The sequence below is a fragment of the Chiloscyllium punctatum genome, chromosome 4, assembly GCF_047496795.1.
Source record: "Chiloscyllium punctatum isolate Juve2018m chromosome 4, sChiPun1.3, whole genome shotgun sequence".
In the NCBI taxonomy this organism is placed as follows: domain Eukaryota; kingdom Metazoa; phylum Chordata; class Chondrichthyes; order Orectolobiformes; family Hemiscylliidae; genus Chiloscyllium; species Chiloscyllium punctatum.
This window is the reverse complement of record NC_092742.1, coordinates 117173770-117245858: the sequence shown is the minus strand read 5'-3', so window position 1 is coordinate 117245858 and position 72089 is coordinate 117173770. Positions and strand designations below refer to the sequence as shown.

Here is a 72089-nt window from a genome sequence, read left to right as displayed (position 1 = left end):
AAGGAGAGACAGGATGGTTATCATTGGTACTTGCCTTCATTGTTCAGTCATTCGAGTTTAGGAGTTTGGGAAGTCGTGTGTAGATTGTACAGGACATTGGTAAGGCCTGTTCTGGAATACTCTGCCCAGTTATAGGAAGGATATTAAACTGGAGAGGGTTCAGATCACATTTACCAGGATGGTGATGGGTATAGAAAGTTTCAGTTATAAAGGAAGGTTGTATAGTCTGGGACATTTTTCACATGAGCCTGGAGATTGAGAGGTGAGCGTATAGAAGTCTATAAAATAATGAGGGGTATAGATAGAGTTAACGTGACTTGTCTTTTCCCAACAGCAGGTCATTTTAGAACTAGGGGCTACATTTCTTAAGGTTAGAAGGGAGAGATTTAAAATCAGAAAACATAAGGAGCAAACTGTTAGAGTGTGTTTTGTGTGTGGAATGAAATTCCCAAGGAAAGGGTGACTGTGTGTACAATTACAAAGCTTGAAATATTAGTACAGGAATAGGAAAGGTTTGAAGGGATGTGATCCAGGAAGAGGCAGGAGGGACGAGGTTAGTTTAAGATTATGGTCGGGATCAACCGAACAGTCAGTTTCTGTGCTGTATGACTGTCTGACTATGAAAATAATTTTGTGCCCTTATTTAAGAAAGACAGCAAGGGGAAGCCAAGGAACTGCAGACTGAGGAGACAGAAATCAAGGATGGGTAAGGTGTTGGAGATCATTCTGAGACATAGGAGTTACATGCATTTGGAAAGACAGGACTGATTACAGACAGTTAGAGTGGCTTTGTGCACAGGAAAACATGTCTCACAAACTTGCCAGGGTTTGTTGAAGATGCGACCAAGAAAAGAGATGGAAGCAGAGCAATAGACATTGTTTCTGGGTTCAGCAAGGCCTTTGACAGGGTTGAGCAGGCTTCACGGGTTAGTAAAGTTCGATCACATGGGTTCAGGGAGAGCGACCCAACTGGATGCACAATGGGTTTGATAGGAGGAGGGAGAGAGTTGTTCAGACTGGAGGCCTTCGACCAGCAGTGTGCTGTAAGGATTGGTGCTGGGGCCACCAATGTGCATCATTTATATAGAGGATCTGGGTAAAAATATAGGAGTCACTGTTTGTATGTTTGCGGATACCAAAATTAGTGGAAGAGTGGGCAGGGAATATAGTTATCGAAGGGGATGGTAATCAACTGGGCCAGTGGGGCAAGGAATGAAAGATGGAATTTAAACCAGGGAGGACTAACACAGGTAATGGTCGGGCCCTTGACAGTATTGTTGAACAGAGAGAGACCAAGGGGTGCAGTTACACTGTTTTGGAATGGAATCACAGGGGGCCAGGATGGGGAAAGCAGCACTTGGCACACTTGTCTTCATTGGTCAGAGCACTGAGTACATGAGTTGGAGATATTTGTAACATTGTCGTCAATATTTCTCCTGGGAAAAGGAGGCTACGGGGTGGCCTTATAAAGGTTTATGAAACCATATAGAGCCTAAGTAAGCTGAAAAACCAAGGGTAGGCGAGTCCGAAGCTTGAGGCATAAACGTGAGGTGAGAGAGTAAGGATTTAAAGAGGGAGCGGAGGGGCAACATTTTGCACAGAGGATGGTGCATAGATGGAATGGACAGCCAGAGGAAATGGTAAAAACAAGGACAATTACAACATGGAAAAGATACTTGGGCAGGTACATGGAGAGGAGAAGATTGGAAGGGATATGGGCCAAACACAGGCAAATGCAACTGATTCCAATTAGGAAACCTCGGCCGAAGAATCATGCCGCACAGAAACAGACCCGATGTCCCAGTTGTTGGAGGAGGAGACTATCGAGACAAGGCATGTTGTCGAGACTGAAGCAAGTTACAGCGATACGGATGGTCATCTGGACTGGAGGTTTCAAATATGTCAATTAATTGGTAAGAGGGGAGGGGATGACAGAGATAGGAACTGTTATAGGAGTTAGAATGATTGAAGACACTGGTCCACAAGATGACCCATAGATACAATGTTGGAGAGGGAATAGAGAACAGAAAGATCCCAGGCAGCATTACCACTCTCTCATGTGAGGCCTGCATTCCCCTCTGTTGTCCTGGTGCTCACCAAGATAGCCCACGTCTAGATTGAAAACTGGGAATTCCCGATGCTGTCTCAGTGCAACAAAACTTAAAGTAGGGGTGGTGATTGAGCCTGGGGTGTGCCTGTACTTTGCTCCCCCTCCAGCACTATGTCTATGTCATGTCTTGTTAGCTGATGTTTGGAGCCCTCTCATTGCTCTCTGCTCTGTGCACTGTGAGTGATCTTACCTGGCAGCAGGATTTATTAAAGGCTCCCGACCTCCCTGACCTTCATCTCACTGGCTGACCAATCATCTTTCCAACCAGCAGTTGGCAAGTCTATTGAGTCAGAAACTCCCCGAGTACCTGGAGAAGACACAGAAATAAGCAGAATCGGAAATTAGACTGATGCTGTGAGGGTTACACATGTAGAATGGCCCACAGAGATCTGGGAAATTCTAGTCTCCATCCCTGACCTGTGCTGCCTCATCTCTCTGGAGTGGAGAATTCTGTTGGCTCAGGATCTGGAATAGCTGCAAGAGTGAGAGACACTGACAGAGGCAGCAATTAGACGCATACAGTGAGGGTTCACACATGGAAAAATACTGACTGATATCACCAGAGTTCAGGATCAAATAATTGTGTGGGAAGAAAGGGTTTTGATTCATGTTGCACTTAGATATACAAACTGTGAGCAGGCGAAGTGATGGCCTCGTGGCATTATTGTGTGACAATTTATCCAGAAAGTCAGCAAGTGTTCTCTGGACACAGGTTCAAATCCCACCATTGCAAATGATTGAATGTGAAGTAAATGCTTCAAAAAAGATGTAATTAAAAACCTGTAAGTGAGTATTAAACAATTGCTGATGTTAAGAAAAATCCACCGGGTGCATTTAAGTCTTTAGTGAAGTAATCGAAGATGGGACTGGGATATCACAGGTATTACAGAAACAACAGCTGAGGGAGGGACAGGACAGGCAGCTCAATGTTCCAGGGGACAGATGCTGCAGGAAGGACACAAGGGGAGCTGAGAGAGGAGGAGAGCTGCTGGTTCTGATGGGGTGAAACATCCCAGCAGGACTGAGAGAGGATATTCCTGCAGGATCGCCCAGTGAAGCTGTGTTCGTGGAATTAATCAAAAACATTGGGGCTTCCCATTCCTCTGATTGTTCTACAGACCCCCAGAGCCCCGCCCTCCTGCACCTTGACCTTCTCAAGATGGCGGCCCACAGGCCCGCGCTCCCTCTTCCCTCAAACAAATGGCGGCCGTGACTCTGGGCCGCTTCCCTGATCAGAGACCGCCACCTCCTTATCCGGGCCTGGAGGGTCTTTTCCGAGTTTTTTTTTAACCTTTATCCGGGACTTGTGAATTCTCTCCGCTCCTTTCTCCCGGCGAGGCTCCCACACACCGGCTCTGAGCGCCGCTCTCTGAAGCCGATCGCAGCCGCTGCCGGAGAAAACAGCTCCATGTCTCTCTGCGTCCTGACCAATGTGACACTGCGCATGCTCTCCATAGAAACCAAACTACGCGTGCGTCTGAGGTTATCAGTGGATTTATAGAGAATATTCATAACTGCACAGACTGATGGGTAAAATATTAGTCATTAACAATTGCTTTGTCGAGTTATAATCATGGAGCTGTATGACATGTAATTTGTCCGGTCAAAATCAACCAGGTATGTAAATCACCAACTGTTCTGGGAGTTTGAAAAGAAGTTTCTTACTCGAGTAGTGTAAATCAATTGGAAATATGTACGTTATCAGATTTACATTTCAACTACAGTATTTTTTAAAATCTCACATTGAGTTATGAGAGACGTTTAATGCTCCACTATGTCGTGAGAATGATCAGTCCTGCAAAATAGTTTGCTCTCTGACCAATCTTGAAGCGTTCACTCCCGAGAATGCTTTGGCCCCTCTCCTCACTCACTCTGGTTGGAGGACCGGCCGCTACTCGGTCCTCCTGTTCCGCCCCTTCCTCCCAATTGCAGAGTTGATTCGTGCGTGACTTAGCAGGCAAGGGACAAAGGAAGTTCGAGTCGATGTTTTGTGACGCGGTGAATATATCCCGAATCTTGAACGACAGGCCTGGGTTCAATTCACAGCTTGTGTGTAATAACAACTTTTAGCAGGTTCATTCGGAAAACTAAGGGAAGTCAGGAAGACAGTGAAAACAAGAGAAAATGCATGCAATGTGATGGGGCTTTCAATGCTCAGATGATTTGACTCTTTACCAAGCGTTTCAGGGTCCCAGTACAGACTGTTGCACTGCTCTTCGTGCACAGCCAGATACCACGATTGTGGGGGCAAAATGTTGCGGTGGGATATAGAGATGCTTTTCTGGAAGGCGCTCGGTTTTTGTGGTGAAAATAGTTGAGAAGGAGTCGGGTTTTGTATGGAGCTACCTGTCTCCCTCCTGTTGCAGCCTCTTATTATTGCCCTGACTCTACCTCGTATATGGAGAAAGTAAGGACTGCAGATGCTGGAGATCAGAGCTGAAAAATGTGTTGCTGGAAAAGCACAGCACTTCAGGCAGCATTCGCTACCTTGTACATGTTTGGTTGAGATCAGTGACACTTCGTAAGCTCACAATACAAGATCCATCACTCTGTTTAAGACAGTAAAAATCTCTTGTAGCACAATAGCCAGAGAACAACACAGCACAGAACAGGCCCTTCAGTCCTTGATGTTGCGCTGACCTGTGAACTATTCTCAGCTCGTCCCCCTACACTATCCTGAAATTACCCATGTGCTTATCTAAAGGACTGTTTAAATCTCACTAACGTGGCTGAGTTAACTACATTAGTAGGTAGTGGATTCCACGCCCTAACCAGTCTCTGAGTAAAGAACCTGCCTCTGACATCTGTCTTAAATCTATCACCCCTCAATTTGTAGTTATGCCCCCTCATACACACTGATGTCATCATCCTAGGAAAAAGACTTTCACTGTCTACCCTATTTAAGCCTCTGATCATCTTGTATGTCTCTATCAAATCCTCTCTTAGCCGCCGCCTTGCCATTGAGAACACGTTCAAATTGCTCAACCTTTCCTCATAAGACCTTCCCTCCAGACCACACAACAGCCTGGTAAATCTCCTCTGCACCTCTTCTAATGCTTCCACATCCTTCCCGAAATATGGGCACCAGAACTGCACACATTATTCCATATATGGCCGCACCAGTGTTTTCTATAGTTGCAGCATGATATTGTGGTTCCAGAACTCAATCCATCTACGATTGAAACCTAACACACTGTATGCCACCTTAACAGTACTGTACACCTGGGTGGCAACTTTCAGGCATTTATGTACGTGGACTCCAACATCCCTCTGCACATCTACATTACCATGGATGTTTCCATTGACCCAGTACTCTGCCTTCCTGTTATTCTTCACATCGTGCATCACCTCACATTTAGCTGCATTGAACTCCATTTGCCACCCTTCAGCCCAATTCTGCAGTTTATCCAAGTCCCCCTGCAACCTGTAATATTCTTCCACACTCTCCACTATTCCACTGACTTTCGTGTCATCTGCAAATTTACCAATCCATCCACCTATGCCTGCATCTAAGACTTTTATAAAAAATTACAAACTGCAGTGGTCCCAAAACAGACCCTTGTGGCACACCACTAATAACTGCACTGGAGGCTGATTATTTTCCATCATCCACCGTTCGCTGCCTTCTTTCAGGAAAGTCAGTTTCTAATCCAAACTGCTAAATCACACTCAATTCTATGTCGCTGCATTTTATCTAAGAGCCTACCATTTGGAATCTTATCAAAGGTTTTACTGAAGTCCATGTATACCACGTCGACTGCCCTACCCTCATTTATATGCTTGGTCACCATCTCAAAAATACTCAAAGAAGTTTGTGAGATACGACCTGCCCTTGACGAAACCATATTGACGATCTGAAATCATATTGTTGTTTGCCAGATGATTAAAAATATTGTCTCTTATAATCCTTTCCAAAACCTTTCCTACAACAGAAGTAAGGCTCACTGGTATATAATTACCTGCGTCATCTCGACTGTCCTCCTTGATCAAGGGCATAACATTTGCAATGATCCAGTCCACTGGTACTGAACTTGTAGGCAATGACAGCTCAATATCAAAGCCAACGTCTTTGCTATCTTCTCCCTAGCTTCCCAGAAAATCCATGGATAAATCCCATCCAGCCCAGGGGAATTGTCTACTTTCAATCCTTCTAGAATTGATAACACCTGTTCGTAACTAACCTCGATCTAACATCTTCTACCTCATTATTGTCTGCAATATTCTCATTTTCCTGAGTGAAAACCAATGAGAAATATTCGTTTAGCACCTCTCCAATTTCCACAGTGTCCACACTCAACTTCCCACTTCTGTCTTTGATTGGCCCTATTCCTACCCTATCCTTTATTCCTCACATACCTGTAGAAAGCTGTAGGGTTCTCCTTTATTCTACTCGCTAAAGACTGTTCGTGCCCTCTCTTTGCTCTTCTTAACTCTCTTGAAATCCTTCCTAGCTGATCTGTAAGTCTCCATCACCTCATCTGTACCATTTGCCTCATCAACACATAAGCCTCCTACTTCTTCTTAACAAGAGATGCAATTTCTGTGGTAAACCACAGCTCCCTTACCTTATCACTTCCTCCCTGCCTGACAGGGACATACCTATCAAGGACACGCAATATCTGTTCCTTAAACCAGCTCCACATTTCTATTGTCTACATCCACTGCATTTTGCTACCCCATTCTGTGCATCCTAATTCTTGCTGAATTGCATTATAATTGCCACTGCCCCATCGATAATTCTTCACCTGTGGCATGTACCTATCACTTTCCATCGCTGAACTAAACATAACTGAATTGGAATCACTGTCTCCAAAGTGCTCACCTACAACTAAATCAAACACATAGTCCGGTTCATGACCAAGCGCCAGATCCAATGTGGCCTCCCCTCTTGTCGGCCCTTCGACATACTGTGTCAGGAAACCCTCCTGTACACGTTGGACAAAAACTGATCCATCCGATATACTAGAGTTATTGCATTTCCAGTCAATGTTTGGGAAGTTAAAGTCCCCCATAATGACCACCATGTTACTTTCACTCCTACCCAGTGTAATTTTGCTAATCCTCTCTTCCCCCTCCCTGGAACTCTGCAGCAGCCCATAACAAAATCCAAGCAATGTGACCTCCCCTCTCCTGTTTCTAACCTCAGCGCACACTACTTCAGTCGAGAAGTCCTCATCAAAAGTTCCCTCAGCCACCGTTATACCATTCTTGACTAATATGACATGCACGGGCCCATTGCGGTGCTTCAAACTCCATGAAGCAGCCGTACTCTCTATGACAGACAGACTCAGTCCAGAACCTCCTCTGTCCTTAAGACCTTATGCACTGCCTGCACTCCTCGTTTTCCCGTTTGCACGTTCCCTTTTCAACCCATCCCACCTGCATCACTCCACGATTGGAGCTGCCAAGGACAGAAATCTGTGGAATACCCTCCCTAACCTTCTCAATCGTCCGTTAAGATGTATTTTAAAATCATTCTCTTGAATCAATGTTTTGATCATCCATGAAGCACCTTAGGAGATTTGCCATTGTAAAAGTTCCATACAATGCAAGCAGTTGTTATTATTGCCATACATTAGGAGAAACAGGAATGATGCTTTCAAAATGTTAACAAGAAAGTCACTGATAGGCACAGTGTGTAGGCCAAATAATAACGTCACATTGGGATGGGCAATAAACAAAAAAATAACTAAAGCCTGTAAAAATGGCATGTCTATTACCATGGGTGATTTGAATCTACATGTAGATTGGTCGAACCAGATCAATCAGGGTAGCCATGAGGAGTTCATTAAGTGTATACATGATAGTTTTTTTGAACAGTATGAAATGGAACTGACAAGGAGCAAGCTATCCAAGATCTGGCCCCTGTACAATGAGACAGGAATAATTAATGACCTGAGTGTTAGGGATCCTCTTGGAAGAAGTGATCACTGTATGGTTGAAGTTAGAGTACATATGGAGAGTGTAAAGATAAAATCTAATACCTTGGTCCTGTGCTTGAACATGGGGAACTAAAATAGAATGAGGGAGAACCTGGATAAAGTAGACTGGAAACAAAGATTTTATGGTGGGACAGTTGATGAGCAGTGAAAGATTTTTAAAGACATTTTAGGAAGTGCTCAGCAAAGGCATATTCCAGTGAAAAGGAAGGACTGCAAGAAAAGGCGGTGGACAAAAGATAGGGAATTCTACACCAGTTAGTTTATTCTCTGTAGTTGGAAAGATGCTTTGGTCTATTATCAAGGAAGAAATAGCAGGGAATCTCGATAGAAATTGTCCCATTGGGCAGACAGAGCATGGAATCATAAAGGGTTGGTCATGCTTGACAAATCGTTTGGAATTCTAAGAAGATATTTCGAGCAATGTGGACAACGGGGACCCTGTGGATGCGGCGTGTCTGGATTTCCAAAAGGCCTTCAACAAGGTGCCACGCAAGTGGCTGTTGCATTATTTAAGGGTGCATGGGATAGAGTATTAGCATGGATAGAAGATTGGTTGACTAACAGGAAGCAAAGAGTGGGGATAAATAAGCCTTATTCTGGCTGGCAATCAGTAACTAGTAGCATGCCTCTAGGATCAGTGTTGGGACTGCAATTATTTAGAATTGATACAGATGATTTGGAGTTGGGGACCACATGTAGGGTGTTAAAGCTGCATTTGACACTAAGATGAGTAGCAGAACAAAGTGTGTGGAGGACTGGGAAACTTTGCAGAGGAACAGAGATACAGAGAGTGAGTGGGCAATGGTTTGGCAAGTGGAATATTATGTTCATAAATGTAAAGTCATACTCTTTGGTTGGAGTAATATTAGTAAAAAGATTATTACTTGAATTTTTTAAAAATGCATTATTTGCTATGCAGAGGCAACTGAACATCCTTCTGTAGGAGGGTTGGTCACCAGGTACAATAATCAATTCAGAAGACAAATGGAATATTGTCTTTCATTGCTGAAGGGATTGTGTTTAAAAGCAGATGTGGGCCATAGTGGGTGCTGGTGAGCCCCCACCTGGAGTACTGCATGTAGTTTTTATCTCCTTTCTTAGATAGTACTCACTACCCTCAGGCCACAGGATTATTCACATACAGTACTGACCATTCTCTGTCCACAGGATTATTCACACACAGTACTGACCATTCTCTGTCCACAGGATTATTAAATCACAGTATTGACCATCCTCTGGCCACGGGATTATTCCCACACAGCATTGACTATTCTCAGGCCAACAGGATTATTCCTATACATTATTGACCATTCTAAAGCCACAGGATTATTCACACACAGTACGGACCGTCCTCAGGCAACAGGATTATTCACACACAGTATTGACAATCCTCAGGCCACTAGATTATTCACACAGTGTATTGAACGTTCTCAGTTCACAGAATTATTCGCACACAGTATTGACCACCATACGGCCAGAGTATTAATGAACACACTGTCTTGGTCATTTACACGTCACAGGATTATTACCACGCAGTATTGACTATTCTCAGGCCACAGCAATCTTCACACACAGGATTGACCATTCACAGGGTACAGGATTATTCACACACAGCATTGACTAGCACACAGCCACAGGATTAATGAACACACTGTCTTGACCATTTACAGGTCACAAGATTATTCCCACATAGTATTGACCATCATCAAGCCACGGGATTGTTCACACACAGTATTGACAATCCTCAGGCCACAGGATTATTCACACACTGTATTGATCATCCTCAGACCACAGGAGTATTTACACACAATATTGACAGTATCCAGGCCACAGGATTATTCACACGCTGTATTCACAATCCTCAAGCCACAGGATTATTCGCACACAGTCTTGATTGGAACACGGCCACAGGATTAATGAACACACTGTCTTAACCATTTACATGGTCACAGAATTACTTTCACACAATATTGACTATCTTCAAGCCACAGGATTGTTCACACACAGTATTGAACATTCTGAGACCACAGGAGCATTCACACACTATATTGACCATTCTCAGGCCACAGGATTATTTACACACAATATTGACCATCTTCACACTGCAGGATTATTCACACACTCTATTGAACATCCTCAGGCCACAGGATTATTCACACATAGTACTTACATACTTACAGTGTGGAAACAGGCACTCCTGTCCAACAAGTCCACACCGCCCCGCCGAAGCGTAACCCACCCATACCCCTACATCTACATCTACCCCTTACCTAACACTACGGGCAATTTAGCATGGCCAATTCACCTAACCTGCACATCTTTGGACTGTGGGAGGAAACCGGAGCACCCGGAGGAAACCCACGCAGACACGGGGAGAACGTGCAAACTCCACACAGTCAGTCGTATTGAGCATCATACGACCACAGGATTAATGAACACACTGTCTTGATCATTTACAGGTCACAGAAATATTCGCACCCAGTATTGACCATCCTCAAGCCACAGGATTGTTCACACTCAGTATTAACTGTCCTCAGACCACAGGATTATTCTCACACAGCATTGACCATCCTCAGACAACAGGATTATTCACACAGTATTGACTATCCTCAGGCCACAGGATTACTCTCACACAGCATTGACCATCCTCATACCACAGGATTATTCAAACACAGTATTGACCATCCTCAGACCACAGGATTATTCACACAGTATTGCCCATTCTCAGGCCACAGGAGTAGTCACACACAGTATTGACCATCCTCAGGCCACAGGAATATTCACTCACAATATTGACAATTCTCAAATTACAGGATTGTTCACACGCGGTATTGATGATTCACAGGCCAGAGCATTATGCATACATGGTATTGACCATTCACTGTCCAAAGGATTATTCACACACAGTATTGACCATTCTCAAGCCAAAGGTTTTTCACACACAGTACTGACGATTCACAGGCCACAGGATTATTCCCATACATTATTGACTATTCTAAGGCCACAGGATTATTCACACACAGTATGGCTGTCCTCAGGCAACATAATCTTTCACACACAATGTATGGACCATTCTCAGGCCACAAGATTATTCACTCACTGTATTGAACATCCTCAAGCAGCAGGATATTTAACACACACAGTATTGACTATCCTTCGGCCCAACGGTTATTCCCACACAGTATTGAACATTCTCAGTCCACAGGATTATTCACACACAGTATTGACCTCTATACGGCCACAGCATTAATGAACACACTGTCTTGATCATTTGCACGTCACAGGATTATTTTCACGCAGTATTGACCATTCTCAGGCCACAGGAATATTCACACACAGTATTGACCATTCACTGGGCACAGGATTATTCACATACAGTATTGACTAGCACACGGCCACAGGATTAATGAACACTCGGTCTTCAACTTTTGCTGGTCACAGGATTGTTCCAACATAGAATTGACAATCCTCAGGCTACATGATTATTCACACACATTATTGACCAGCCGACGGCCACAGGATTAATGAACACACTGTTTTCATCATTTTCAGGTCACAGGATTATTCCCACACAGTATTGACCATCCTCAAGGAACAGGAATATTTACACAAAGTATGTCTATCCTCAGGCCATGGATCATTCACACTCAGTATTGACAATCCTGAAGCCACAGGATTTTTCCTACACGGTATTGACCATCCACAGGCAACAGGATTATTCTCACACTGTATTGACCATTCTCAGGCCACAGGATTATTCACACACGGTATTGAACGACCTCAGGCAACACGATTGTTCACTCACAGTATTGACCATCTGCAGGCCAAGGGTTATACACACACAGTACTGATAATTCACAGCCCATAGCATTATTGACTGCCCTCAGGCCACATTATTATTCACGCACAGTATTGACCATCCTCTGTCCACAGGATTACTCACATACAGTATTGATCATCCTCAGATCAATGGTTATTCACACACAATATTGACCATCCTAAGGCCATTAGATCATTCACACACTGTATTGACCAACCTGAGGCCACAGGATAAATGAACACATTCTCTTTACCAATTAACAGGTCACAGGAATATTCCCACACAGTACTGACAATCCACAGGGCACAGGATTATTCACACACAGTATTGACCACCATTCGGCCACATCATTAATGAACACACTGTCTTGATCATTTACACGTCACAGGATTATTTCCACGCAGTATTGACGAGTCTCAGAGCACAGGAATATTCACACACAATATTGACCATTCACAGGGCACAGGATTATTCACATACAGTATTGACTAGCACACGGCACAGGATTAATGAACACTTTGTCTTGACCATTTACAGGTCACAGGATTATTCCAACACAGGATTGACCATCCTCAGGCCATGGATTATTCATACACAGTATTGATAACCCTAAAGCCACAGGATTATTCCTACACAGTACGGATCATCCTCAGGCAACAGGATTATTTTCACACAGTATTGACCATTCTCAGGCCACAGGATTATTCACACATAGTATTGACCATTCTCAGGCCACAGGATTATTCACACACAGTATTGACGAACATACGGCCACAGGATTAAGAAACACATTGCCTTGACCATTCAGTACAAACAGTACTGAACATGCACAGGCCACAGTTCATTAACACCTAGCATTGACCATCCACAGGCCACAGTTTTATTAACAAACAGTATTGAACATGCACAGGCCACAGATTATTGATTCACAGTATTGACCATCCACATCACAAAGGATTATTATCACACAGCATTGACCATCCACAGGCCACAGGATTATTATCACACAGTATTGGCCACCCACAGCCCACATTAATATTCACTCACAGTATTGACCATCCTTAGACAAAGGGTTATACACACACAGTACTGACGTTTCACAGCCCGTAGCATTATTCACACACAGTACTGACTGCCCTCAGGCCACATTATTATTCACACATAGTATTGACCATCCTCCGTCCACAGGATTACTCACACATAGTGTTGATCATCCTCAGGTCAAGGGTTATTCACACACAGTATTGACCATTCACAGGCCAGAGGATTATTCACACAGTATTGACCACCCTAAGGCCATAAGATCATTCACACACTGTATTGACCAACCTCAGGCCACAGGAATATACACACACAATATTCAATATTCTCAGCCAACAGGATTATTCCCACACAGTATTGACCAGCCTACGGCCACAGGATTAATGAACACACTGTCTTGACCATTTACAGGTCACAGGATTATTCGCACACAGTATTGACAACCCTCAAGCCACAGGATAATTCCCACACAGTATTGACCATCCTCAGGCCATGGATTATTCCCACACAGTATTGACAACCCTCAAATCACAGGATTATTCCTACACAGTATTGAACATCCTCAGGCCACACAAGTACTCACACACAATATTCAACGTTCTCAGTGGACAGGATTATTCCCACATAGCATTGACTCGCATACAGACACAGGATTAATGAACAAAATGTCTTGACCATTTGCAGGTCACAGGATTATTCCCACACAGTATTTACCATTCTCAGGCCACAGGATTATTCACACACAGTATTGACCATTCTCAGGCCACAGGATTATTCACACACAGTATTTACCATTCTCAGGCCACAGGATTATTCACACACAGTATTGACCATTCTCAGGCCACAGAATTATTCACACCCAGTATTGACCATTCTCAAACCACAGGATTATTCACACACAGTATTGTCCATCCACAGGCCACAGTATTATTTGCAATCAGTATTGACCATGCACAGGCCATATTATTATTCACACACAGTATTGTCCATCCTTCGGCAAAGGACTATTCAGACACAGTCTTGACAATTCACAGGCCACAGGATTATTCACACAGTGTATTTACCATCCTCAGGCCGCAGGATTATTCATACAGTGTATTTGCCATTCACAGTTCAAAGGATTATTCACACACAGTATTGATCATTCTTTGGCCAAGGGTTATTCACACACTGTATTGACAATCCTCCGTCCACAGGATCATTCACACACTGTATTGACAATCCTCCGTCCACAGGATTACTCTCACACAGTATTGACCATTCACAGTTCACAGCATTTTTCAACACAGTATTGACCATCCTCAGACCACATGAGTTTTCACACACATCATTGATTATCTTCAGGCCACAGGATTACTCCCACACAGAATTGACCATCCACAGGCCTCTGGACTATTAACAAACAGTATTGACCATCCACAGGCCACATTATCATTCACACACTGTATTGACAATCATTAGGCAAATGGTTAATCACACACAGTATTCAGCATTCACAGTGCACAGGAATATTCACACACTATATAGACCATCCTCAGTCCACAGGATTACTCACACGCAGTATGGATCATCCTAAAACCATAGGATTCTTCACACACGGTATTGACCATTTACAGTCCACAGCATTATTCATACACAGCATTGACCATTCACAGGCTAGAGGATTATTCACACACAGTATTCTACATCCTGAGGCCTCAGGATTATTCAAACACAGTACTAAGGATGGTCAGTCGACAGGATTACTCACGCACAGTACTGATGATTCAGAGGCCAGAGCATGATGCACACATGGTATTGACCATTCACTGTCCAAAGGATTATTCACACACAATATTGACCGTCCTCTGTCCACAGGATTTTTCACACACAGATTATGACCACACTAAGGCCACAGAACTATTCACACAAAAAGTATTGATAATCCTTAGGCCACAGGATCATTCGCACACTGTCTTGCCCAACCACAGGCCACAGAATTATTCACACACAATATTCAACATTCTCAGCCAACAGGATTATTCACACACAGCATTGACTAGTTTATGGCCACAGGATTAATGAACACACTGTCTTGACCATTTACAGGTCAGAGGATTATTCCCACACAGTATTTTCCATTCGCAGTCCACTGGATTATTTCCACCCTGTTTTGACCATCCTCTTGCAACAGGACTTTTCACACACAGTATTGAACATCCTCAGGCCACAGGATTATTCACACACATTATTGACCTTTCTCAGCCCAGAGGATTATGCACACACTGTATTAAACATCCTCAAGCCACAGGATTATTCTGACACACTATTGACCATGCTCAGGCCACAGGATCATTCACACATAGTATTGATCATACTCAGGCCAAGGTATAGTCACACACAGTAATGACCATTCACATGCCAGAGTATTATTCACACACAGTATTGACCAATCTCAGGCCACAGGAGTATTCACACACAATATTCAATATTCTCAGCCCAGGATTATTCACAAAGTATAGACCAGCCTACGGCCACAGGATTAATGCACACACTGTCTTGATCATTAACAGGTCACAGGATTATTACCATGCAGTTTTACCCATTCTCAGACCACAGGGGTATTCACAAAGTATTGACCATCCTCCGTCCACAGGATTATTCCCACACAGTATTGACCATCCTCCGTCCACAGGATTATTCCCACACAGTATTGACCATCCTCCATCCACAGGATTATTCCCACACAGTATTGACCATCCTCCGTCCACAGGATTACTCACACACGGTATTGACCATTCACAGGCCAGAGGATTATTCAAACACAGTATCGACCATCCTAAGGACATTAGATCATTCACACACTGTATTGACAAACCTCAGGCCACAGGAGTATATACACAAAATATTCAATATTCTCAGCCAGCAGGATTATTCACACAGAGTATTGACCAGCATATGGACACAAGATTAACAAACACACTGTCTTGACCATTCACAGGGCACATGATTATTTCCACACAGTATTGACTATCCTCAAGCCATGGGATTGTTCACACACAGTATTGACCATCGTCAGGCCATAGGATTATTCACACCTGTGAAGACCATCTTCCGGCCACAGGATTGTTCCCACACAGTATTGTCCAACCTTAGGACACAGGATTATTCGCACACTTTATTGACCATTCTCAGGCAACAATATTTTTCACACTCTGTATTCACCATCCTCAGGCCGGAGGATTATTCAACACAGTATTGATCATCCTCTGGCCACAGAACTATTTACACAGTGTTGGCAGTACACAGATCACAGGATTACTCATACAGTATTCACAATCCTCAATCCACTGGATTATTCTCACACAGTATTGACTTCTTAGGCCAAAAGGTTATTCCAACACAGTATTGGCCATTCTCAATCCACATGATTATTCGCACACAGCATTGACTACCCTCAGGCCACTGGATTATTAACACACAATATTGACCATCCACGGCTCACAGGATGAGTATCACACAGTATTGACAATCCACAGTCCACATTATTAGTCACACACAGTATTGCCCATCCTTATGCAAAGACTTATTTACACAGTATTTACGATTCACAGGCCACAGGATTAGAGACACACAGTATTGACTGGCCTCAGTCCACAGGATTATTCACACACTGCATTGAGCATACACACAGTACTGAACATTCACAGCGCACAGGATTATTCACACAATGCATTGACCATGCACAGTCCAAAGGATTATTCCCACACAGTATCAACCATCCTCCGTCCACAGGGTTGCTCATACACAGTATTTACCATCCTAAAACCATAGGATTATTCACACAGAGTATTGACCATTCACAGTCCACAGCAATATGCACACACACCATTGACCATTCATGGGGCACAGGATTATTCACACCCAGTATTGAACAACCTCAGGCAACAGGATTAATTACATACAGTTCTGACCATCCTCAGGCCACAGGATTGTTCACACATAGTATTGACTATCCTCAGGCCAAGAGTATTTTTTTTTACACACTGTATTACCATTCACACTGCAGAGGATTATTCACACACAGAATTGACCATCCTCATACCACAGGATCATTCATTCACTATACTGACCAACCTCAGGCTACAGGAGTCTTCACACACAGTATTCAACATTCTCAACCAACAGGATTATTCCCACACAGTATTGACCAGCCTATGGCTACAGCATTAATGAACATGCTGTATTGACCATTTACAGGTCACAGGATTTTACACACACAGTATTGACAAACCTCAGGCCACAGGATTATACACACACAGTATTGACCATCCTCAATCCACAGGATTGTTCACACACTGTATTGACAATCCTCCGTCCACAGGATCATTCACACACTGTATTGAACATCCTCAGGCCACAGGAGTATACGCACACATTATTGACCAGCCTCAGGCCTCAAGATTAATCACACACAGTATTAAACAACCCCAAGCCAGAATAATATTCACACACAGTACTGACTATCCACAGAACACAGGATTATTCCTACACAGTATTGTCCATCTCAGGCCAAAGGATTTTTCACACACATTATTGATCATCCTCAGGCCACAGGATTATTTTTATACAATATTGACTGTACACAGGCCACAGGATTACTCACACACAGTCTTAACCATTCACAGGCCAAAGGGTTATTCCTACACAGTATTGATCATCCTCAGGCCACAGGATTATTCACACACAGTGTTGACCATTCACAGGCCACTGTCTTATTCACACACAGTATTGGTCATCCTCAGACCAAAGGCTTATTTACAAACAATATTAACCATGCACAGGCCACAGGATTACTCACACAAAGTATTGACCATTCACAGGCTACAGGATTATTATCACACTGCATTGACCATCCACAGGCCACAGGCTTATTCACACACAGTATTACCCATTCTTCGGCAAAGTGTCAGTCACACACAGTATTGACCATCCTCGGGCTGCCGGATTATTCACACTGTGCATTGACCATTTACAGTCCAAAGGATTATTCACACACAGTATTAACCATCCTTAGGCCAATGGTTATTCACACACAGTATTTACAATTCACAGGCCATAGGGTTATTTACACACAGTATTGACTGCCCTCAGGCCACAGGATTTCTCACACTCTGTGTTGAGTATTCACAGTGCACAGGATTATTCACACATAGTACTGAATAACCTCAGGCAACAGGATTAATTACACAAAGTTTGGACAATCCTCAGGCCAAGGGTTATTCACACACAGTATTGACCATTCACAGTCCAAAGGATCATTCACAAACTGTATTGACCAATCTCAAGCCAAAGGGGTATTCACACACAATATTCAACATTCTGAGCCCACACGATTATGCACACACTTTATTGACCAGCATGTGGCCACAGGATTATTCCAACGTAATATTGACCATTCTCTGGCGACAGGATTATTCACATACCATATTGTCCATCCACATGCCAAGGGTTATTCACACAGATTACCGGCCACACAAAGTGAGAGCGTTAGAGGTGCTCGGAGGAGCAAACAGAGATGTGGAGTGTTGTTGCGACTGGAAAAGGGTCTGAAAAGGATTTTACAGTGACAGGGTGGACTGTAGTTATTGTGAAAAACTACAGAAATAGCGATTATTGTACTGAGTGCAGGATGAGATTATTGAGATTCGGCATGTTATCAAGACTAGAGCAATTTACAAATATGAAGAATCATCAGTATTGGAGTAGGGATCAAATTAATAGTGGGATTGTGGGCAGGGTTAAGGTTACAGAAATAAAAACTTTTCTGGGAATTACAAGCATTCAAGTCCCTGGCACAGATGAGTTGGACCGAAAGGTATATTCCCCCTCCAGATCTGTATCGATGTCATGTCTTGTTAACAGAGGTTTGGAGCCTTCTCATTCCTCTCTTCTCAGTTATCGAAACTGGATGAAGTTATCAATACCGAGGGTTGAAGAATTAGTAAGGACTCTTCAGACTGGCCAAGGTTACAGGTAGAGAGAGCTGTTGGGACTGGAAGAGGTGACAGTCCTCAATAGGATGGTACACATTCACGGATGATTTTAGTGACTGCAGGAGGTTACAGAGTTAAGAAGGCTAGTAGTGATGGGAGGAGGTCACAGAGATAGATAAGATTGCAGAGATTGGCCAAGGTTACAGATCTGGGGAACGGTCATGTGGCTTCATAATGTTACACAAAGGGAGGATGGGCAGGAATGGCTGTGGGAGCTGGAGGGGTTTACACAGATAAGGAGGTTTATAGGGATGGTAGAAGGTTCATGGGAGTGAGGTGCTGTAGGATAGGATGGAGGAGTGCTGTGGGGACTGGAGAAATTTGCAGTGATATCATATGATGGAAAGGCTTGAGGAAGGTACAAGCTTTTGGTAAGGGCTGGAGGATATTAAAGAGACAGGGTGGGCTGTAGGTACTGAACATTTTGACAGAGAGAAGGATAAGGTAGTGTTTGGGGATAATGACCATAATTCTGTACGTTTTGAAGTCTTGATGGAAAGAGCTAAGGATCATGCAGAAGTTGTGCGTCCAAATTTGGGGAATGCTACTTATCATTTCATTATCACGATCACTGATCATTATTACTAGCATTAGACTGGATTTGAAAAATATAGACTCAGAGGAACTATTTACAGTCGAGCCTACAATTGGAAAGAGGAGTATTTTCAAGTGATACAGTGAGAATTCAGGGCCAGCGTGTACCATGAACAGTGAATGACAAAGGCACCAAGTTCAGCGAATACTGACCAAGTGATATTGTGAGTTTGGTAAAGAAAATACAGTGCAATCAAACCAGGTGAAGCCCTTCAACAACTATAGAGAGTGCAAGGGGGTCCTTAAAAATGAGGGGCACTCAATGGCCATGAAACCTCCTTGGCAGACACTAGTTTGGAAAAGCTACAAGATATTTTATGACGAGAGTCAGAGTAAGAAGATTCCCAGCTAAAGAGTGCGGCCTGTTGGAAACCAAAGGGACGATCTGCGCATGGAGCCAGAGGAAGTAGTTGAGGTCTTCAATGTATGCTTCCCATCTGTATTCACACAGGAGGAAGACACTGTAGCCGGGGATTTCAGTCTGGATGGTGAGATTCGAGAACATGTTAAGATCAATAAGGAGGTATTAAATGCTTTCACAGGCATAAAAGGGGAGAAATCACCAGTGCCCAATGAAATGTATTGCAGGCTGCAGTGGGAGGTAAGGGAGGAGATTGCTGGGGCCCTTTTGGATCTCTTTAATACTTTGCTGGCCACAGGGATATTGGGTAAAAATTGGGAACAATTCTGAGGGTCAAGATGTATCAACATTGAAAAGGAAGGAATAGATTCATGACAGATTTTGTAAAGGAAAATCCTGTCTGATGAATTCAATTGAGTTTTTTGAAAAGTTATCTAAAAATATTTATGAGAGTAGTGCAGATGATGTGGTTATCCTGGCGTTTGGTAAGGCCTTTGACAAGGTCTCAGTCAATATGTAAATGACCCAACTGGAGAAAGGAGCGAAACCTGACCTCCCCTTGGGAAACAAGGTAGGGAATAGGACTGAGGTGTTAGTGAGGGAGCACTTGGGCAAAGTGACTGCAATTCTATTAGTTTGAAAATAGCTTTACTGAAAGACAGACCTGATCCAAAAGTTAAAGTTATAAAATGTGGCAAGACAAATCTTGATAGTATCAGACATGAACTTTTTTTAAAGTTGATTAGAGAGTCTATTTGAGGGAAAAGGGAATTCTGACAATTGGAAATATTTTAAATGTGAGATAAAAGGACCGTTCAGCACCAGCATGTTCCTGTTTGTGTGCAGCTCAATGCTGACAGCTTTCAGAATCACTGGCTGTCGACTGAGACTCTGCTCAAGGAAAAGGGGGCACATATCAGGTATAGCCAGCTGGATCAAGGGAATCCCTAAGGAGCATAGGGGCTGTAGGAATACTCTTTGGATGGAAATCAGGAATGCAGAAAGGGGACATGAAATAACTTTGGCAGATAAAGTTAAGGAGAATCCAAAGTGTATTAAGAGCAAAAGAAGAGCTCGGGACAAAACCAGTATTCTTAATGATCAACAAATCCAACGATGTGTGAAACTACAAGATCCTAAACAAATATTTCACTTTGGAACTTACTGTGGATAAGGTCTGGGGCGCTCAGTGTTTGGCCTGACCACTATTGGAATATTGTGTGCAATTCTGGCCTCAATGCCATCGGAAGGATGTTGTGGAACTTGAAAAGATTCAAAAGAAATGAATAAGGGTGTTGCCAGGGTTGGAGGGTTTGCGCTACAGAGAAAAGCTGAAGAGACTGGGATTATTTATACTTTAACATGGGACGCTGAGGAGTTATCTTATAAAGGTTTCTTAAAATCATGATAAGCATGGAAAAGGTTCAATAGATAAAGACTTTTCTCCGGTCGTGGGGGGGTGAGTCCAAACCTACAAGGCATAGCTTTAAGGTGAGAAGAAAAGATTTAGAAGGGCACAAAGGGACAGCTGTTTCCTGCAGAGGTTGGTATATATATATGATATAAACTGCTAGAAGAAATGGTGGAGGCTGACAGAAATATAGTTAGCAGGCATCTGGATGTGTATATAAATAGCAGGATTTTAGAGGGATATTGACAAAGTTCTGGCAAATGGGTTTGACAAACGTCATGGAGGAGTTGAACCAAAGGGTCAGTTTCCGTGCTGTACATCTCGATGACTCCATGTCTTGAAATGAGTCCACATTATAGAAGAGGCGGTGTTGGAAGTTTTAAAACATAGAGGTAGATAAATCCCCAGGACCTGATCAAGTGTATCTCAGAACATTGTGGGAAGCTGGGGAAGAAATTGTAGGGGCCTGAGCAATGATATTTGTGGCATTCTGGGCAGTGATGGAGGTTTTCTGAGATTAAAAAGGGATCTTGATGAAATGCGTGAATGGCTGAAAAACTGCAGATGGAGTTCAATTCGGGTAAATGCGAGGTAATGCATTTAGGTTACAACAAACAAGGGTCGAGCTTTCACAATTAATGGTAGGGTCTTCAGTAGTGTTGTACGCCTTGGGGTTCAGGTACATAGTTCTTTGAAGATTGCCACAAGGAGAGACAGGATGGTTATAAATGGTACTTGCCTTCATTGTTCAGTCATTCGAGTTTAGGAGTTTGGGAAGTCGTGTGTAGATTGTACAGGACATTGGTAAGGCCTGTTCTGGAATACTCTGCCCAGTTATAGGAAGGATATTAAGCTGGAGAGGGTTATGATCACATTTACCAGGATGGTGATAGGTATAGAAGGTTTCAGTTATAAAGGAAGGTTGTATAGTCTGGGACATTTTTCACATGAGCCTGGAGATTGAGAGGTGAGCGTATAGAAGTCTATAAAATAATGAGGGGTATAGATAGAGTTAACGTGACTTGTCTTTTCCCAACAGCAGGTCAATTTAGAACTAGGGGCTACATTTCTTAAGGTTAGAAGGGAGAGATTTAAAATCAGAAAACATAAGGAGCAAACTGTTAGAGTGTGTTTTGTGTGTGGAATGAAATTCCCAAGGAAAGGGTGACTGTGTGTACAATTACAAAGCTTGAAATATTAGTACAGGAATAGGAAAGGTTTGAAGGGATGTGATCCAGGAAGAGGCAGGAGGGACAAGGTTAGTTTAAGATTATGGTCGGGATCAACCGAACAGTCAGTTTCTGTGCTGTATGACTGTTTGACTATGAAAATCATTTTGTGCCCTTATTTAAGAAAGACAGCAAGGGGAAGCCAAGGAACTGCAGACTGAGGAGACAGAAATCAAGGATGGGTAAGGTGTTGGAGATCATTCTGAGACATAGGAGTTACATGCATTTGGAAAGACAGGACTGATTACAGACAGTTAGAGTGGCTTTGTGCGCAGGAAAACATGTCTCACAAACTTGCCTGAGTTTGTTGAAGATGTGACCAAGAAAAGAGATGGAAGCAGAGCAATAGACATTGTTTCTGGGTTCAGCAAGGCCTTTGACAGGGTTGAGCAGGCTTCACGGGTTAGTAAAGTTCGATCACATGGGTTCAGGGAGAGCGACCCAACTGGATGCACAATGGGTTTGATAGGAGGAGGGAGAGAGTTGTTCAGACTGGAGGCCTTCGACCAGCAGTGTGCTGTAAGGATTGGTGCTGGGGCCACCAATGTGCATCATTTATATAGAGGATCTGGGTAAAAATATAGGAGTCACTGTTTGTATGTTTGCGGATACCAAAATTAGTGGAAGAGTGGGCAGGGAATATAGTTATCGAAGGGGATGGTAATCAACTGGGCCAGTGGGACAAGGAAAGAAAGATGGAATTTAATTCATGTGTTGGATTTTGTTAAGACAAACCAGGGAGGACTAACACAGGTAATGGTCGGGCCCTGGACAGTATTGTTGAACAGAGAGAGACCAAGGGGTGCAGTTACACTGTTTTGGAATGGAATCACAGGGGGCCAGGGTGGGGAAAGCAGCATTTGGCACACTTGTCTTCATTGGCCAGAGCACTGAGTACATGAGTTGGAGATATTTGTAACATTGTCGTCAATATTTCTCCTGGGAAAAGGAGGCTACGGGGTGGCCTTATAAAGGTTTATGAAACCATATAGAGCCTAAGTAAGCTGAAAAACCAAGGGTAGGCGAGTCCGAAGCTTGAGGCATAAACGTGAGGTGAGAGAGCAAGGATTTAAAGAGGGAGCGGAGGGGCAACATTTTCAACAGAGGATGGTGCATAGACGGAATGGACTGCCAGAGGAAATGGTAAAAACAAGGACAATTACAACATGGAAAAGATACGTGGGCAGGTACATGGAGAGGAGAAGATTGGAAGGGGTATGGGCCAAACACAGGCAAATGCAACTCATTCCGTTTCGGAAACCTCGGCCAAAGAGTCATGCCACACAGAAACAGACCCAATGTCTCCAGTTATTGGAGGAGGAGACTATCGAGACAAGGCATATTGAAGAGACTGAAGCAAGTTACAGCGATACGGATGGTCGTCTGGACTGGAGGTTTCAAATATGTCAATTAATTGGTAAGAGGGGAGGGGATGACAGAGATAGGAACTGTTATAGGAGTTAGAATGATTGAAGACACTGGTCCACAAGATGACCCATAGATCCAATGTTGGAGAGGGAATAGAGAACAGAAAGATCCCAGGCAGCATTACCACTCTGTCATGTGAGGCCTGCATACCCCTCTGTTGTCCTGGTGCTCACCAAGATAGCCCACGTCTAGATTGAAAACTGGGAATTCCCGATGCTGTCTCAGTGCAACAAAACTTAAAGTAGGGGTGGTGATTGAGCCTGGGGTGTGCCTGTACTTTGCTCCCCCTCCATCACTATGTCTATGTCATGTCTTGTTAGCTGATGTTTGGAGCCCTCTCATTGCTCTCTGCTCTGTGCACTGTGAGTGATCTTACCTGGCAGCAGGATTTATTAAAGGCTCCCGACCTCCCTGACCTTCATCTCACTGGCTGACCAATCATCTTTCCAACCAGCAGTTGGCAAGTCTATTGAGTCAGAAACTCCCCGAGTACCTGGAGAAGACACAGAAATAAGCAGAATCGGAAATTAGACTGATGCTGTGAGGGTTACACATGTAGAATGGCCCACAGAGATCTGGGAAATTCTAGTCTCCATCCCTGACCTGTGCTGCCTCATCTCTCTGGAGTGGAGAATTCTGTTGGCTCAGGATCTGGAATAGCTGCAAGAGTGAGAGACACTGACAGAGGCAGCAATTAGACGCATACATTGAGGGTTCACACATGGAAAAATACTGACTGATATCACCAGAGTTCAGGATCAAATAATTGTGTGGGAAGAAAGGGTTTTGATTCATGTTGCACTTAGATATACAAACTGTGAGCAGGCGAAGTGATGGCCTCGTGGCATTATTGTGTGACAATTTATCCAGAAAGTCAGCAAGTGTTCTCTGGACACAGGTTCAAATCCCACCATTGCAAATGATTGAATGTGAAGTAAATGCTTCAAAAAAGATGTAATTAAAAACCTGTAAGTGAGTATTAAACAATTGCTGATGTTAAGAAAAATCCACCGGGTGCATTTAAGTCTTTAGTGAAGTAATCTAAGATGGGACTGGGATATCACAGGTATTACAGAAACAACAGCTGAGGGAGGGACAGGACAGGCAGCTCAATGTTCCAGGGGACAGATGCTGCAGGAAGGACACAAGGGGAGCTGAGAGAGGAGGAGAGCTGCTGGTTCTGATGGGGTGAAACATCCCAGCAGGACTGAGAGAGGATATTCCTGCAGGATCGCCCAGTGAAGCTGTGTTCGTGGAATTAATCAAAAACAATGGGGCTTCCCTTTCCTCTGATTGTTCTACAGACCCCGATAACCCCGCCCTCCTGCGCCTTGACCTTCTCAAGATGGCGGCCCACAGGCCCGCGCTCCCTCTTCCCTCAAACAAATGGCGGCCGTGACTCTGGACCGCTTCCCTGATCAGAAACCGCCACCTCCTTACCCGGGTTTGGAGGGTCTTTTCCGAGTTTTTTTTTAACCTTTATCCGGGACTTGTGAATTCTCTCCGCTCCTTTCTCCCAGCGAGGCTCCCACACACCGGCTCTGAGCGCCGCTCTCTGAAGCCGATCGCAGCCGCTGCCGGAGAAAACAGCTCCATGTCTCTCTGCGTCCTGACCAATGTGACACTGCGCATGCTCTCCATAGAAACCAAACTACGCGTGCGTCTGAGGTTATCAGTGGATTTATAGAGAATATTCATAACTGCACAGACTGATGGGTCAAATACTAGTCATTAACAATTGCTTTGTCGAGTTATAATCATGGAGCTGTATAACATGTAATTTGTCTGGTCAAAATCAACCCGGTATGTAAATCACCAACTGTTCTGGGAGTTTGAAAATAAGTTTCTTACTCGAGTAGTGTAAATCAATTGGAAATATGTACGTTATCAGATTTACATTTCAACTACAGTATTTTTTAAAATCTCACATTGAGTTATGAGAGACGTTTAATGCTCCACTATGTCGTGAGAATGATCAATCCTGCAAAATAGTTTGCTCTCTGACCAATCTTGAAGCGATCACTCTCCGAGAATGCTTTGGCCCCTCTCCTCATTCACTCTGGTTGGAGGACCGGCCGCTACTCGGTCCTCCTGTTCCGCCCCTTCCTCCCAATTGCAGAGTTGATTCGTGCGTGACTTAGCAGGCAAGGGACAAAGGAAGTTCGAGTCGATGTTTTGTGACGCGGTGAATATATCCCGAATCTTGAACGACAGGCCTGGGTTCAATTCACAGCTTGTGCAGATGTGTGTAATAACAACTTTAGCAGGTTCATTAGGAAAACTAAGGGAAGTCAGGAAGACAGTGAAAACAAGAGAAAATGCATGCAATGTGATGGGGCTTTCAATGCTCAGATGATTTGACTCTTTACCAAGCGTTTCAGGGTCCCAGTACAGACTGTTGCACTGCTCTTCGTGCACAGCCAGATACCACGATTGTGGGGGCAAAATGTTGCGGTGGGATATAGAGATGCTTTTCTGGAAGGCGTTCGGTTTTTGTGGTGAAAATAGTTGAGAAGGAGTCGGGTTTTGTATGGAGCTACCTGTCTCCCTCCTGTTGCAGCCTCTTATTATTGCCCTGACTCTACCTCGTACATGGAGAAAGTAAGGACTGCAGATGCTGGAGATCAGGGCTGAAAAATGTGTTGCTGGAAAAGCACAGCACTTCAGGCAGCATTCGCTACCTTGTACATGTTTGGTTGAGATCAGTGACACTTCGTAAGCTCACAATACAAGATCCATCACTCTGTTTAAGACAGTAAAAAACTCTTGTAGCACAATAGCCAGAGAACAACACGGCGCAGAACAGTCCCTTCAGTCCGTGATGTTGCACCGACCTGTGAACTATTCTCAGCTCATCTCCCTACACTATCCTGAAATCACCCATGTGCTTATCTAAAGGACTGTTTAAATCTCACTAACGTGGCTGAGTTAACTACATTAGTAGGTAGTGGATTCCACGCCCTAACCAGTCTCTGAGTAAAGAACCTGCCTCTGACATCTGTCTTAAATCTATCACTCTTCAATTTGTAGTTATGCCCCCTCATACACACTGATGTCATCATCCTAGGAAAAAGACTTTCACTGTCTACCCTATTTAAGCCTCTGATCATCTTGTATGTCTCTATCAAATCCTCTCTTAGCCGCCTTCTTGCCAATGAGAACACGTTCAAATTGCTCAACCTTTCCTCATAAGACCTTCCCTCTAGACCACACAACATCCTGGTAAATCTCCTCTGAACCTCTTCCAATGCTTCCACATCCTTCCCGAAATATGGGCATGAGAACTGCACACATTATTCCATATATGGCCGCACCAGTGTTTTGTATAGTTGCAGCATGATATTGTGGTTCCAGAACTCAATCCATCTACGAATGAAACCTAACACACTGTATGCCACCTTAACTGTACACCTGGGTGGCAACTTTCAGGCATTTATGAACGTGGACTCCCAACATCCCTCTGCACATCTACATTACCAAGAATCTTTCCATTAACCCAGTACTCTGCCTTCCTGTTATTCTTCACATCGTGCATCACCTCACATTTAGCTGCATTGAACTCCATTTGCCACCCTTCAGCCCAATTCTGCAGTTTATCCAAGTCCCCCTGCAACCTGTAATATTCTTCCACACTCTCCACTATTCCACTGACTTTCGTGTCATCTACAAATTTACCAATCCATTCACCTATGCCTGCATCTAAGACTTTTATAAAATATTACAAACAGCAGTGGTCCCAAAACAGACCCTTGTGGCACACCACGAATAACTGCACTGGAGGCTGATTATTTTCCATCATCCACCACTCGCTGCCTTCTTTCAGAAAGCCAGTTTCTAATCCAAACTGTTAAATCACACTCAATTCCATGTTGCTGCATTTTATCTAAGAGCCTACCATTTGGAACCTTATCAAAGGTTTTCCTGACGTCCATGTATACCACGTCAACTGCCCTACCCTCATCTATATGCTTGGTCACCATCTCAAAAATAGTCAATGAGGTTTGTGAGACACGACCTGCCCTTGACGAAACCATATTGACGATCTGAAATCATATTGTTGTTTGCCAGATGATTACAAATAGTGTCTCTCATAATCCTTTCCAAAACCTTTCCTACAACAGAAGTAAGGCTCACTGGTATATAATTACCTGGGTCATCTCGATTGTCCTTCTTGATCAAGGGCATAACATTTGCAATCATCCAGTCCTCTGGTACTGAACCTGTAGGCAATGACAGCTCAATATCAAAGCCGAAGTATTTGCTATCTTCTCCCTAGCTTCCCAGAAAATCCATGGATAAATCCCATCCATCCCAGGGGACTTGTCTACTTTCAATCTTTTTAGAATTGATAACACCTGTTCGTAACTAACCTCGATCCTTTCTCATCTAACATCTTCCACCTCATTATTGTCTGCAATATTCTCATTTTCCTGAGTGAAAACCAATGAGAAATATTCGTTTCGCACCTCTCCGATTTCCACAGTGTCCACACTCAACTTCCCACTTCTGTCTTTGATTGGCCCGATTCCTACCCTATCCTTTATTCCTCACATACCTATAGAAAGCTTTAGGGTTCTCCTTTATTCTATTCGCTAAAGACTGCTCGTGTCCTCTCTTTGCTCTTCTTAACTCTCTTTAAATCCTTCCTAGCTGATCTGTAAGTCTGCATGGCCTCATCTGTACCATTTGCCTCATCAACACATAAGCCTCCTACTTCTTCTTAACGAGAGACGCAATTTCTGTGCTAAATCACGGTTCCCTTACCTTATCACTTCCTCCCTGCCTGACAGGGACATACCTATCAAGGACACGCAATATCTGTTCCTTAAACCAGCTCCACATTTCTATTGTCTGCATCCACTACATTTTGCTACCCCATTCTGTGCATCCTAATTCTTGCTGAATTGCATTATAATTGCCACTGCCCCATCGATAATTCTTCACCTGTGGCATGTACCTATCACTTTCCATTGCTAAACTAAACATAACTGAATTGTACTAATCTCTCCAAAGTGCTCACCTACAACTGAACCAAACACCTAGTCTGGTTCATGACCAAGCGCCAGATCCAATGTGGCCTCCCCTCTCGTCGGCCCTTCGACATACTGTGTCAGGAAACCCTCCTGTACACATTGGACAAAAACTGATCCATCCGATATACTAGAGTTATAGCGTTTTCAGTCAATGTTTGGGAAGTTAAAGTCCCCCATAATGACCACCATGATACTTTCACTCCTACCCAGTGTAATTTTACTAATCCTCTTTTTCCCCCTCCCTGGAACTCTGCAGCAGCCTATTAAAAAGTCCAAGCAGTGTGACCTCCCCTCTCCTGTTTCTAACCTCAGCCCACACTACTTCAGTAGACAAGTCCTCATCAAATGTTCCCTCAGCCACCGTTATACTGTCCTTGAATAACATGACATGCATGGGCCCATTGCGGTGCTTCAAATTGCATGAGGCAGCCATACTGTCCATGACAGACAGACTCAGTCCAGAACCTCCTCTATCCTTAAGACTTTAAACACTGCCTGCACTCCTCGATTTCCCCTTTGCACGTTCCCTTTCCAACCCACCCCACCTGCATCACTCCGCAATTGGAGCTGCCAAGGACAGAAGTCTGTGGAATACCCTCCCTAACCTTCTCTATCCTCTTTTAAGATGTATTTTAAAATCATTCTCTTTAATCAATGTTTTGATCATCCATGAAGCACCTTAGGAGATTTGCCATTGTGAAAGATTCCAAGCAATGCAAGTAGTTGTTTTTATTGCCATACATTAGGAGAAACAGGAATGATGCATTCAAAATGTTAACAAGGAAGTCACTGATAGGCGCAGTGTGTAGGCCAAATAATAACGTCACATTGGGATGTGCAATAAACAAAGAAGTAACGAAAGGCTGTAAAAATGGCATGTCTATTACCATGGGTGATTTGAATCTACAAGTAGATTGGTTGAACCAGCTCAATCAGGGTAGCCATGAGGAGTTCATTAAGTGTATCCATGATAGTTTTTTTGAACAGTATGAAATGGAACTGACAAGGAGCAAGCTATCCAAGATCTGGCCCCTGTACAATGAGACAGGAATAATTAATGACCTCAGTGTTAGGGATCCTCTTGGAAGAAGTGATCACTGTATAGTTGAAGTTAGAACAGTTAGAATGGAGAGTGTAAAGATAAAATCTAATACCTTGGTCCTGTGCTTGAACACGGGGAACTAAAATAGAATGAGGGAGAACCTGGATAAAGTAGACTGGAAACAAAGATTTTATGGTGGGACAGTTGATGAGCAGTGAAAGATTTTCAAAGACATTTTAGGAAGCGCTCAGCAAAAACATATTCCAGTGAAAAGGAAGGACTGTAAGAAAAGGTGGTGGACAAAAGATAGGGAATTCTACACCAGTTAGTTTATTCTCTGTAGTTGGAAAGATGCTTTGGTCTATTATCAAGGAAGAAATAGCAGAGAATCTCGATAGAAATTGTCCCATTGGGCAGACAGAGCATGGATTCATGAAGGGCAGGTCATGCTTGACAAATCGTTTGGAATTCGATGAAGACATTTCGAGCAAGGTGGACAACGGGGACCCAGTGGATGCGGTGTGCCTGGATTTCCAAAAGGCCTTCAACAAGGTGCTGTGCAAGAGGCTGTTGCATTATATAAGGGTGCATGGGATAGAGTATTAGCATGGATAGAAGATTGGTTGATTAACAGGAAGCAAAGAGTGGGGATAAATAAGCCTTATTCTGGCTGGCAATGAGTAACTAGTAGCGTGCTTCTAGGATCAGTGTTGGGACTGCAATTATTTAGAATTGATACAGATGATTTGGAGTTGGGGACCACACGTAGGGTGTCAAAGCTGCATTTGACACTAAGATGAGTAACAGAACAAAGTGTGCGGAGGACTGTGAAACTTTGCAGAGGAACAGAGATACATTGAGTGAGTGGGCAATGGTTTGGCAAGTGGAATATTATGTTCATAAATGTAAAGTCATACTCTTTGGTTGGAGTAATATTAGTTAAAAGATTACTACTTGAATTTTTTAAAAATGCATTATTTGCTATGCAGAGGCACCTGAACATCCTTCTGTATGAGGGTTGGTCACCAGGTACAACAATCAATTCAGAAGGTAAATGGAATATTGTCCTTCATTGCTGAAGGGATTGTGTTTAAAAGCAGAGGTGGGCTATAGTGGGTGCTGGTGAGCCCACACCTGGAGTACTCCATGTAGTTTTTATCTCCTTTCTTGCTCAAGGATGTACTGACACTAGAGGGTGTGCAGAGGAGGTTAACTATGTTGACTCCGGAGGTGAGGAGTTTGGTATAACAGAGACTGAGTAGATTGGGATTATATTCATTGGAATTCAGAAGAATGGAAAGATATAAAATATTGAATGGAATGGATAAAATAGAAATAGAGAGAATGTTTCCACTGGCAGGTGAAGCTAGGACAAGAGGGCATCACCACAAGATTAGAGGCAGCAAATTTAGGACTGAATTGAGAAGGAACTTCTTGACCTCTATGGAGTGCATTGCCCAGCGAAATAGTTGATGCTAGTTCAGAAAATGTTTTTAAAGCTAAGTTAGTTTTTTAAAAAGAGAAATAATTAATTAAGGAATACGGTAAGAACGTGGGTAAATGGTTCTGCGTCCGCAAAATGATCAGCCATGATCTTATTGAATGGTAGAGCAGGCTCGAAGTGCAGGACGGCCTTCTCTTTTTCCTTGATCTTTTGTTCTTATATTATGCATGCCTCCATCACTCGTGGTTTGGAGGTGCTGGTGTTGGATTAGGATGGACAAAATTAAAATTCACAGAACACCAGGTTATAGTCCAACCGGTTTATTTCGAAGCACTACTTTGCTGGTCCTTCATCAGGTGGGTGTGTGATTTTTAACTTTGTCCCTCACTCTTGTAACTGAGAAATAGCAACAAAAGCCACGAAGCAGTGCGCAAGCTCCAGCCAACAGTTGGTATTGTAGATAATGAAGAAGGTTATCTCAGAATACAATGGGATATTGATCAGATGGGCCAGTGGGCTGAGGACAGGCAGATAGGATTTAATATAGATAGATTAGGTTCGAATATCTGGTTGTCATAGACAGGTGTGATTGATGTCAGCGGCGGACCAATGGAAAGGTAGGGGCGGAGCTGGAGGACCTGACGGGGCAGTTGGTCCTCCGGCCAATCAGGGAATAAGGACGGGACTAGACTATACCACGTGATCATCCTCGCGGTGGGCGCTGATGTTCGGAATGTGTATGTGCGGAGAGCTGTCGGTAAGGAAAGAAATAAACAGCAGGAAGTGGGAGGGAAATGGTGTTGGTATGGTCTGAGAGGTTTCACAATCATTTGGTACGCATCCGAAAATACAAATTTGAAACTTACAGTCTCATGTTTGAAGCAAACGGGAAAATGCCTCGTTGAGTAATCGGCCCGAGTGAGCGTCGCCATCTTTATTCGGGGCAATGATTCACTGGACACGTGCGCGGCCGCCAGCTTTGTAGGGGGCAAAGTTCAGAGGGATGTATGTGCAGCCTTCCCTGGTAAAAAGAGTCATAGGGCAGGATTTACACAGAGCACATTCAAACCCAGAGAAATTGATTTTTTCTGGATTTGTTTCATCATTCATTTAAATGATTTGGATGTGAATAGAGGCCGTATAGTTAGTAAGTTTGCAGGTGACACCAAAATTGGAGGTATTGTGGACAATGAAGAAGGTTATCTCAGAGAACAGTGGGATATTGATCAGATGGGCCAATGGGCTGAGGAGTGCCAAAAAGGATTTAATTTAGGTAGATTAGGTTAGGCTATCTGGTTGGCATAGGTTGGACCGAAGAAGTCTGTTTCTGTGTCTTTGACTGTGGGATCATAAAAGTGAACTCTGCTCTGGTTCACCTCTGGGTTCTCTGATTATCTAGCTTCCTCAGTCTCTCGTGGGTATATTTTTGCTCTGTATAGTATTTTACTAATACTTTCACAGCTGCTTTGTAAATGAATTGAAAAATGTAGAGCTGGAAAAACACAGCAGCGCAGGCAGCATCCGAGGAGCAGGAGTATCAACGATTCGGCATAAGCCCTTCTTCAGGAATACAAATGAATTGTCCACTGCTGCCCGGCTCCTGACCGTATGATGTTCCATTATCAGTTTATCTTTTCCACAATATCTTTGACGGTCAAGAATTCTTTTTTTCAATAAGTGAGTGCATTTTCCTTCAATTTTCTGACAGTCAAATTCTGCACCATTTTCATTCCCTGTAATTCATATTGCACTCCCTGAAACATCAACTGTGTATTTCTCCTTCCACAGAAACCAGTGATTAATGCCAAATCCTTGTTGCCTGTGGAGAGGGTGATGTTTGACTTCCTTGTACTGCTGCAGTTTGTGTGGTGAAGGTGCTCCCACAACGTGGTTGGGTAAGAGACATTACAGATTATTCACTCAGCGATATTGAAGAGTAGAAGATATCTGTACAAATCATCATGGTTTTAATTTCACAAAAATATTATTGAGAACTTTTGACATAAGGCTACAGATGGAGAATATTGTGTCCAGTGACCAAAACCATTGCCAAATAAGCAGTTTTTCAAGAATGCCTTAAAGGAAGAAAGTAGATCTTAGAGAGTTAGAGTGGGGATTCCAGACCATGTTCCCTTGGAGTCTATAGAAACAGTCACACAGGTGAACTCAAAAATAAACACATCATTGAGAGTCTGAACTAAAATGAGTTATTGAGATATGAAAAGGTGTGTGGTGCAGGGAGATAGGAATGATTAGAGCCAGGAATTAAATCAAAGGTGCGAAAGTAAATTGTTGTCGCTTATAAATGGGAGTCTTTTGATTGATCAGCAAGTTTTGGTACAAGTGAGCACTTCGGCAGTAGAGTTTTCAATATTCTTGAGATTATTGGGAGGGTGACTGTGGGATGCTGGCCAGGAATGGGTTTAGACAATGAAATCGAGTGTTAACAAAAGGAATGAATGAGAGTTTCAGCAAATGAGCTGAGACTGTGGTGAGGTCAGGTGATATCACTGAAGTCGAAATAGTGGTCTTGGAGGGGGTCTGGCCTGTCATCCTCACCTCATTCAGCTGTTTTTCAGTTTGTGAATCAAGTGTGTAACAAGCTCAGGAACTGAGTGGCCCTGGCAGAACCCAAACTGGGCATCACTGAGCAGTTGCTTGACAGCACTGTTGATGACACCTTCCATCACTTCACTGCTGAGCGAGTGTGGACTGATGGAGGGGAATTGGCTGAGTTGGATCTGCCCTGTGTTTTTGTGTTGGAACATCCCTGAGCAATGTTCCACAAAGTCGGTAGGTGCCAGTGCTGGAGCAGTACTTGCCTTGGTGGGCAGCAGGTTCTGGAGCACAGCCAACAGGATTATTGCCAGAATATTGGCAGGGCCCATACCTTTACACTGCTTATCCATTTCTTGATCTGATTTGAAATGAGTTTTCAACCAAGTCGATTCATAACTGTGATGTGAGGGACCAATGGAGAAGGCTCATCCACTTGGCACTGCTGGTTGAAAATCGCTGCTAATGCTGTCCTCTTATCTGTTGCATGAATGTGTGAGACGCCTCCATCGGTAAGGGTGGGATATCTGTGATGCTTCCTCCAGTGAGTTGTTTAATTGTCCATCACTATTCTTGACTAGGTGTGGCGGAACTGCAGAAATCAGATCTAATCTGTTGGTTATGGGATCACTTAGTTCTATTTGGTGTTGCTTGTGGTGTTTGGCATGCAGGTTTGGTAGCTGCACCAGGTATGCCTGGTACTGCTCCTGGCATGCCCTCCTGCATTCACCATTGAACCAGGGTTGATTCCACTGGCTTGATGTTAATGCTTAAGTGGGGGATATCAGGCCATGAGATTTCAGATTGGGCTGGAGTACAGTTCTGCTGCTGTTGTTGGCCCACAGTGAGGCAGAAGTTGTAGGGTCAAGAGGGCTGATTGTGTGGTTGTATTTTCCAGTGCATTGGTAGATGTAATGTGGTCCATCCAGTTTCATTCCTTTGTTGAAACTGTGTAGTGATTAATACAATGAGTGACTTGATGGTCCACTGTCGGGTTTCTTTGCCTCAAGGACATTGTCAATAGCAGAAAAACATCCCCAATGGTTCCATGGCAAACAGTAGATTCTTCATTCCAGTTAATTTTTTCTTGACTTCAGAGCCACCCTCTACCAATTTGGGATTCAAACCTGAACTTCAGTTGTATATTTTAATATTCTTGATAAATACGACAGGTTTGTTCACTTATTTTTAGAATCACTATCACAGGTTTGTTTTTATTTCCAAAACAATAAACAAATGTCCATTATCCTGTCTCCTCCACCCTCCCCTCCAACAACAAGAGTGAGGAGCACATGGAGTTTCTCTGTCAATAACATTTAAACAATCCGATCAGCTGCCTCTGCTTCTTTCCTCCCTCTCCACGAGCCCACCAAGCCATTCTGCCTCACAAGGATGCTCCTCATATAAGTCCTAAACTTGCATTTCCTAGAGTCCCTTGTCAAGCCTTATTTGAGGTCATCTTGGCCATTTACCCTAGTGTAGCTAAATCATGGACATTCCAAATCTCTGTCTCATCCTCCTGCTTGTCACCGTCATTTCTGCCCGCACCTCCCCCTCCCCCCCCCCCCCCACCCCCCGCCTTGCAATTCACAGATATTGTTCCATGATCTGTCTGTCTGTCTTTTCTGGTTATGTCCTTCTCTCCAATTCTGCTAAAACCTAATATTTGACCTCACCATCATTGGAAAATCCTGCTCCATCTCCACTCTCCCTTTCTGAATTCATTGTATTTGGTGTCCCTCCAGGATCTATCCTTAGTCCGTCCTGTTTCTCACCTACATACTGCCACGAGGTAACATCGCCCAGAAGCACAGTGTTAGGTTTCACATGTACACTGACAATGTCCAGCTCTCCCTCCCCATCATCCCTCTCCATTTCTCCACTATTACTCAGTTATCAAACTGCTTAACCACGCTTCGATTAGCTGCAATTCACTCCAATGAAACACCGCAATTGTTAAACCCATTGCCTTCAGATGCTATTCCAAATTCATTTCCCTTACTGCTGTGCCCCTCCCTCTCACTGGGAAGTGTCTACACTCTTCACAATATTGCTTTCATATCTGACCCCAAAGTGTCCTTCTGATCAGACATCTACACAATCACAAACACCAGGAATTCCAATCTCTAAAATGCTGCTTGTCTCCTTCTCACCCCAGCTTCATTGCGACTGAAACCCTAACCTGTGTCGGTGTTGCCTTTAACTTAACAAATCTGAAACAGAACCCTTGATTCCGCGACTGACCCAGAATCTGGTTCAAGACTCACCCGGAATGGGACACATTCTCTCCATATTTACCCTGTCAAACCTCGACAGCATTCTGTATGTTTCAAAGAGATTATCTCTCATTCTTCCAAAGTCCAGTGAGTAGATTCCCAACTTATTCAGCCTTTGCTGACAGGATAATCCCTTCAAAACAGGGATCATCCCAATGGATCTTCTCTGAAATGCCTCCAATAAACTGCTCTATTTCATGAACTAAAGTGACCAAATCTGTTCACGTTACTCCAGATGTGGTCTCACTCGCCATTTTTTTAGTTGCCCTAAGGTATATACTCCAAACTCTTATATTGCAAAATCTTTGAAATAAGGGACAGCATTCCATTCCCCTTCCTGATTCCATGTTGTAACTGTGTGCTCGCTTTCTGTGTTTCCTGCTCATTTTCCCCCAGTCCCTTTGTGGTGCAGCTTTCTACAGTTTATCCCAAGTTATACTCTATTTGCCAACTTGTTGCCCAGGTTTCCTGTGAATATCTCTCTGTAAACTGTTTATAATCCTTTTGGAACTTTCCTGTTATGCCTTTTCTAGGAGATTTCCCCCCTCATTATTTGAAACATGTATTGTGAGCACTAGGCAGTGGGAAGCATGCTCAGTTGCTATCTTTCAGGGATACTCTGTTTCATGACTGGTAGGACCTTGTTGCCCCTTGGTCAGAATGGAGACAACTTGCCCATCAAGGTGCATGAGCCTTTCACACCCCATGTCTTATTGATGAGGCACAGCGGCAGAACGGAAGGAAAGAAAAGGAAGGAAATCCTGCTCTCCACATCTCACTGAATCTTGGGACATTCTGTCTCATGTTCAGTCACATGAAGTCCCAAGGTGGAAACTCATCAATACCCACATAGATTTGCCCTTGAAGTTCCTGCTAACCTCCGCCAGGGGTAATGTGTACAGTCCTCCTGGGCCAGGAGGAGGGGATTGTATGAGTTTCAAACTTGAACTGACAGTGACGGATTTTATAAACTTGTATTACAGGCAGATATTCAGATGGTAATCTCCATCACTCTAACGCCAAACTCTGACAGAATTACTCCATTCATCAGGACCTGGATATTCATATTGTGTGAGAGTATTGTGTTCCAGATCAATACCATTTGCTGAATAAAAGATCTCCTTTGAATCAAACCATCCTCTCAATAGATCTTCCCAAATCTTCAACATGTGTCCTGTAACCCTTGTATAATGAGCTGATGGGTCTAAGGTTTATTATTACAACGTGTAACTTTTGTAAACCGCTTTGTCACAGCTCCCCAAATTTCCTTTGCTACAAGGAGAACTCCTCGGTTTCCCCAAACCCCTGATTCCCCAATGTCTGTTTTCTCTCTATAAGGTACACATCAGGATTGTGTTGGAACATTCTCCACTTGCCTGCATCAGTGCACCCCCACCCCCCAACAATATTAAAGAAAGTGAACATCCTCCAGGATAAAGTACTGTCCCTGAGAGGTTTCCCATCCACCACCTTCAGCATTCCCTCTCCCCACCCTCGAGGCACAGTGGCATCACTGTGTAAAAGATCAAGTCAGCATTGTCCTACCCAACCATAGGACTGCTCTCTCATTAGAGAGAGATGTCTAGTAGTGGTTAACCTGAATATTACCACAGCACAGGAAAGGGGAGAGGTTGAAAAGGAGAGTCCATTAATTGCGGATGGTTATTCTTGATGTGTATTAGCAACACACATGTCACGTGAACAATTAATGTTAAAAAAGCCCCACAAATTCTGCAACTAAAATCCCCCATTCCTTGAACCATCCTGGTAAATCTCATGTACCCCCTCTCAGGGACCTTGCCATCCTTCACAATGTGTGGGCGATCTGTGGTTCACACAGACCCAGCTGCTGTGAACCCTGTGGGTGATAGCATAGAGCAACAGTTGCACTAAACCTCACTGTCTGGAAGAGAGTGAGAGACAGAAACCCCGAAGGCATTTAAAATCTATTTAGGAACACACTTGCAAGGCCAAGGCTGACAGGTCTATGGCCTCTGTGCTGGAAAATGGAATTAAAATAGTTAGCTGGGAGATTTCTTTACAGCATAAACCCAATGGACCACAAAACCGTTTTCTGTCATGTAGACCACAGACGCGTAATATAGGAATATGACAAGCTTCAAATAGAAACCGGGTCAGAGAAGGTGATATTAGAATAGATGATACGTGATTGATTAATGTTTTTTGGAGGAAAATGTGACACAGGTTAAGCGGGAAATTGTGGAGCTATGGGTGCAGGAATCTGAAATAAAAATGGGTTATCCTGAAGGTTGGAATTAAAGAAAGGCACATCACAGAGATTTGTGAGGGTGGACAAGATTAAAGATAGAGAGTGTGTTGAGACTGGAGGAGATTAGAGATTGGAGGATGTTGCAGAGATTGAGATGTTTTTGATCCCAGAGATAGTGATAGTTCTGAGACTAGAGAGGAATTATAGAGATAAGGATGAGTTGTTAGTTTTCCCAACACTACCTCTTTACTGATAATGATTGTTTCTCTGTCCTCATCTGCCATTGCCTCCATAGGTCTGCGACAATGAGAGTACGCAGATAGTATGTTCCTGTTAAGGCCAAGGCTGGGAGGCATCGAGAATGCTGCATGACCTGAGAAATTGAGTCTCTGGTCAAGAAAATGAAGGAAGGATATGGCAGGTACAGACCCCACTGTGTTTGTGTGAATCCCGAGAGGACTATAAGGGCAGTAAGAGTATACTCGCGGGAAACCAGGAGGCAAAAAAGGGGACATGAGATAGCTTTGGGAAATAGGAGAATTAAGGAGAATCCAAAGAGATTCTACAAATACACTAAAGAGAAAAGAATAACGAGGCAGAGAATAGCCACCCTCAAAGATCAACAAGACTGTCTATGGAACAGCAGGAGGTGGGAGAGATTTTAAGTATTTGATGTCAGATTTTAATGAAAGGGGATATGAAAGTTAGAGAAGTTGGAGAAATAAATAGTGATAACTTGGCAAGTGTACATATTACAGAGGAGGTGGTACTGGATGTCTTAAAATGCATAAAGGTGGATAAATCCCTGAATCTGATCAGGTGTATCCCAGAACTTTGTGGGTAAATAGGGAAGCTTTTGCCGGGCCCCTCGCTGCGATATTTGTATCATCGATTGCCACAGGTGAGGTGCTGGAAGATGGGTGCCATTATTTGAGAAAGGTGGTAAGGAAAAGCCAGGGAACTATAGAGCGGTGAGCCTGAAGTCAGTGGCAGAGACGTTGTTGGAAGGGATTCTCTCAGGGACAGGATTTACATGTCATTGGAAAAGCAAGAAATTATTAGGGAGAGTCAGCATGGCTTTGTGCATTGAAATCATTAACTTGGACTTGAGAAAGACACAAGGTTTCACATACCACACTGGTTAGCAGGTTCAACACCATAGAATTCTGTCAGAACCAGCTGTTTGGATACGGAATTGGCTGGAAGGTCAACGAGTCAGAGATGGACAGCACAGAAACAGAGACCCGTTGGTCCAACCAGTCCATGCTGATCAGATATCCCAATGCAATCTAGTCCCCCCTGTCAGCACCCGGCCCATATCCTTCCTATTCATATACACATGAAGATGCCTTTTAAATGTTGCAATCGTAATGGCCTCCACCACTTTCTCTGGCAGCTCATTCCATACACGTACCACCCTCTGTGTGAAAACGTTGTCTCTCAAGTCTCTTTAAAGTCTTTCCCCTCATACCATAAACCTATGTCCTCTAGTGCTGGGATCCCCCACGCCAGGGAAAAGCCCTTGTCTATTTATCCTATCCATGCACCTCAGGTTTTTATATACATCAATAAGATCACCTCTCAGCCTCCGACGCTGCAGGGAAAACAGCCCCAATCTATTCAACCTCTATTCAACCCCCAGCCTAGCTCAAATCCTCCAACCATGGCAACATTCTTGTAAATCTTTTCTGAACCCTTTCAAGTTTCACAACATCCTTCCAATAGGAGGGAGACCAGATTTGTACGCAACATTCCAAAAGTGGCCTAACCAATGTCCTGTACAGCTGCAACATGATCTCACAACTCCTGTACTCAATACTTAGTCCGATAAAGGCAAGCATACCAAATGCCGCCTTCACTATCCTATCTACCTGCACTCCAAGGTCTCTTTGTTCAGTAACACTCCTCAGGACCTTACCATTAAGTGTATAAGTCCTACTAAAATTTGTTTTCCCAAAATGCCACTCCTCAGCCCATTCACCCATCTGACCGAGATCCCATTGTACTCTGAGGTAATCTTTTTCACTGTCCACTACACCTCCAGTTTTGGTGTCAACTCACTAACTATATTTCCTATGTTCACATTCTAAGTCATTGATATAAATGACGAAAGGTCGTGGATCCAGCAGTGATCCTTGTTACACTCCACTCGTCACAGGCCTCCAGTCTGAAAAGCGACCCTCCATCACCACCCTCTGTCTTCTGCCTTTGAACCAGTTCTGTATCCAAATGGTTAGATCTCCCTGTATGCCATGAGCTCTAACCTTGCTGAGCAGTCAGTGTCATAGTGCAGGATGCTTTTTGGACTGGAAGCCTGTGATGAGCAATATGCTGTCAGGCTGGGTGCTGGGTCCACTGCTTTTTGCCATTTATATAAATGATTTCTATGTGAATATCGGAGCTATGGTTAGTAGGTTTACAATAGACACCAAAATTGGAGGTGCAGTGGACAGCAAAGTTACCTGAGAGTACAATGAAACTCCGATCAAATGGGCTGAGGAGTGGCAGATGCAGTTTAATTTAGATAAATGTGAGGTTCTTCATTTTGGAAAAGCGAATCAGGGCAGGACTTCTACACTTAATGGGAAGGTCCTGGGGAGTGTTGCTGAACAAAGAGATCTTGGAGTGCAGGTTCATAATTCCTTGAAAGTGGAATCATAGATAGGCAGGGTAATGAAGAAAGTGTTTGGTGTACGTGCCTTTATAGAACATAGAACATAGAACATAGAACAATACAGCGCAGTACAGGCCCTTCGGCCCTCGATGTTGCGCCGATCAAAGCCCACCTAACCTACACTAACCCACTATCCTCCATATACCTATCCAATGCCCGCTTAAATACCCATAAAGAGGGAGAGTCCACTACTGCTACTGGCAGGGCATTCCATGATCTTACGACTCGCTGAGTGAAGAACCTACCCCTAACATCAGTCCTATATCTACCCCCCCTTAATTTAAAGCTATGCCCCCTTGTAATAGCTGACTCCATACGCGGAAAAAGGTTCTCACTGTCAACCCTATCTAACCCCCTAATCATCTTGTACACCTCTATCAAATCACCCCTAAACCTTCTTTTCTCCAAAGAAAACAACCCCAAGTGCCTCAGCCTTTCCTCATAGGATCTTCCTACCATACCAGGCAACATCCTGGTAAACTTCCTCTGCACCCGTTCCAGTGCCTCCACATCCTTCCTATAGTATGGCGACCAAAACTGCACACAATATTCCAGAAGCGGCCGCACCAGAGTCTTATACAACTGCAGCATGACCTCAGGACTCCGGAACTCAATTCCTCTACCAATAAAAGCCAGTACGCCATATGCCTTCTTCACTGCACTATTTACCTGGGTGGCAACTTTCAGAGATCTGTGTACATGGACACCAAGATCCCTCTGCTCTTCCACACTACCAAGTAGTCTACCATTAGCCCAGTAATCCATCTTTTTATTACACTTACCAAAGTGAATCACTTCACACTTAGCTACATTGAACTCCATTTGCCACCTTTCTGCCCAGCTCTGCAGCTTCTCTATATCCCGCTGTAACCTGCCATATCCTTCCTCACTGTCTACAACTCCTCCGACTTTCGTATCATCCGCAAACTTGCTCACCCAACCTTCTAACCCTTCCTCCAGGTCATTTATAAAAATGACAAACAGCAATGGTCCCAAAACAGATCCTTGCGGAACACCACTAGTGACGGCACTCCAAGATGAATCTTTGCCATCAACTACTACCCTCTGTCTTCTTCCAGAGAGCCAATTCCTAATCCAAACCTCCAACTCACCCTCAATGCCATATCTCTGTATTTTCTGCAGTAGCCTACCATGGGGGACCTTATCAAACGCCTTACTAAAATCCATATATACTACATCTACCGCTTTCCCCTCATCTACCTCCTTCGTCACCTTCTCAAAGAATTCAATAAGGTTTGTGAGGCACGACCTGCCCTTCACAAAACCATGCTGACTATCCTTGATCACATCATTCTTATCCAGATGTGCATAAATCCTATCCCTTATAATTCTCTCTAAGACTTTGCCCACAACAGAAGTGAGACTCACTGGCCTATAGTTACTAGGATTATCCCTACTCCCCTTCTTGAACAAGGGAACCACGTTTGCTAGCCTCCAGTCCTCTGGCACTACTCCTGTAGACAAAGAGGACACAAAAATCAAGGCCAATGGCTCTGCAATCTCCTCCCTTGCTTCCCAGAGAATCCTAGGATAAATGCAATCAGGCCCAGGGGACTTATCTATTTTCACCCTTGCCAGAATTTCCAACACCTCTTCTCTACATATCTCAAAGCCATCCATTCTACTTATTCGTGCCTCAGTATTCATATCGACAACAATGTCCTGTTCCTGAGTGAATACTGACGAAAAGTATTCATTCAGCGCCTCCCCAATCTCTTCAGCCTCCACACGCAACTTCCCATTACTATCCTTGATTGGACCTATTCCTTCCCTAGTCATTCTTTTATTCCTAACATACCTATAGAAAGCCTTAGGGTTTTCCCTAATCCTACCAACTAAGGACCTTTCATGTCCCCTCCTTGCTGCTCTTAGCTCTCTCTTCAGGTCCTTCCGGGCTACCTTATAACTCTCAATCGCCCCTATTGAACCTTCACGCCTCATCTTTACAAAGGCCGCCCTCTTCCATTTAACAAGGGATTCCAACTCCTTATTAAACCACGGCTCCTTCACACGACCCTTTCCTCCCTGCCTGATAGGTACGTACTTATCAAGGACACTCAATAGTTGCTCCTTGAACAAGTTCCACATATCAATTACGCTCTTGCCTTGGAATCTACTTTTCCAATCCACACATCCTAAGTCATGCCTCAACGCATCATAATTTCCCTGCCCCCAGCTATAACTCTTGCCCTGTAGTACACACTTATCCCTCTCCATCACTAGAGTAAAAATCACCGAATTGTGGTCACTGTCCCCAAAGTGCTCACCTACCTCTAGTTCTAATACCTGGCCTGGTTCGTTACCCAGAACCAAATCCAGTATGGCCTCACGTCTTGTTGGCTTATCTACATATTGTGTCAGGAAACTCTCCTGCACACATTGCACAAACACTGACCCATCTAACGAACTTGAGCTATAGCTTTCCCAATCAATATCAGGAAAGTTAAAGTCTCCCATAACAATCACCCTATTACTGTCACTCTTCTCCTGAATCATCTTCGCAATCCTTTCTTCAACGATTCTAGGACTATTAGGAGGCCTGTAAAAGACTCCTAACAGGGTGACCTCACCTCTCCTATTCCTAACCTCAACCCAAACTACCTCAGATGGTCAGTGCATTGCGTTCAGGAGTTGTGACGTCATTTTGCGGCTGTACAGGACATTCCTTCAGCCACTTCTGGAATTCTGCTTTCAGTCCTGGTCTCCCCGCTATTGGAATGATATTGTGAAACTTGAAAGGATTCAGAAAAGATGCAAAGATGTTGCCAGGGTTGAGGGATTGAGCTATAGGGAGAGGCTGAATAGACTGAGGCTGTTTTCACTGGAGAATCGGATGCTGAGAGGTGACCATAGAGGTTGATAAAATCATTAAGGGCAAACAGCCAGGATCTTATTCCTGTTTAGGTGAGTCCAAAACTAGAAAGCACAGGCATGAGGGAAAAGATTGAAGAGGGCTATTAGGGGCAAAGTTTCAAGCTGAACGTAGTATGTGTATGGAATGAGCTGCCAGAGAAAGTGTGGAGGCTGGTACAGTTACAACATTTAAAAGGCATCTCATTGGATATGTGATTGGGAAAGGTTTTGAAGGCTATGGGCCAAGGGCTAGCATATGGGACGAGATTAATTTAGGATATCTGGTTGGCATGGACAAGTTGAACTGAAGGGTCTGTTTCTGTGCTGTACATCTCTATGACGCTAATAAATTAAAATTAAGATAGGTTTCTCTTTTATGGAGAGTTAGCAGAAGGCCAGACAATTCTCCTGAGAGCTGAGAAGGTTAAGCAGTGATTTCGACCAGGAGTTGATTTGTTTCCAGGGTATTTCATTTACAGAGAGACAGAGTGAGAAATTTTTAACGTCACAATTTTTAGTAACTATTTTCAGGTAACTGGCAAATAATGCAAAGAAAAATGTCAAGATTTTTTTACTCAGTAAGTTCTGAGCATCTGGAACAGTTTGACCAACAGCTGGATGCAGATTCAGTAGCTATTGTCAAAACAATTTTGAAATTTAACATTTTTAAGGAAGGATTTGGAGGGCTATGTCCAAATGGGAGGTGAGTTGTGATAGACTGGCACCATCTCCAGAGGGAGAGAGTACAGCCCCAATGGGCTGAATAGCCTCCAGTCCCTGTGCTCTGTGATACTGACCCATTCACTGTGAATGATAAAGCTCATCACAGGGCAGAGCCGTAGAGATGTACAGCATGAAAATAAACCCTTTGGTTAAAGTGGTCCATGCTGACCAGATATCCCAACCTAATCTAGACCCATTTGCCAACACTTGGCACATATCACTCTACACCCTTCCTATTCATATACCCATCCAGATGCCAAATCGTTTAATTGTACCAACATCCTCCACTTCCTGACAGAAGATTCCATACACGCACCAACCTCAGTGGGGAAAAATATTGTCCCTCAGATCCATTTTAAATTATTCCCCTCTCATCTTAAACCTATGCCTTCTCATTCTGGACTCCCCGACCCCAGGGAAATGACCTTGTCTATTTATCCTACCCAGGCCCCTCATGGTTTTATAAACCTCTATGAGGTCACCCCTCAGCCTCTGATGCACCTGGGAGGATCCCACCACTCAGGTCACAATGGGGCCTGGCTGATTGACACAGCTTCAGACCAATAGGAGAGTTGGCATGATCCTCCAGCCAATGGGAGTGAATGAGGGGTGGGTCCAGCAGGCCAACACATGACCATCAGCTTTGCAGGCGCAGTGTCACTGTGAGGGGGGACTGAATGTGAAGGAGTGGGAGAGACAGCAGATACTGGGAGAGAGATGGAGTTAGTGTGGACTGGGAAGGTTGATAAACGCTGTTTCAGTCTGCTGGACCTGAATTAGATACTCCGGGTAAATTAGAACCAAAAGAACTGTGGATGCTGTAAATCACACACAACAACCAGAAGTTACTGGAAAAGCTCAGCAGATCTGGCAGCATCTGTGAAAAGAAATCAGTTCGCATTTCGATCCAGTGACTCTTCCTCAGGAACTGATGTTACTGAGAAAAAAAGAGTCTGTTTTTACGCAGAAGGTAGGGGTTAAGGAGTAAATGATAAGTGGGGATAGAGTCCAAAGAGAGAGATAAGAGCAGTTGGACAAAGGAGTGGATAACAATCTGACGGGGGGAGAGTGAATAGCTGTTTATGGGGACTGTTAGTGGTTAACCATAGGTCGTGAGTAATGGCAGGCGACGTAATAACAAGGACTGGTATGTGGGGTAGGGGGCAAAGACACTAGGACGTGGGAGAGTTCAGGACCTAAAATTATTGAATTTGATGTTGAAGCCAGAGGGTTGCAGGGTTCCCGATTGGGAGATGAGGTGTTGTTCTTCCAGTTAGTGTTAAAGTGTGGCGCTGGAAAAGCACAGCAGGTCAGGCAGCATCCAAGGAGCAGGAGAATTGATGTATTGGGCATGTCAGCACTTCATCAGAAATGTGGGTGGTGGAATATGGCTGAGAGATAAATAGGGAGGGGTGTTTGGGGTTGGGGGAAGGGAGCTAGGGAGGCAATAGGTGGTTGTAGATGGAGGGTCGTGGTGAGAGGGTGGAATGGATAATTGGAAAGGAACATGGACAGGTGGGACTGTTCAAGAGGCTAGTGCTGAGTTGGAGGGTTGAATCTGAGATAAGTTGGGGAGTGGGAGATGAGGAAACCTTGATGCCGTGTGGTTGAAACTTCCCAAGATGGAAGATCAGGTGTTCTTCCTCCAGGTGCCGGGTGGCTCGGATTTGGGGATGGAGGACTTGCATGTCCTTGGTGACGGAGGGGGTGGGGGCTAACCGAAGTGGTCGACTACAGGGCGGTGGGGTTGGTTGGTGCATGTGTCCCAGAAATGTTCCATGGAATATTCCACAATTTGGCGTCCTGAGAGCAAGGGACACAATCGGTGAGGTGTTTGGGTGAGCAGGGAAATCTCTGCTAGATGTGGGAGGATCCAGTGGTGCCTTGGATGGAGGTGAGGGGATGGTGTGGGCACAGGTTTTCCACCTCTTACAGTGGCAAGCGAAGGTGCTTAGAGTGGAGTGTGGGTTGTTGGGGAGTGTGGATCTAACGTGGAAGTCACAGAAGGTATGGTCTCTGTGGAATGGTGAAAGGGGTGGGGAGGGAAATATATCTCAGGTGGTTGGATCTGATGGTGGAAAGAGCAGAGGATGATGCATTGTATATGGGTGGAAGGTGAGGATGGGGGGATTCCATCTTTGTTGCATTTGGAGGGGTGGGGTTCAAGGGAAGTGGTGTGGGAAGTGGAGGAGATACACTGGAGAGCATTGTAGACCACATGTGAGGGGAAATTGCAGTCCTTGAAATAGGAAGCCATTTGGTGTGTTCTGAAGTGTTCATCCAGCTTGCATCAAGCTTCACTGGAACACTGCAGTAAGCATGAGACAGAGATGTTGGACAGGGAACAGTCTTGTGTGTTAAAGAACAGGCAACTGGAAGCTCGGGGTCTTTTTTGCAGGCACAATGTAGATCATCAGCCGCCATTTCCACCACCGCCACTGAGATGCTAGAAGGTTCCTGTCTCCTCCATTAACAGCTTTCCACCTTCCCACTCCTTTATTTTTCCAAATGTTCCTGTGTCTCTTTGGGCTCTGTCCCCACCTATTATTTACTCTTTAACCCCTATCTCCTGTAGCCCAAAGATCTGTAGGTTCGGTGAATTGGCCCAGCTAAGGTTCCCGTAGTGTTCGGGGATGTGCATTAGTTCGGGGAAATGGAGAGTAATAGAATAGGAGAATGGGTCTGGGTGGGATAAACTTCGGAGGGTGGGTGTGGAATTGTTGGGCCAAAGGGCCTGTTTCCTGAAGGGATTCTAATTTTCCCAGGTTCTGAGGAAGGGTCACTGGTCCCGCAATAACCCATGGTGTGTGCAGGAGGCGGAAAGGGGAGAGTGGCAGCAGAAACCGGATGAAATGTATCAGTGTAGACTGGGAGGGTTTAGGTACACTCTGGGCAGGTCGTTAGTCTGAATTAGAAACTCTTGGTCCCACGTTTGCAGCAAAGGGGAAGATGGCTTGGGCCTCAGGTAGTGAGAGGTCCTGGGTTATAGCTGCCATCTTTATTTGGGGCAAGGTACAGCAAGGAGCATGCACGTGTCCTCTTCCTGGGTGGGGTCGGGGTGATTTGAAGAGGAGCATTTAAACATCAAACACGTACCAAGAGAAGTGTTTGCCTTCACTATTCATCTTGCACTGACTGTGAGCTTTGTTTTGTGAATTCAGTTTATAGGATATTAATTGAGGATAATTGAGACTGGGATCTCAATAAACAAGTTTCTCCAGATAGCGGAGTCCTCAGGATCTGAATATCATTGGGATTTAACTGTGGAACGAGAAAGGTTTGTCTGTTCTGTCTGTGGGAAAATATCTTCAATATTTTTGTCAAGCCAAAAGCAGAAAGATGTTCAAGTTCATGGTTGGATCACCCTTGGGGTATGTGTTCAATTCTTGGCCCTATAGCTGTGGAAAGAGGTATTGGCCTGAGAGAGAGCACAGGTTTATGCAAATTACACCTCGTCTTTTTGCAGGAACTGTCAGGTTTAGTCTCAATTATCCACTTTACAATGTTAATCTGTAAACTCCCTACTTCCAATTCTCTGCAAATTTCTCGTGGACTCAAATTCCAGCACCATTTCAGGTGGAATGTTCCAGATTCTGACAACTGTCTGTTCATTCAGAAACTGCTGAAGTCCATTTTGACTCTGAGGTTACAAAGGGCTGAATTGAAAGATGCAATGCTGGTCTGAGCTCCCATTGAGGTGCATTGGAACAGTACAGGAGGCTGAGGGAAGTGTAGGTGTGAGCAGACAATGAAAATGACAGGGCTGCACTGTGAGGGCTGCTTGGCTCAATGAGAGTGTTTTGAAGTTGGGTGTAAATAGTGAGGTGAGACAGGGAGAAGGTGAAGCTGAAACTCCGTTTTAGTTCAGGCCTTTCAGAAATTCACAGTCCCAATGGGAACAGCCAATTTGTCAGTGATACCTGTGGAGTATTTAAGTTTTTAAAGTGTGACATATTAGCTTAAGTAAAGATTTTTTTGTTATTATAATGGACATGTTTGAAGTGAAGGAAGGTTACTCACTCATTTAAATTCTCTTAATGGGAGTAACTAGATGAATGTAGAGAGACGTTGTGACAGGAGCCCTCAGATCCGTGGTGTGCTCCTCTTGTACAATGTGGGAAATAAGGGCCGCTTCCAGTGTCCCTGACGGCTATTTGTGCAGGAAGGGTTCCCATCTGCAGCTACTGGGAAACTGCTTTTCAAAGCTGGAGCTGGGAGTGGACTCACTGTGGAACATTCAATACTGAGAATGTTATGGACAGCACGTTTAGTGGGTTAGTCACACTGCAGGTGAGGGTTACACAGGCAGAAAGGGAATGGGTGAACATCAGATCTAGTAAGAGGCTCAGGAAGTGAGTACAGGAGTCCCCCGTTATTATCCCCTTTTCATACAGATACTGTACACAGCTTGGGATTCTGTAAGGGCAGGAATGGGTGGGGTGGCTTCTCGGGAAATCAGCATCAGCCAGGTTCATGACACCACAGAGAGCTCTGCTGATCAGAACAAGAGGAATGAGAGTGGCAGGGCGATAGTGACAGGGGATTCAATAATCAGGGGTACAGCCAGGCACTTCTGTGCCCACAGACATGAATCCAGGATGGTATGTAATCTCCCTGGTGCCAAGATCTGTGATATCATGGAGTGGCTGCAGGATATTCTGGAGCTGGAGGGTAAACAGGCCGTGGTGGTGCAACACACAGATACCAAGGACATCGCTAAACAGAGGGATGAGGGCCTGAAAGCTGGACATAGGGAGAGCAGAGATACATTAAAATGTAGCTCCTGAAATGTAATAATGTCAGACTTACTCCCAGTGCCATGTGCTAATGAGAGCAGGAATGAGAAGGTAGATCAGCTGGATGTGTGGCTGGCGAAATGGTGTACCACAGAAGGGTTATGATTCTTCAGGCACTGGGACTGTTTCTGGGTGGGACCTATACCAGCCTGACCGGTTGCCCCTGGGCAAAGCTGAGACAAATCTGGTGGGGCCTTTGGCCAGTTCTATCGGTGAGTTTGTAACTAGTCTGGCAGGGGGATGGGAACTAAAGTGTAGGCTTAGAGGGTCAGATTCAGGACAGGGAATGGGAGGTAGAATATTAGTGATGTAGTTAGCGGCTCAGAAAGCCAAAGGAAAGGAGGATTAAACGAAGATTGAGTCCCTCTTCAGCCATCAGTCCTGACATCCCAGGAATGTGAGTCAACAAAATCTGGAGCTGTGTACATGTCTATGACTCTGTGCTTCAGCAAAATGGTGGAAATCTGCAATAAAAACAAAAAGCGCTGGAGATCCTCAGCAAGTCTGTCAGCATCTGAAATGGTGACAGATGCAGGAAACATTGCAGCCTTAAAGAAGTGTTGAGATGATCACACCAAGCACTACAATATCGATTACACGCTGAGTGCCAGAACGTGGGACTAGCATAAATAGGTGCTTGATGACCAGCATGAATACGATGGGGCTGGAAAGGTGACGTTTCGGGTCAGGGTTATTTATCAACACTGACAAAGGGTCCCGACCCAAAACATCAACCTTCCTGCTCCTCTGATGCTGCCTGACCTGCTGCACCTCCCCAGGTCCACATTGTACAGACTCTGACTTCCAGCATCTGCAGTCCTTAACTGTCTTCACATCCCAGGACTCATCTGGTGATCATCCTTTACACTCTCTCAATAACCAGGAGAGCCTTCCTTGGAAAAGGGGGAACAAAGGTGTACACAGTACTCCAGGTGTGGTCTCACCAAGGCCCTTCCAGAAAGGGATCCCTGCCCCCATCTTCTCCATAATGGTCATCAAACACACATGCCTGGTGTGATCATCTCAACACTTCTTCAAGGCTGCAATGTTTCCTGCATCTGTCACCATTTCAGATGCTGACAGACCTGCTGAGGATCTCCAGCACTTTGTTTTCTCTGTTATAGAGTATTGAAAGGGGGGATTTGCGGATGAGAAATTTAAATTGAACCTCATGTTCAGAACTGATAGTTACTGGATCCGTGCCGATCTGAATATCATTGGTCTTTTCATCTGGATAGAAAGATGTGCATTCTGTCCGTGGGCGAATATTTCAAATGTCCGTGTGATTGGGAAAAAAGTACTGAGACAGTGAAGTCCATGTTAGTGTGGGGACTGTGGAGAGAGATTTCATTGGTTTTTGAAAGTCTAAACAATCATGGTACATTTCCCTGGAACAGGTAAGCCACAGATTGGTTTTGTATGAGGACAATTAACCATGAAACCAGAAAGACAAAAGGATTCCTGCATCATGATAAAAAGCTATGAAAACGGGATTGTTGTAATGGAGTGAATTATCGATCATTGATTGTAATCCATTGGCGTTGTCACATCGGTTCCAGCGCTGTAGGGAAACACGGGAAATGTGATGAGTGCAGTGTAGGTTTCAGTTATTCAACTGGAAAGCTGCAGAAGAAATTTACAAGGATGATGTCAGTTCTCAGGGGTCTGAGTTACAGGGAGAGGTTGGACAAGCGAGGACCTTTTTGTGCAGAGCAGAGGAAACCGAGGGGGAACATTTTACAGAAGTGTATAAGATCATGAGAGGCATGGGTAAGGTGAATGCACACGGTCTTTTTCCCAGGGACTCAAGGATTGGAGGGCATCAGGTTAAAGTTAGAGGAGAAAGAATACATGGGAAACTGAGGGGGAACTGTTCTACACAAAGGTGGTATGTATATGGAATGAGCTGCCAGTGGAAGTGGTTGAGGTGGATATATTAACAACATGTAAAAGACATTTGGACAAATACATGGATAGGAAAGTTTCAGAAGCAGATGGGCCAAGTGCAGGGAAATGGGGTTAGTGTGGATGGGCATTCTGATCGGCATGGGCCATTTTGGGCCAAAGGGCCTGTCTCTGCTGCAGGACGTTATAACTCTTATTGCATTTGCTATTTCTCCCCCTAACTCTGTTGGTATCCTGGGATGTATTCCATCAGGGCAAGGAGACTTGTCTACCTTTAGCTCCATTAACTTGCCCAGCTCTCACTCTTTCCCGATAATGGTTATTATCGAGGTCCTCCCCTTCCTCAGTCTCCTTATCAATTACTGGCATGTTCTTCGTATCCTCCACTGTGAAACTGACTGCTGTGTGCTCATATTTCTGAACCCTGCTGGATAGGAATAACTAGGCACAGAACTCTGAGAGGTCTTCTTTGAGTCTTTATTGATGAGACACGGCAGCTCCCTGGATAGTGTACATGCAGAACACCTCCAGGCAGCATCAGGTACCTCCCCGCCTGTCCGATGTATGGCTCCCATTCTTATACCTTTGTGGTTTGTGACTTTGAATAGAGACTGTCTCTCAGTATTATCTCCATGGCAACGGCAGTTAGAAAGTCTAGTTCAGTTCAGCACTTTGTGATTAAACCACACACCCCTCCCCCAACGCCCCCGTGGCTCCCTCAAGTATCTGACAGGCACTTCGGTTTCAGTGGAGCTCTCTCTCAGAATTCTGATGTGGAGGAGCCGGTGGTGGGGTGGACAAAGTTAAAAAACCACACAACACCAGGTTATAGTCCAACAGGATTATTTGGAAGTACAAGCTTTTGGAGTGTGCTGTGATTTTTAACTTGATCAGGATTATCTCTATGGTAACAGTTAAGTGCTTCAACAATTACAGAGGCCATATGTTCCCCAAACAATAGGTTTCCCTCTAGCAGGGTAAACTGCTATTCTGGCCCTGGGGATAGCTACTCATCACTTTTTATCCCCAATTCCATCACACTTTCTGTTGAGCTTGGAAGATTTTCCAATCTCCGAATTTATCCTTGGTCTTTGCCAATTTGTATGCCTTCTACTTCAATTTCATAGACTCCCTTATTTCCTTAGACATAGCAGATTACTCCTTTTCCTACAGTTCTTCCTTTTCACTGATATATACTTTTGCTGAGAAATTTCAAAAATTACTTTGATATTCCTCCACTGTCTGTCAACTGTTCCACAGTAAAGTCTTTGTTTCCAGTCTGCATTAGTCAACTCCTGCCTCATCATATTGTAGTCTCCTTTGTTTAAGCACAGTATTTTGGGATTGGATTTAATCTTCCCACTTTCCATCTGTGTTCTAAATTCAACCAGACTTATGACAAGTCTTTTTATCAGATTACGAAGTGAGACGATGTTTCCTGGGTGTTTTGGTTTTCATTGTCAGTGAAGTCCAGGATAGATATTCACAACAGAGTATTCTGGACGGTGTGAATGTACTACACAATCTAAAACCATAAATCACTGTCTCCCTTCAGTTTAAAATTACAAAATCATTATCTCCTACATGCTTCCTCACTATCTAAGTTTGGAATGCTAATCGACCTGACTATCCTGCGGTTTCCGAAAATCTCCTTTGGTGAAGTTGGTGAGTTTTGGATTCATCTTTCAGGTTATTACCGTAAGAAGATAAGCCCTGGGTACAAGAGAGGCAATGCAGCCCTTCGAACCAGCTCCACCATTTAATACGGTGATGATTGAGCTCACCTCGGTCTCAGCTGGATTTTCCCACTTGCTCTCTCTCACACTTCAATTCATTGCAAATTAAAAATCTGTATCTCTTCATTAAATTTGCTTATGTCTTGACATCCACCGCATTTTGAATAGGAAATTCCACAGATTCACAACACATTGAGACAGGTACATTCTTCTTCATGAGAATAGAATAGAGTCCCTATAGTGCAGAAACAGGGTATTCATCCATCGATTCCACACCAACCCTATGATGACCATCCCACTCAGACCCACCCATTCCCTGTAACCCTACATTTCCTGTGGCTCATTGCCTAACCAGCACATGTATGGACCCTGTGAGCAATTTGGCATGACCAATCCACCTAACCTGCACATCTTTGGACTGTGGGAGGTAACTGGAGCACCGAACAAAACCATGCAGACATGGGGAGAATATGTAAACTCCACACAGTTGCCTAACGCTGGAATCAAACCCGGGTCCCTGATGCTGTGAGGCAGCAGTGCTAGTCACTGAGCCACCTCTGCTTAAAATCTGCTGCCCATTATTAACCTCCCCACCCCGCAATTGGCTGAATGTATATTCCTTACGTCAGAAATCGGGGTGTCTAAGCGGATGTCTCAGTAAATCCCAGAGACAGCCCACATGTCCTGTGTGTCTGAATGGATATCATATAGACAACACCCTCCAGCCCACACTTTCTTTCACTTTCCATGGACAGGTCTCCAGAGGCTTCATGGGGACTACAACTCCCACAAGCCCTGAGGCAGGGACCACACGTGTGTGGGGAAACCTACCACTGTGCATGTACAGAATGTGGGTGGGTTTTGGAGCATGTTCTTTGGGGTAACTAGCGGAAAGCAATTCACACTGTGATTGGCTGGAGGAGGGACGCATCTGTCTATAGTATTAATCAGTTGGGGGGGGGTCAAAGTGTCACTACGCCCAGATGGGACCAAGTTCCATTTGCAACTTGTCATAACGCTCGGAATTGACCAATGGGAAACAAGGAAGAATCTGACCCATTCTCCCAGACTGAAGATTCCTGTTCTGTCCAGGATCTGCCACCTCCCTTTCTGTTTCCTTTTGTTTCATTCTGCTGTTACATTATTGACTTGCAGCAACTGAAGGAAAAGGAAGTAAACCCAAAAAGGGTGCAGTTTCTAACCAGGGACGGGAAGTGATGCCATGGATCTGTTTATCAGTAATGCTATGAGAATGAGGAGGGTGTACATTAGGGGGCAGCAGAGTCAGAATGATGGGAGTAAGTGGGCTGGAGGGTTACAGCTTTGGGGGAAGAAAGGGGAAAAAGGTATTCCAGAGAAACTCGCATTGTCTGTTCTGAATTTCTAATCTGTACATATTCCATTACGCAGAGTTCTAGATGGTGAAGATTTGCAGACTGAAATCTCAAAATCACGTGCAGATTGTGATTAAGTTACCCAGCATTTGAAGAACCAAAGATGGAGAATAACTTGGCGAAAATCCTGCAACACTCTCTCTCCCAGCATTGTCGGTCTCTCTGCGCCAAATGGACTGTGAATGGTTCAAGACAGCAGCTCACGACCATCTTCTCAAGGGTAACTAGAGATGGGGAATAAATGCTGACTGAGCCAGTGATGCCCATATCATGGAAACGGGTTCTATCTCTCGTTGCTGAAACCCAATTGATGTTACTGCAGGAAGATGAGGAACGCTGAGTGTATCCTCCAGGAGGCAGCACCATCACATTACCCCTGCCTCCACCCACACAGTAACACCGCAACACCACTGGAACAAAAGGCAGTGAAGCTAAAGGAGGGCTCAGACATAAATCTGAGGTAAAGCCATGAAAGGGGATTGGAACACAGCAGGAACAGGAGACTGAGCTGGATGGTCAGCTGTTTCCCATTGAATGGTGGAGCAGGATTGAAAGGCTGAATGGTCTCCTCCTGCTGCTATCTCCCAGGTATGTATATAGTCATGGAGCCCGGGTAGGAAGAAGGGGGCAGGGATTCTCCAGGAGATTGCACTTCCACATCAGTTTTCAGTGAGGGATGGTTTGATGGATTTTATTTAACATTTATCTTTAACACAAGGTTTCTAAATTTTGGCTTTAAAATGTTGTAAAAGCTTTTTGCACCGTAAATAAAACTAAAGAAAATAAATTGAACTGTCTGAATATAACAGTTTTAAAGCTTATCCTTTGTAAAACAAAATCCTGTCTATTTCCAGACACCATCACTTTCCAGCTACTCAAATTCCAGGGAAATATTCCCTCCCTGTCTGAACCTTTGGTTTGATTTAACAGCTTTTCAGTTCTCGTTCTGTGAGCTGTGAAGCGTTCTTTTTCCCCATATCTCTGAACCAGAAATGTGAGCACTGCAACCTTCCCACCATCAAAATTATCATTATGCCATTTTGCTTTTGGTTAACCTATAATCTCCAGCAGTGCAAAAGTGAGGACTGCAGATGCTGGAAACCAGAGCCTAGATTAGGGTGGTGCTGGAAAAGGCCTCTCGCCAAAACGTTGATTTTCCAGCTCCTCGGATCCTGCCTGACCTGCTATGCTTTTCCAGCACCACTCTAATCTCGACATATAATCACCAGCAGTAAACCGTTTGTGTAACCAATTGAATATTTCCAAACAAAGTCCATTATGGGCCAAGCAAACCATTACAAGTGACAGAGTGAGAAGGGACTAAATCAAAGTAGAGTTGTGAGGAGGGGGTAGCGGTGGAGATAAAGTACTGTATCTCCTACGGTGCCCACCTCTATCTAAAGGCATCGAGAGCGTTGATCCACACTACATGCTCCTTCTCCAAGGACACCCTGCTGTGTAGCCTTTATCCTCAATCATAGAATAAAATCCCTACAGTGTCGAAGGAGAGCATTGGCCCATCAAACCCCACCGACCATCCGAAGAACATCACGCCCAGAGCACTCTTATCACTGTAACACTGCATTTCCCACGGCTGATCCACCTAGTCTGCACAATCCTGGATACTGTGGACAAGTTAGCATGACTGATCCACCTGACCTGCACATCTTTGGACTGTGGGAGGAAACCAGAGCACCTGAAGGGGACCCACACTATCCTGGGGATAATGTGGGAACTTCACGCAGGGCGTTGGACAAGGCTGGACTCCAACCTTGTACCTGGTGCTGTGAAGCAGCCGTGCTACAATCACAATTTAAATCAAAACAGATGATCCCTGTTTATTGTCACATTGCTGTTTGTGGAGACTTACTGCCCAGAGAGACATCCTGAGGTTCAGAAAGTGGCAATGTAAATTCAGTCACCTCCAGCCCAGTTAATGTGGTTAACAACAACAACATCAATACTCCAACAGTGTCATCGTGTACAAGGTCCACTCCTGACTCTGATGGACAGTAACATCAGAATCAGAGTCCTGCAGTCCACATGGAGCAGGTGGATGACCACTTCCCTGTGAGCATTCACTGGGCTCTCAATCGTGTTGAAGACGCAGCAAATCCCTTGTCACACAGAGGGGTGAACTGCTCCTACCCAGAGTGAACCCGCTGGGGTCTCAGGGGGAGGATGAATCACTGAATCCCCTCTCTCAGACTGACCATCTGAATGGCCTCTCCCCCTGTGTGGGCTCACTGGGGTCTCAGGGGGCAGGATGAATCACTGAATCCCCTCTCCCACACTGACCACCTGAATGTCCTCTCTCCCCTGTGTGGGCTCACTGGGGACTCCGCAGGTGCTGCGTTTGAGTGAATCTCCCCCCACAGTGGGAACAAGTGAATGACCTTTTCCCCAGAGTGAGCTCCCTGGTGTTTAAGCAGGTCAGAGGACTGAGTGAATGATTTCCCACACACTGAGCAGGTGAATGGCCTCTCCCCAATGGGAATGCACTAATGTCTCCGCTGGTGAGAGATTTGAATGAATCCTTTCTCACACATGGAGCTGGTGAAGGGTCTAAATCCACTGTGCCATCTCTGGTGCCTCAGCAGGTTATAAGGTAGCGTAAATCCCTTCCCATACGTGGGGCAGGTGAACGGCCTCTCCCCAGTGTGACTGTGTCGGTGGGTGTCACACTGGGAGGGGTAAATGAATTCCTAATTCTAATTGAGTACGTCCTCCTGTTTTCTCATTTGTTATTGACAATCTCATTCCCCTCGCACCAGAGCCTGTTCCAGTGTTACAGAAACAACAGAATGGTCAGCTACAGCTGGTCACCTGACTGATCACTGGACACGAACGGTTCACTCTCCACAGATGCTGCCAGACCTACTGAATTTTTCTAGCAATTTCTGATTTCCCAGCATTTGCAGATGTTTAGTTTTCCAATACTCATCTTGTGTTTTTCAGAGGAGTTTATTGATGAAATTAGACGGTTTTGAAAGTTGTACGTTAGGTCACACATCAGCTATGATCATCATGAATGGCAGAGCAGAGTTTAGGGGCTGAATGGCCTCCTCCTGTTCCAATGAAAGTTACCCATTGGCAGCTTGTGGTAACATTTCCCCTCACTGCTCACTTCACCTCCATGTCGAACACACTGTTACTGACTGAACAAACCTCCTGTGTTTGAACTAAACCTGCTCATGTTCAGTGGCTCCCTCTCCTGCCACCCGGGTTTAACTCTCATCATGGAATGCTGTCTTGTATTACTGCAGGAATGCCTACAAGGACTAATCCTGGATGTTCAAAGTTTGGGAGAAGATTTGTAGCTCGGGTGCTCGTTGTTGTGGTTCTGTTCGCCGAGCTGGGAATTTGTCTTGCAAACGTTCCGTCCCCTGTCTAGGTGACATCCTCAGTGATTGGGAGCCTCCTGTGAAGCGCTTCTTTGCATTTCCTCCGGCATTTATAGTGGCCTGTCTCTGCCGCTTCCGGTTGTCAGTTCCAGCTGTCCGCTGTAGTGGCTGGTATATTTGGTCCAGGTCGATGTGTTTGTTGATAGAGTCTTTGGATGAGTGCCATGCCTCTAAGAATTCCCTGGCTGTTTTCTGTTTGGCTTGTCCTATAATGGTAGTGTTGTCCCAGTCGAATTCATGTTGTTTGTCATCTGTGTGTGTGGCTCCGAAGGATATCTGGTCGTGTCGTTTCGTGGCTAGTTGGTGTTCATGGATACGGATTGTTAGCTGTCTTCCTGTTTGTCCTATGTAGTGTTTTGTGCAGTCCTTGCTTGGGATTTTGTACACTACATTGGTTTTGCATGCAAGGACAGCACAAAACACTACATAGAACAAACAGGAAGACAGCTAACGATCCGTATCCATGAACACCAACTAGCCCCGAAACGACACTACCAGATATCCTTAGTAGCCACACACGCAGATGACAAGCAACATGAATTCGACTGGGACAACACTACCATTATAGGGCAAGCCAAACAGAGAACAGCCAGGGAATTCTTAGAGGCATGGCACTCATCCACAGACTGTATCAACAAACACATCGACCTGGACCCAATATACCGGCCACGACAGCGGACAGCTGGAACTGACAACCGGAAGCGGCAGAGACAGACCACTATAAATGTCGGAGGAAACAGCACAGAAGCGCTTCACAGGAGGCTCCCAAGCACTGAGGATGTCACCTAGACAGGGGACGGAACGTTTGCAAGACAAATTCCCAGCTCGGCGAACAGAACCACAACAACTAATCCTGGAGTCTGTATCCCCTGGGATTTGCAATCACCATTTGTTTCCTTCTTCCTCTTTCATTCTGGCGATTGAACTCTCGATTTCAATCCATTCTCCTGTCATGCTCTTCAACATGTCCATGTGGGTGGACGAGGGGCAGCTGGGATTTAATGAAGGGAAGTGGGGATTAGGCGGAAACACGAGGAGAGGTGACAGCAAATAAAGCTTCATTGTAATGGCAGAGTTTCTCCGTGACCCAGTGAGTGGTGAGGCACCTGAGTTTGTGGGGGAGGCAGATTCAATCGGGGATTTGGTAAGACACTCAGACATTGACCAGTCCATCTGAGTGTTAACTCAGACAGATAGAAAGAAAGATGCACATTAAAATTCACCTTTGATGATCTGGGGCAATGAATCATGCTTCCAATCCAATGATTGCAACCTCAAATCTCTGAAAACACAGACACAAAACTTTGTACTTGTACCAGGCTGTCTCTGAGCCTCCTCTTTTCTTGAGAAAAGCATTTTGAGCTGTTCAGCCTTTTCTGGTGATTATAACCTCTATGTTCCTGTATGATTTGTGACTGAACCTTTATTTTCCTCTTCCTTGTGAGTGATGAAAGTAGCAGAAACAGTTCCTGACCTGTGAGGGGTTTCGGTTGGAGTATTTATATTTACAAATCCATTCCCACCCTCTCATACAGTGTGAAATTGATGTAAAACTGAAGGAAAGGAGTGAGTGAGCACCCACAGAATCATATGTGTGAGTTGAATGAACCTGGCATGAGGAAAATGGGACAACAATCACAACTAATTAGAATCACAGAATCCCATAGGTGCAGACAGAGTCTATTCAGCCCATCGAGTCTGTAATGACCTGCTCACCCACCCTACCCCCATAACCCCACATTAACCATGGCTAGCCCAACCCACATAAATTGCACACTGCCGTCATGTTAGCATAGCCAATCCAGTAACGTTACACATCTGTGGGAGGGTCACAAACTACTTCCAAATACTCGGAATTGTGGATGAAGGCTCACAAATATTTGACTCTGACACAAGTGCTCTGCTTTTCAAAATAAAATCTGGGGGAAACTGCAACCGGAAAGATTTCTGATTATCTCAGGAGGAAGAGAACTCAAAACTCACGTCATTGACCCAGGGGGCGCAGTGATAGTTACAGAGGTCTGGGAACCATCAGAAATGTAACAGGTTGTGAGCAAGGTGGGAGTGAGACAAGGACATAAAGACACTCTGTCACACGGGGGAAGGCAGGAGAGATTAAACAGCAGAAATGGTCGACCCCCCCGCCCCCCCCCCCAAGGTCACGGGGGATAGAATTAGGACTGGGAAAGAAACAAGGCAACAAGGTGTAAAGCTGTCAGAGAAATATGTTAAAAACAGATTATAAAAGCATAGAGGGCAGAGTACAGTCTGAAATTGTTGCTCTCAATTGTGAGTACAAAAAGCTGTAAAGCCTGGGGAGTTTACAGCCAACACATACTCAGGATTGGCCAAGTGGCCTCGATCTGTAACTTTCTGAAATTTTTTTTTCTGACATTTGTAGTTAAAGTCTGATGAGTTTAATATTCTGGAGGAGTGTCATATAAATCACATTGATCACATTCTGCAGATCTTAGTCCTTTACCCTGCATGTTTCAGCATTTCAGTTACATCCATGTCCTGCCGGTGGGACAGGGCATACAGGGATGGTGACGATGTTGTCTAAGTCATTGTAAGCTATGATTCTGTGCATATGATTGTGTCAGCTTGTTGCTTAACTAGTCTGCGTTCCAGCTCACCCAATAAGATGTTAGCAGGGTGAGACACTACAGTTGGAGCTCCTCTGTTCGCCAGTTCCTTTCATTTCTCCTTTTTAAAAATTTCTTTCTCCCTCACTCTCCATTTTGCAGACTCTGACACAAGTGTCTCCACATTGAATCATGACATTTTTTTAAAAAGAACATGTCTCTACAAGAAAACCAATGGAGGAAAATATATTATTTTTGCATCAACTGCATTTTGCAACAAAAACAATCCTGTTCAATAAACACTCTCATTTTTTCCCTTCAATTCTATCAAACGAGCTATTATATTTGATCCCTCAGTTTACCGATCTTAATAAATATCCAATCAATTTCAGAGCAACATGCTTACAAAGTATTGAACCAATGTATCTGTTTAGGTTTTAGCATTAGTTATTAAGTCATTACCATTACAAGAATTGCATAATAATTGGTCTGGGTAACAAGTACACTGAGGTTCACAATTTAATTTATTGACTGTTTGAAAAATGTTACAGTATATCCTTTTTTCAGGATTCTAACAGTAGTTATTAAAGTATTTGCATGACAATAATTATTATATAGTTTAGTTTATCTTGCTAACAACCACAGTGAAGTTTATATTTGAATTTAACCCAATCTTCCCTAGTACCTAAACAGTAATGTAAAAATCCATTTTATTTCCAATCACACACCTACAAAAGAATCCTTTATTTCTGATGCAATACGCTCTATTAAAAATACGACTTTTGCTCATTTGAATGATCTGTGCAATCCCAGCCTTATAAATTTAGAAAAACCTAATTACTTTTCCCTGCAACAATTCCAGTTCATTTTTGCATATAGCACAGTCAAATAGCAAGATGAAATTTATCATTATTCGTAAGTATGCTCATACAATTTTGAAAATCTATGTGTTGCTAATATATAAATGTTCATTTCCGTCCACAGAATATAGAACAGTACAGCACAGTACAGGCCCTTTGGCCACGATGTTGTTCTGACCTTTTATCCTACTCTAAGATCAAACTAACCAACCTGCCCTTCATTTACTATCATTCATGTGCCTATCCAAGAATCGCTTAGATGTCCCTGATGGATCTGAATCTACTGTTTATTTAAGAGTAACATTCATTTATTTTATTGTTATTGTAAAATATTGTTTAATTTCCAGTCCATTACACACAGAAACTACCTAATTAATTCCCATTCAAATTACAACAATAAACAGCTGATTAGTTTTCACTTGAGAAACCACATGAAACACAATATTGCAGTCCTGCCGTCCTGAGTGGGAACATTATGAAAGGAGCCTGTGGAGCTGTGGCAGTGTCTCTATTACTAGACCCGAGGGAAGGTTTCAAATCACACCTTCACCAGAAATATATCAAGAGCTGCTCTGAATGTTGATTAGAGAGTACCTAAGCACAGACTGAGTTGCTTTTCAATCCAACATTAGATCTGCTTTTATCTATTATATCAATAATCACAAAATCTGATACTTATTTGAGTCAGGTTACAGAGAAATATGTGTTGGAAAATTCGCTTTAGCCACTTTGCTTTTACAAAGACTTATATCTGTCCCTGTTTTCTCTAACTGAAAGAAATATGAAGAGGATTTTCACTTTTATAAAAAAGGGGAGATGTTTCCCATATAAATTAATGCTTCTTTGATATACGCGTTTTCAGCTTATGAAAGGTTTCATAATAATGCTCTACTTTCGGATAGTAGGGATACCTGCATCTATTTCTGTCGCTTATAGGTTCCTGGAGATTATTTGGAAATGTTGCAGAATTCAAGATTACGATGTCTAAATAATTAGATTGATCTTTTCTTGTTGCAAAGGGGCAAGTCGAAACAATTGAAACACATTAAACATTATTATCTTGTGCTATAACTTGGAAATGAAGTTGATAGCTTCTTCAGTTAACGAACAAATGCTACCACCTATTACTTGTCAGTCAGCTGTTTGCCTACTTTGTAACTAAATGTGATTCAGCTAAATATTACTCTGTCCTTTGATCAAAGTGAATTTGTAATGGTTGTTCAGTTTATGAATTGTCAGAAACTTGTTTTTACTTTTCCATTCCCCTGTTGATTTTGACCGTAAGGTTGAAATGCTTTGAAAATATTGGAGTTTGTTCATTTAAAAATAAGGTTTGCACATCTCTCACATATCTTATTTCTTGTATTATGATTCAAGAATGTTTCCTGGTGGAATTCAAGTAAATTCCAAACATTTTTTCACTTCAAATACGGTCTTTAACACCCAGTTATCAATCTGTTGTTAATGTTTCAGTTATTTATTTTGACATTGATTAGGTACTCATTCAGAGAGATCAACTGAAAATTATAAACTATTTGCAGGATTATTGAATTGAAAGAAAGATGCAGACGTCCAAACATTTTTTGGAAGGAATTGCTTTTTCATTCAAATGTGTAGGCTGTTCAAGAATTCTACATTGCCTTCCACTGGTTTTCTTGTTGAGAAATCAAATTTATAATTCATGTGAATTCTAATGTGTTCTGTATTTTGAAATTTGTAACAGATTTAAGAAGAAAAAGAGGAGCAATTAACATGAAAACTTCAGAGAATAGAAAGCACAGTAAATTAAATTGACAGAGGCAACTTTTAGTATTATATCTGAATATTCAGTCAAACATTTCTAATGTCAAAAGAGTGTGGTGCCGGAAAAGCACAGGTCAGGCAGCATTCGAGGAGAAGCAGAATCGACGTTTTGGCCATGAGCCCTTCGTCAGGAATCTTTTCCGATGATGGCCTAATGCCCGACAGGTTGATACACCTGCTCTTTGGATGTGCCTGCCCTTTTCCATTGCTACAGCTTTCCTCACTTTCTCCAAATATGTTGAATGAACACGAACTGAATATGTTCGCATCAGCAGTTGAACAAGACCAATTTAACACATTGATTTGCAATATTTGTAGTGAAAACCTGTTTGAGAACATGCAACAAATCAGATCGAACAACATCTCTTGCCGTTAGAACCCTTGGCCATTCATAATAAAGAATAACCATGCTTTGAATAGCCAGTATGTTGTATAACTACTGAACTGAAATACCAGAGGACAACGATTGCATTTATTGGAGGGAATGATTACCAGATCCTTACTGTGATAGTGGTGATTGATCTCAGGAACAGTAAGATATTTACTGTGATTATTCCACTGAATAGTAATTCGATGGTCATGAAGATATTTGTGTGGCTTTATGAGCAGTGTTTTGTTTGAACACTGATTTCAGTAACATTGAGATATTTTACAAGATTGACAATTGCCTGTTAACGATAAGTTTTAAAGGCAACATTTTTTTAAAAAGTCAGTTTTGTTTAGCGAAACACAATTCTAATTATATGGAATCCCTACTGTGTGGAAACAGGCCATTTGGCCCAACAAGTCTACACTGACATTCTAAAGAATAATCCACTCAGCACCATTCTGCTTTCAGATTACTGGACATTTATCACTGACTAATGTATCTAACCTACACATCCCTGAACAGACCGTGCAGTTTAGCATGGCCAATTTACCTAATCTGCGCATTTTTGGATTGTGGGAGAAAACCAGAACATACAAACTCCACACAAACATGTGGCCGAGGATGGAATCAAACCCAAGTGCATAACACTGTAAGTCACAAGTGCTAACCACTGATCCTCTGTTCTCAATTCCCAGCCCCCATGCAAGAAGTGAAACAAGTGAGAGATGTGCAAAATAAAAACCCCTGACAAATCATGAATGAACAATAATTAGAAAATTAATATGATCAAAGGACACAACAATATTCAGGTGAATTGCATTGTTTAATTACAAATTTGGGAATGAGCTAACTAATGAATAACGGGAAGTGATATTTGTTTACTTCACTGATGATGAAATTGACTTGCTTTTCATCTTCGTAACACTGCAGAATAGCAATTTATGTGCCTGAAATGTTTGAATTAAGCTGTTTCCAATAAAAAAATCAGTACATTCAGATTGACTTCTTCATCTTTAAGACTGCAAAAATATCAAATAATTTCCAGGAATTTAGAACCAGCAGAATTAGTTAATTTGGTTGCTTGGGAACTCGAAGAGAATAAACAGCAGATACTGTGAATTAGTCATTCAATGTGAATATTCAGCTGAAGACAACATCCCTTCTTTGCAAAAATGCTCAGCTTTGAAAAATTCAAAATGCATTGTCATTGTTTAATGAAACAATACAGAAATGTTAATTCTTTTTCATTTGACTTAACAAAACACAGGAATTTTACATGATTTTGTGTCATGAAAAATACTTAAATCTTATGATGATTAGAAATACAGTAAATGTTCGCATCAAAGTGAAATATATTTAACTGAATTCAATTATGTTTCCACGGGTAAAATAAGAATTAATATAAACAATGAATGAGAGATTGCAAACTATATTAGTTATTCATGTAAAGAGCCGTAATTCCACATTCACAGCATGTACTGGATTGAATAATTATTAGGTATGAGCAACAACTGAATTATAAAATTCGATCAATGAATTTAGAAATAATGAGAAATTTCGTTTTGCTATCTGACTGAGGAATATGTGCAAACAAACAGGAATTATTGCAATGAAAAGTAATTGCAGGTCTGTGAATTTAAAGTCTGTGATTACGGAGATCATTTAAATAAGCAAACATTAGACATTCACAATTAATTTTAGATGGGAAGTCCTTGGATCCATTGTGGGAAACTTGACCTGAAAATAAAGTTTCATAAAATAAGTGTTGGTACTCAGAAACAATTGGTTAAATTAAAATGTGAATCTCACTTTACTTGTTCAAAACACTTTCTTAAATAATTGCGCAATTATTATCATGACAATGACTTGATAATGTTGCTATATGAGCAATTAAAATGATCCAATATTTCAAAAATAATTTGCTGTTATGTTGATTGGATATTTATTAAAATTGGTAAATTGTGGAATAAAATATAATAACTCCCTTTATGAATTGAAGAAAAAATGAGCCATTCAGTGATTATAGAAAATTTATTTCTTTCTTTACTAAAAAATGAAGGTAACACAAGAAATAAGAATTTCTATCAAATGGTTTTATCAAAGAGACATGTTATTTTAATTGAGATGATTAATATTATGGTCAGAGTTCAGACATTTGTGTCAGAATTTGGAAGAAAGTTCATAGATAATGAAAGTGAGCATGAAAGTGAATAAATGATACAGTTAATGACATTTGGTACATAAAGGAATTATAATAATTGTTCATTATTGAACAGTGATGAATAATGTTGGAATAGAAAATACAAAAAGAATCAACATGTTCAAAACAGTTCTTTTCCTACAATTAAATGAAACCAATAATCATATTGCAGAGTGCGTGATTTTGAAAAAAAAACAGTCATTTACTGTGTTATATAAATTGAAAACTACTTCCATTTTGCAACAATGGAGATTTTCCCAAATTCAAAATTTAGATTTGCTGAATTATACAACAAAAATAGTTGTAATTTGAAATATCTCTTGACACAACTTTAAAATAAGTAAACTTAAAGATTTTTAGAATGACAAACGTTTGTTGTTTACATGATTGTATTACAGTCAATATCCGTGATAAAGTAAAAGCATTGTTTTAAGCAACATAAATCATTTTTAACTACTGAACTGAAATAGAAGATATCAATTGCACTTGTTGCATGGAATAGTAAACAAATGTTAACTGTTATCGTTGGTTTCAGGAGCAATAAGTTACTTCCTCAGGTTATTCTACTGAACAATAATCAGATGGTGATGGAAGTCTTTGTGTTGCTTTGTGTGTATTGTTTAGTGTGAACATTAAGTTCGATAAAATTGAGATATTTGCATGAATTAGGATCAGATTGATAATTGGGTGTGAATGATCTGATTTAAAATCAAACAGTTTTTGATTTTTTTGAGGATTGCTGAGTGAAACGTTCTTAAACCACCATGAAATCAATGGGATAAGTGAGAGATATGCAAATTGAACTTTCAAATTTCACCCTGATATTTTCACACCATTTCAATATCACATTCAATATAAATAGATAACTGGAAAGCTAAAAACAAATCTCACACAATTCATAAACTGACCAATAATTAAAAATTGATAAATAATAGCAAGTGGCATTTGTTTATTTTACTGAGAAGGAATTGATCTTTTCTTATATTTATTGCACTGTAGCATAAAATTCTGTGCTGTTTTAACTAAGATCTACAGAACAGAAAATGAATGACTCTCATGACTTTGTATATTTCAGCTTTATGACTGTAACATTCTCAAATATTTTCTGAGGAATCTTGATTGAGTGGAATTAGATACATTTTGCTATGAGTGACCAGAAGAAAGTATATAGCAGACACTGTGATTATTGGAATGGACGATGATACCTCCAAATAATCTACTCATATTGTGATTGGATATACAGTATTTGTCAGCATCCAAATAAATTATAATCAATTCAATTCAAAGATGTTTCCAAGTTTAAAATAATTGCAATATTCACAATGATTGAGAGATTGTACATTGCAATGTCCTTGCAGTATTTATTGTACAGAAGCATAATTCCACATTTGTAGCCCTTACTAGATTGCACAATTATTAGATATAAGATATATTAGCGACAAAGGGATTTTTAAAAATATATATTCGTGAATTTGAGAATAATGAGATATCTCATCTTGATATTAGACTGTAGAAATGAAGAGTGATATCGCAGGGAAAAGGAATTGGAGGTCTCTGAATTTCAAAGGCTGAGATAATCGTTATATTTCACCTGAGCAAAAATCAGACATTTACAAAGAATTTTGCAAGGGATATTATTGGTCGTTTGGTACGTGCATGGGCCTGGACAAATAGGTATTAATATAGTAGCATTGACAATAAGAAATAATGAATGAAATTTTCAAAAAAACACTGCATTTTTACCAAGTCTATGTTAAATTGCTGTGCAATTATTGTAATTGATCATTGCTTTTAGAATCCTGACAGATAAATTGACTTAATATTTTGAAAACACTTTGCTCTGATGTTGATTGGATATTCATTAAGATTAAGGAACTGAAAATTAAAGCATAAAACTTAGCTGTATGATGTGAAAAAATCATTCAGCAGCAATTGAAAAAAAAGATTTTGTTTAAAAATGCAGGCAATGCAAGATTTATATGGATCCAATAGTTTTCTTGAAGAGTCATGTCAATTTTGTTGATGTAATTTTTACCACAATAAATGTTTCGATATTTATTTCAGAATTAGGAGGAAAAGAATTAGGACATGAAAGTGACTTTTATTGTGAACAAAATACAGGGTCACTGACATTTGATACAGAAAGGAATTCTCATAATTGTGTGATTATTGTTCACTGACATCTAATATGGGAGGAAAAGGAGAATTGTTAACATTTTCAAGCAATTTTTTTCTTATAATGATTTAAAAATAAAAATCATTTTGGAGGGCAATTTGTTTGAAAAAAGGAAACAGTCATTTCATATGACATTTGAGCTGAAGACTCATTCCCGTTTCCCCCATTGTCGTCTTCACAATAATTTAAAACTTAGTGTTGGTTGAACGAAAGAACAAATTGATATAATCAAAATCTTTTATTGTACACCAAAAAATGTAAATGTAAAGCAATTTTATCATGAAAATTATATCGCTCTGAATATAATAATTTCACACACAATAAATGTTTGTATTGAATAAAATGTCATCATAGCTGTAGAAATGAGGACTCAGGAGGCAATCTGAGCTCAGGCATGTGGAAGATGTTTACTCATGCAGCAATCAGTTAATGAAGGGATCGTCCCCCGTGGCCAATCTCGGAAGGGAGATCCATAACACACTGTAACATGTACAGTAAAAAGCAGCATTTTTATGGACTTTCTGCATCACAATGGCCACATGCAATGTGATTACAGCCCTTCCCCCCTCATCTAGCCACCGAATTGAAACACATAATCACAGATGGGCATTCTAATGGACATCCCCAGATTCCTATTGGGATCTTTCCATGCATCTTATTGACTTAGATTCCAAAGTTATTCCTGAACTCCCTCGGGCATCTCAGGATACCTTATCAGCTGAGATATTTTGAGTTCTGCTATTCATTATATTTTATTTTATCAAAGCCAATTACTCCTCATATCGTTCACTGTCTTAATTATATATGTACAAAGAAATAGAAAAGACAGTTAATTTTAGCTTACTTGCTATAAGATTAGTAATATGACTTGTGTTATAAAGTTTGTTATATTGTGTAAAATTATACAGCTACTCTTTCTGTCAGGACTTTATAATTAATGAGCAGTCAACATCATACCGTGAAGTTAATTCCTAAAACTAGCTAACTTCAAATCTCAGTCTAAATGCTTTTCTATAATGTTTTTAGGAGGCATTGGTTACATATATCAAACTTATGTTGCAAATTTCCCCTATTATACTCAATAATCTGTAATTAGAACCTATGTTTAATATTCTGAGAAACTGTAAAATAATAACTATATCTGACAAATGAACTCTTCTGTTGTCATGATAGCTGCTTAGTGAGTTAACTGGGCTGCATCCTGCAGCTGCTGTTTATTCATTTACTGGGACAATTATCCTTTCATTTTTGAAGATCAGATTTGGTCATTTGTCTGTATGTCGGCATGCTCTTATTAAGAAATGTCAGGAATGCTGTAGTCCTGGCTTTGGAGTAGGTCCATTGGTAGTGTGCTTTCTTTTAATTTAAGGCTGGAACAGAATGTTAGTCTAGTTTATCACCCCCCGACACCTTGTATTTTAGTTCTAAGGTAGGCTGTCTGTTTTTGATTGTCAGGCATTTTGTATGAGCCAATATGGACCATTCTATTCCAGGTGGGGGCAGGCCATGCCCAGAACAGCAAATCAACTAAGATTCAAGAACTGAAATAAAAATCACCATTCGCTACCATTGGTTTCTGTACAATGCAATACGTTTACGTTACTGAGCCTTAATTTCACACTTAAAGCTTGATATACTGGATTTCATCAATTCTTAAATATTAGATATAAGCAACAATTAATCTTAAAAACATTTCATAGCAAACTTTAAAATGATTAGAAATCTCATATAGCTGCCCGTCATGTGTAAAAATGAAGAGCATTTATTGGAGTGTAAAATAATCAGACGTCTCTTAATATGTAAGGACGAATATTAATCCAATGATTTCTGTGAACGTTCAAATGAGAAGGGAACAGATATGATCTGTGAGTGTTGGATAGGGAATCATTAATTAGTTTGTGTTTGTGTTATCCTGGAATAAGAGAACTATTATTCTTCTTTTAATATTGACACGAAGAAATAATGGATTAAATTAAAATGTGAATTTGACGATGTTTGTTACAAAACCTAAACTGAATTACTATGTGATTTTTGGAATGGCAATGAATTGATAATTAATTTTAGAACTTTGGCAAAATAAATGATTCAATATTTTCAAATGGATTTGCTCTGATGTTGACTAGATATTTCTTCATCTGTCAGCTGAGAAAGCAAATTCTGCCATGATGACATGGAAAGACATTAGACATTCAGTGAACATTAATCAGAAATGGTTTGTCATTCAAAATTCTCAGATCTTCAAGATTTCTATATTTGGTTTCTCTACTTTTCTTCTGGAGAAATATAATATATAATAAGAACAAATTCTGCATTGTGTTTAATTCATGCAATTTTTCATATCATCAATATTTAGACATTTGAGTCAGAATTATAATGAAAATAAGTCAATAAGGAAGATTTATTTTCACAGAAGCATACAGTCAACAGCATTTATCAACGTATTTGTTTCAATATTGTCTCTGAATAAATGGTTAAATATGTTTAATGGGGATCTGTTGACAATATAATGAACCACAATATCATTTTTATCATAATTTTTGGATTGGAAATCTATCAGAAAAAAAATCTTACATTCAGGACTTGCTTCATCTCGATACATGTTACACGTAGTATCCTCAGGCATAAGTAATAAGGTGTTATCAATAATCTGGGAAAGATGTAGTGTGTAAATTATAATAAGGTGTCTCTTACATATGTCTGGATCTGGTGAGACTGTGATGTTTGCTATGATTATTCATCCTGAGAACAATAAGACACGTACAAAGTGTTTTTCACCGAACAGTAATTAGGTGGTCTTGAAGACCATTACAAGTACTTTGATTTCAATAATGTTGAGCTGATTTCCATGATCTGGGAAATGTTTCACAACATTTTACCAAAATTCTGGATTCTAAGCATTCAATGGGTTTTGTGTAAACACCCTTCACTTGTCGTCATTCTCAAATGAGGTGTCTAATGCTCAGGCACTGGCTGGAAGTCAAGGTGCCAGGAAGTCTGCTTCAACCTCTCCAAAACACAGCTCTTGGGCTGGTTGTAACAGGATCTACCAAACCTTTCTGAGCTCTTTGACTGGGCTTTCCACTGTTTTCTGGAGCTGGTTACTTTGTCTTCTGTTTCCTTTAGTTTGACCTTTTTAGCTCTGCTTTCCCCAGCTGTGGGAATATTTAGAATGTTCAATTATGGGCCACAGGTCACTTGACCTTAGCAGACAGATAAAATATGGTTCACTTATTGTTGTAATAACGAATTGAGAATGAATCTTTGCATTTTAACAAATAAAATGTTTCAATTTTATCAGTGGTTTACAATGACATTGATTAGATAGTCATTAAGAGAGATCAACTGACAATTATAAGCTATTTGCAGGATTATTGAATTGAAAAAGGATACAGATGTACAGAGATTTTTTTGGAAGGCATTGCTTTTTCATTCTAATATCTTTGTTGTTCAAGAGGTCTATGTAGGTGTTCATTGGTTCTCTTGTCCAGATGCTAGTTTATAATTCATATCGCTTTTATTGTGCCTGGAGTTTTGAGATTTGTATCAGATTAAGAAGAAAACGAGGAGCTATTAAAATGAGAACTTGAGTGAATAGAAAGCACAGTAGATTTAAATTACAGAGGAAACAGAGAGTATTTGCTCCAAATAAGCAAATTTTTTTTAATGTCGAAAGTGTGGTGGTGGAAAAACACAGTAGACCAGGCAGCATCCATAGAGCCGGAGATTCCCGATGAAGGCTTATGCCTGAAACATGGTTTCTCCTGCTCCTCAGATGCTGCCTGACATTCTGTGCTATTCCAGCACCACATTCTTTACTCTGATCTCCAGCATCTACTTTCCTCACTTTCTCCAAATATTTGTAATGGACATGAACTGAAAATGTTGGCCTTGGCAGTTGAACAAAACCAAATTTACACTTTTTGTGCAATATTTGGACTGAAAATTGTTTGTGATCAAGCAACACATTAGGACATATGAACACCTCTTCCGTTAGAATCCTTTGCCATTCATAATAAACAATAACCACTGCTTTGAAC

The 72089-nt window shown here is 42.5% G+C and overlaps 1 long non-coding RNA gene across 2 annotated transcripts; it reads left to right on the top strand.

The window, feature by feature from the left end:
• The first annotated feature begins 32188 nt into the window (after positions 1-32188).
• LOC140475959 (uncharacterized) lies at positions 32189-55410 on the top strand. 2 transcript variants are annotated; one of them, XR_011960374.1, is made up of 5 exons: positions 32189-32247; positions 32952-33167; positions 33279-33385; positions 38848-38973; positions 54671-55410. It is a non-coding gene; the product is annotated as an uncharacterized lncRNA (long non-coding RNA). The 2 variants fall into 2 exon arrangements; XR_011960375.1 differs by lacking the exon at positions 38848-38973.
• Positions 55411-72089: the final 16679 nt, after the last annotated feature.